The sequence below is a fragment of the Lutra lutra genome, chromosome 18 (genome assembly GCF_902655055.1).
Source record: "Lutra lutra chromosome 18, mLutLut1.2, whole genome shotgun sequence".
Classification (NCBI taxonomy): Eukaryota; Metazoa; Chordata; class Mammalia; order Carnivora; family Mustelidae; genus Lutra; species Lutra lutra.
Window position 1 is genome coordinate 32,667,772 of NC_062295.1, and position 67,957 is coordinate 32,735,728.

The 67,957-nt window shown below is 54.5% G+C and overlaps 2 protein-coding genes and 1 long non-coding RNA gene across 5 annotated transcripts in view; 1 reads left to right on the forward strand and 2 right to left on the reverse strand.

The window, feature by feature from the left end:
- Nucleotides 1–5,789, reverse strand: part of TRIM56 (tripartite motif containing 56) — an 8,077-nt gene extending 2,288 nt beyond the window's left edge. Inside the window, exons 1-3 of one of the 3 annotated variants that reach the window (XM_047713993.1) lie at nucleotides 5,658–5,789; nucleotides 4,730–4,870; nucleotides 1–4,615 (exon numbers count right to left, since the gene is read on the reverse strand). The exon at nucleotides 1–4,615 is cut by the window's left edge and continues 2,288 nt beyond it. In XM_047713993.1, coding sequence (XP_047569949.1) covers nucleotides 2,299–4,614 — 2,316 coding nt within the window. In that variant the 5' untranslated portion in view covers nucleotide 4,615; nucleotides 4,730–4,870; nucleotides 5,658–5,789 and the 3' untranslated portion in view covers nucleotides 1–2,298. Of the gene's footprint in view, nucleotides 4,616–4,729; nucleotides 4,871–5,642 lie in introns of all 3 variants that reach the window. The other 2 variants (XM_047713992.1, XM_047713995.1) reach the window with 2 other exon arrangements.
- Nucleotides 5,790–32,224: 26,435 nt separating this feature from the next.
- MUC17 (mucin 17, cell surface associated) lies at nucleotides 32,225–57,083 on the reverse strand. The gene is made up of 14 exons (XM_047713122.1): nucleotides 57,077–57,083; nucleotides 56,681–57,013; nucleotides 45,566–46,024; nucleotides 44,564–44,800; nucleotides 41,963–42,061; nucleotides 41,336–41,466; nucleotides 40,897–40,955; nucleotides 37,186–37,337; nucleotides 36,726–36,791; nucleotides 36,441–36,603; nucleotides 35,393–35,554; nucleotides 35,118–35,215; nucleotides 34,324–34,403; nucleotides 32,225–32,801 (listed from the first exon to the last, which is right to left on the reverse strand). Exons 1-14 carry the CDS (start codon nucleotides 57,081–57,083, stop codon nucleotides 32,760–32,762), a joined length of 2,088 nt encoding a protein of 695 aa, XP_047569078.1. The 3' UTR covers nucleotides 32,225–32,759.
- Nucleotides 57,084–57,788: 705 nt separating this feature from the next.
- On the forward strand, nucleotides 57,789–59,491 carry LOC125091095 (uncharacterized). Its single transcript, XR_007124582.1, has 3 exons — nucleotides 57,789–57,861; nucleotides 58,015–58,059; nucleotides 59,464–59,491. It is a non-coding gene; the product is annotated as an uncharacterized LOC125091095 (long non-coding RNA).
- The last annotated feature ends 8,466 nt before the right edge of the window (nucleotides 59,492–67,957 follow it).

The following is a 67,957-nucleotide window of genomic DNA, read 5'->3' on the forward strand; positions in this document are numbered from 1 at the left end:
ATGAGCACCTGCTATGAGCCATCACTATGCTCTCTGCAAATAGAACTGCAAAGAGGAGAAGACACTGTCCCGGCCCCACCCCCACACAACAACCGGATTACTAGTTGGTCCCCTAGAAACGCCACTCGCTCTGAATTAGTGGGCGAACTCACAGCACCTTCCCTTGCCTTGTGCACACCCCACAATGATCTGATCACGCCGGAGGACTCCCCGACCTCTGCATACCTCCCCCGGGCAGGTTCCTCGGTCAGTCACCAAACGGGTCTCTGCTCCGAAGGCCCTTCCTCCCTGCTGGGGCTCCAGCCAGCTGGGAATTCTCCTCTCTTCTCCGCCTCTTCCTTTCACCTTCCACCGGCCACCGGCCAGTCTCGTTTGCGCTGATACATTCATTTGCGAACCCAGTAGCTCTTCTCAAATATCATCTATAGAGGTTATGCTTTCGAAGTAAATATTCAAGCCTATGTGTTATTTGATGGTCAGTTATAACAATAGAAATGTGCATATATGGGTAACAGCACGCAAGGACCAGAACCCAGAGTCCCAAATCACTATTTACAAATGTTGAATCTATTTCCACTCAATAACTGTTCAGATGTACTTTCACCTTGTTCCTGCCATTACGTGATCATAATTCCAAATTCTCGCTCTCTCCCTACTTGGCTATGACTGCATCACACAGCACTATGTTCTTCAGAATAGTTTTCATAGTTGTCATATGTGAAGGCAACAGCTCATGGTCCTAACAGACCACAGTCTTCTTGGCTGTCCCCGACAGCCGAGCAGTTTCCAGCCAATGACTTGACATAGAAGTGGCCACAAATATCTCTGTGCAAATACTTTCTTTCTTTTGAATTACTTTCCCAGAACGTATTCCCTAAAGTGAGATAACTTAGTCTTATCGTCATTTCTTTCTACCTTGGTCGAGTATTACCAAGCGGCTCTCCAAAACGCGTCTCTCCATCGTGCCGGGAGTCTATCACTCCACGACATAATTTTTCAATGTATTTTTGGCGAATGCGAGGGGTTGACTTTATTTGCTAGCTTCGTGGCGCTGGCCTGTGTGCGTTTCCTCCTGGGTGCCGTGCCAGCCCGTTTGGTCTTTGGAACCAAGTACATCTCTCGCTCACTGTTTCTATTGGAGGCTCAGCTCTTACTCAGCCCAATTCTACATAGTTTCCTCCTCTTAACTGGCCTCCCTTTCATTTTTCATTACTCTTTGCCATGCAAACGTTTGAAATTTTTATGTAATTGAATTTGTCTGCTTGAACTTGATGATTTCCCGTATCCCTTCAATGAACAAGCCATGACCTCTCCAGAAAAGGGGTTTCTTTTCCCCACTCTGAATGCCCTGCACTTTCCCTCTGGACTTGCCCCAAATCCCTCTTGTTCTCATGAACATTCCATCATCCATGATCCCTACATTAAATTCCCTTTGCTAATCTCGTGACAGCCCCTGGCTCGACACATCCACCTGGGTTCTGGCACTGCCCTGTCCCATGCAGAATCCTCCCCTGTGGATTTCATTCCTCCGCCCGGCCCGGCCCTACTGCTGACTTCTCAAGTTTTCCAGCTGTTTTTTTGGCCCCACAGTCCCACACCTGGCCTCCAGGGTTCGGGGGAGGCTGTTCTCAGCAATAATGGCACATCTGAGGGCACATCCCTTCCCCTCAAGTTCAGCCCAACGAAGGCCAGATTTTTTCTGTACTTAGCTGGGGGCCACTCTGACCCAAGGATCTCTACTTCCTGGCTGCAGCTGTGTCAAAATCCCTGGCCTCTTGTGATCTGGCCTGTCCCCCTGTTGTAGTCTCAGGGGAAGCTGGGTTCTCAGCTCTCTTCCAGAATCTGGCACATGCCTGACATCCTCTGAGCCTTTCTTGGCACGGAGGAGTCCTTCTGCCAGCTCACCCCCCTCAAACCCCAACACACACAGACTCTCCCCGGGCCATTCCATGAGGAATGGTCTCGAAGAATGCAAATCAGCACAAGCTTACAAATTTCAGAAACCTGTGGTGGAGGCAGACAGGCCCCCCACAAAAAGCAGGAGGCACAGCTAGCTCCTGGCGCACCCCCCCACCCCTGTTTCTGAGAGTCGTGGTCACACCACTGCCCTTGGTCCCATCCCTGCGCACCCGAAGACGGATTAGCAGTTTGGCACGTCACACTGAAAGGTTGCTAGCCCCTGCCCTCTGGAAAAATGCCCTCTGCCACCACATCCCAGGCAGCCTCGCCTCCCTCACCCCTCCCCACAGTCCTCCCCCCACCCCTCCCCCACCCCAGTCCCTCCCCAGTCCTAGCCCTTTAACTATCAGGAGGGCGGACCCGAAAGACGTGGATGGTCCCATTACTGAGGGACACAACCAGGTGCCTGCCATCCACCATGGTGGTCACCCTGGGCTTTTCCAGGCCGTGATAGGCCGTCAGGAAGTCGCCGAGCAGTGACCCCTTCGGATCCAGGATCACCACTTTGTTGACCTCGCGAAGGGTCAGAAAGATGTAGCCCTTCTTATCCACGGACACAGAGCCTGGCTGGCAGCCGTGCAGGCCCGGCCCCCGGTACTCCCCGATCACCTGACCCAGCCCGTCACAGACCACCACGCTGTTCTGCTGCCAGTCGGACCCCACAAAATTGCCCTGGGGGCTGGTGGTCAGGAACACCAGAGCCCGCAGGCCCCTGTTGGCCTTGCCCCCCGGGATAAACCGGGTGGCCAGGCTGCCTTCCATGTTGTACACCTCCACGTGGCCCGACACGCTGACGGCCACCCGGTCCCCGCTCGGCATCGCGGCCACGGCGTGGCTGGCCTGGGAGAGACTCAGGGCCCGCCGCCACTGCACCTCGCCGTCGGGGCTGATGAGGTAGAGCCGTGCGCCGGCCGAGAAGGCCACTGCCCCCTGCAGGGCGGCCACGCTGCACGGGGAGCAGCCCTCAGGGACGGGCACCGCGCCCCTGTAGTCACCACTGAGGGAGAAGCGCTTCAGTGCCCTGTTCTGCTCATCGGCCACCAGGATCTCCCGGGGGCCGAAGGGACAGAGCCCGGTGATCCGAGGAGACCGCTTGTCTCCAGGCATGCGTGTGGGGAAGCTGCAGGAGAAAATGGGCCTGGGGAGGAGACCGGAGCCCTCCAGGTTTAGCCCAGGGGCTGGGCTGGGCTCCCGGGAAATGGACTTGAGCCTGCCTTTGAACTTCCTCTTCTTGTTGGATCTGCTGCCCCTCGGGGTCTGGGCTCCTTCGTCTTCTAGGGGTGTCTGGGCTCTGCCCTCTTTTGGGGTCTGGGCTCCATCTTCCTGGGGCGTCTTGGCTCTCTCCTCCTTCGGGGTCTGGGCTCCCTCTTCCTGGGGTGTCTGGGCTCTGTTCTCCTTTGGGGTGTAAGCGCCATCCCTGCTCTGGGGCTGGATTCCACCTTGTCTCTCCGACTTGGCTCCCCCCTCTCTCTGGCTCTGAGCTTCATCCCCTCCCTGGCCTCCAGCTTCGTCTTTCCCACTGTCCTTCTGGGGCTGCTGCTCCTCAAAGCAGAGCCGTAGCAGGTGGCCGTTCTTGTCCAGGAGCCCAGGATGGAGCTCCAGCCGGGGCAGCAGGCAGGGGGCCGGCCCAGGCATCCAGGGGCAGCCCTGCAGCTGTCGGAGCCTCTGGGCAATCGCCCCTTCCAGCGAGAGGATCTCAGCCTCGCGGCCCAGGCTGAGCACCCGTCGGGCAAAGGCGGCCGCCGCCCTGGCCACCTGCTCCCGGCCCTCCAGCTCCCCCAGTCTCTCTCGAGCGGCCTCCTCCGCAGCCTCCACGTGGGCCCGTAGCTGCCCCAGCACCTCTTGCTTCTGGGCCAGGAGGGCCCGGAGCACCCCCTCGGCCACCTCCTCCACCTGGGTCCCCACCCTAGCCGCCCGCTCCCGCAGCCGGGCCAAGGCTTCCTTTTCCACCATCCGGGCGGACTCGAGCTCCGCCAGGTTGTTGTCCACACCCGCCAGCAGCTCCTCCAGGCCGGGCCTCCGGGCGCGCACGGCCTCGGCCAGGGGTAGGCAGGGGTGGTCCAGGTGGGGGTCCAGGCGGCACTCGCGGCACAGCAGCTGGGAGCAGGGCTGGCACAGGAAGCGCAGGGCTTCCCCAGGGTGCTGGGGGCACTGGGCCGCCTGGCGCTCCCGGGCCTCCTCGTCATACCAGCCTGCCCTGTAGCCCACCAGGTCCACCACCCGGTGGGTGTGGGTCTGCCGGGTGCAACGGTGGCCGTCGGCACACGCCTGGCATAGGTCGTCCGCACAGTCCAAGCACCGGGCCGTGGCCGGCCCCCCGGTGCCGGCCCCCCCCATCAGGGGACACAGTGCACAGGCAGGCTTCCCCGCGCGCAGGTCTCCGCCAGCCCGGGCCCTCACCAGATCCAAGAGCCCGTTGACGAAGAAGTTGGTCTTGAAGGCGGCCACACCCGCAGGCGGCACAGGCACGGTCTCCCGGCACTCAGGGCAGCGCAGGTGGCCGCCATCGGCCAGCTGGGCCAGGCAGTCCTGGCAGTAGGTGTGCAGGCAGGGCAATGTCTTGGGGGCGCGAAGCTGCTCCAGGCATATTTTACAGGCCAGGAAATCGCTGCTCAGGGCTTCCAGGAGGGAGGGTGAGGACCCCTGGGAAACCATACTGCAAGCGAGGGCTCAGGGTCAGAGGGCAGAGGGTGCCTCCGCGGTCCCTCCAGCCTACCCTTCTGCCTCCCCCTCAAACATCCTCAAACCCTGCCAGGTCTGGGGGTCTCACCTGAATGGCCAGGAAATCTTCTTCTGGTCTCCCAGGGCGTGTGGCCACTTGCTTTTGAGCTAAGCAGTCGGAGATACGCAAGAGGAACCACCTGCTCGCCTGGTGCCGAGGGCCGTGAGAAACGAGACCAGGAAGCCTAGCCTGGGGGGACAACCAGGGTAATGCTCAGCACTGGGTGGACAGGCCTGGAGCAAGTGTCGCCCAAGCCCCCCACCCCCACCCCGTGTGCAGAGAGCTGAGGTCCAGCGGGGGGCAGGGGCTGGGGTGGGGGCAGGCAGAGAAGGGACACAGGGAGGGTCCCGGTGGGCAGAGTCACCTTGACTCCTGGCAGCTGGGGCAGGATAAGGGGCCCCAGTTCCTGCAGCCCCACACACCGGTCTTCTAGACCCAGGGAGCATCATCAGGGGCTGTGGGGGCCTCATTTCCTGCCGGACTAACTTGGTAGGGGTTCTGGAGCAGAAGGAAGGAAGGCTGTGGGGAGGGGGCTGCCCTGCTGTCCTTCCAGCTGTTAGACCTCAGGCTCTCCAGGGCCTTTGTCTCATCTCCTAGAGGCCTTGCTGCCTGTCTGCTTTCCTAGACGCCTCTGAGTTGTGTGGGTCCAGCTGTGGGTCCCCCTGCCCAGATGCCAGCACAGTGGCAAAATCCTCCAGGAAGGGACTGCCGGTGGAGGGGGGTCACCCCCAAACTTCTGGGGGTGAGGGCCGGGAGGACAGGCCACAGAGAGGGGGTCTTTCCCAGATGGGTGTCAGGCCTCTGGTCCCAGAGTGGGGAGCTGGTGGGGTGCTCCCGCCCACCCACTCCTCTCCTCCCGCCTTCCGGGTCCCTCCCCTCCCCCTCCTCTTCCTCCCATTCCCTACCCCCCACTCCCTCCAGCTCAGCTCCTCCTTCAGGTGCCCTCCCCAGCCCTCCTTACCAAGCCTGAGCTGACCTCGGCCTCCAGGATGGGGAGTGGGGGGACCCCCGAGGCCTGGACGCTGCTGCGGCTGGGTGCCTGAGAGAGAAGCAAAACTGAAACTAATGGTACTTCAGCAACTTCCGTCCCCAGCCCGGGACACCGACTAGCACAGCCTCAGGCCCCGCCTTCTTCCCTACCCCAGCCTGGACCTCTTCCTCGGGAGGGGGGCCTCCACCCATGGCCGAGGGACCCCTCCTGCAGGCCCCCGGGGCTCCATGGGCCTCCTCAGGTTGGTCCCTCCGATCTAGCACCGGGATCCGCTCAGCCAGCCAAGTGTGTTTGACACACACACACACACACACACACACACACACACACACACACGCAGAGGAACAGCCTGAGGACACGTCCTCTTAGGGGAGAAATTAGCGATCCTCTGTGATCCAGAGTCCTGGGGCCGGGTCTCCCGTGAGGCAGAACCAGTCCTCTGCGGGGCCCTTCAGACCTTTGCTGGGGGGGAGGGGGGCATGGGAACCAGATAAGGAGCTTTGGAACTTGCTTAGGGAAGGCTTCCTGGAGGAGGCATCACTTGAGATGAGTTTGAGGGGCACACAGGCGTTTGGGAGGAAGAACACAGGGAAAAACGTTCTGGGAATGGGGAACAGCAAGACCGTGGGTGCAGAGGAATGAAATACCCCGACTCTTCCCAGTGGCTTCGAAATTTTGGATGATTTTTGGGAAGGGGACATGGGAGTGGTGGCAGATGCCGTTATAGAGGGAGGCAGTGGCCAGATGGTAGGGGACCTTATGGTCTCCGTGAAGGAGTCTGAGTTTCCCCCGGTATCTCATGAAAAATTTGAAGCAAAGAAAAAGTGAAAGGAATTGCCACAAATACTCATATCCCTACCACTTTGATTCTACAGTTAAGACCCGATAGCGGATTTATTAGTTCTCTGTCCGTGTATGCACCCCTCTGTCCACAGGGACCCGAGGAGGGTTCCCTGTAGCAGCAAGATCCAGAGAAAAAGTGGCCATGGCCACGGGTCAGAGAGGAGGGTGGAGGGTGGGATTTTTATCTGGGAGCTATCTGGGAAGACCTCGAAGCCACGAAGCCACGGCTCTGGCAGGCTTTGTGGGTCTGGAGGGTGAGGCTGACGACACCCAGGCTTGCAAACTTTCTGGCCTCTGCTGTGGTTCTGATGAAGGCACTCAGCAGTGCCCAAAGTGAGAAGAACAGGGCTGAGATGGGCCTGTGGGGACCAGACACTTAAAGGCCAGTGGGGGAGGGGCTGGGGGTGTGTGTAGGAGGCTGAGCAGTAGTGGTGAGAGAAGTAGGGGGAGATCCAAGAGAGAGAGTGATCCCAGGAGCCGCTGCCTTCCAGAAGGTGGTGGTAGTCAATGCTGTCGAATGCCACAGATCAGACAGGCCAGCCAACAGAAGGACATATGGGTGCAGGTGTGTCCCCAAACGTGTGCACACACCTGCACATACCTACGGCCCCGCGTGTGCTTCTTTGTGCACACTCACGAGCGATTCACCACATGTGTGCTGTGGCCAGACAGCACGCAGTGGGCTGTGGAGCAGACGGGAAATAAACAGGATATGTTCCCCGCCCAAGAGGAGTTTTCGATCAAACAGGGGAGGTGAGAGTGTTACGTGTTGCAATAGGAGACAGCAAGGCAAATGCCAAAATAATCATCACGGTGGCTTCTTTTTGTTGGGCGTTTACCACGAGCTTGGTGTGGGGGCGTCAAAAACACAGCCTGGTTTAATCCTCCCGGGAACCTGCTGACATAGGTGCGGTTATCGCCTCCACTTTACAGATGAGGAAGCGGAGTTACAGAGAGAATAAGTCCATCTGCCCCAGGTCACGGCAAGTGCTAGGCCAGCACGAGAGAGGGAGAGCGTGATTTCTCCCGGAGGGGTGGTGGCGGTGTGGCAATCCGGAGGGCTTCATGGAAGAGGTGGCATTAACAAGGCCATCCTACCCTGCCTCCCCAAATGCTGAACAATGTACGCCCAATAAGACGGTTTCTTCCCCCGGAGAACAGACTCCTAAGCTAAGGGTTAACTCACCTCTAGCCCAAGTGATAAATGTTAACCACAGAAACACACATGGGAGTGGGGTGTGCAGATTCTCCCCAGACGCTCGTGTTTCCTCAAGATAAGCCCAGGGGTGGGCAGGCAGAACAAAATGAAAAATTAACCTGCCTAGATTCCTCGAAGGCCTTAAGGGAACAAGTCACCGTTTATAGGATTTTCGTTAAGCAAGTTTGACCTTTGTTCTGTAGGAATTTGGGGAGGCTGAGCTGAGCAAAAGTTTTTAATCTTAATGAATACAAATAATAAGGCTCCTTTAAAGTAAACTTTAAAACACTCCCAGCATTCACCATAACAAAATAACTTTTTTCCCGTGTGTATTTCCTTTGGTCTCTATCCCTACGAATTTTACCATAATTGTATCTATAGTGTGCTTCTACTTTTTGTTTACTTACCAAACTTAATGTTATGTCAACATTTTCTGTGTTCCTTTTTTTTTTTTAAGAATTACTTATTTCTCGAGGGGTGGGGGGGCAGAGGACAGATACAGGGCTCTATCTCAGGACCCTGAGATCATGACATAAGGTGAAACTTAGAGTCGGACACTTAACCGACTGAGCCACCCAGGCGCCCCAACATTTGCTGTTTCTATACATTCTTCGTAGTTACTATTGTTAACATCTGCATAAGCTTTATGCTGTAATTTACTTAACTATTTAGAAATATGCCAGTAAGTGAGCTTCCCCCCGCCCCTTAGCAATGTTCATGATGTAAATAATGGTGTAAATATTCCCATCGGGGCTGATTTCATGCTACCAATAATTTAACAACTGGCTGCAAAATTCCCAAAATTTAACAATGAGCTTTCAGGAGCCAGTCCTCTTTGGAAGCTTTTAGAATCTTCTCTTTGTCCCCAGTGTTCTGGTTTTCACAATGAGTACCGTCGTGCTGAGCATTTATTGGGCTTTTTTGGTCTCAAAGCACGTTTCCCTTCCAGTCTGGGAAATTCTCCTGTGTTGTTGAGGATTCTCTCCCCTCCGATTTCTCCTCCGTTTCCCCCCCTCTGGAACTTCCACCACTCAGATCCTGGACCTCCCAGATAGGTCATCCAATTTTATCTTTTCCCTCATTTTCCATTTCTGTCTTTTTGTACTGCTTTCTGGGAGATGGCTTCAACTTAAGCCTTCTAACTATTGTGTTTTTCAAATCTGCTGTCAGTTTTAATTCATGAGTATCCTAGCTTTTTTTTTTATATCTGATTTTTATTGCACTGATCTAGTATCTTCTACCTTTCTGAGCACACGAATGTATTGTTATCACTTGTGCATGTACATGTGTGTGTGTGTGTGTTTCCTTCACTTTGGGTGGTTTCTGTTTACCCCCAAGTTACTGTTTCTTTTTTCCTTCCCTCCCCCACTTCTCCCTCCCTGCCCCTACCCCCCTTCCTTCCTTCCTCTCCTTTTTGGTGACTGTACTATTTATTATTTTATATTTCAAAATTAGCATTCTGAGGTATAATTGGCACACAGTCAAAATCACCTATTTAAGTGTATGGTTCAGTGAGTTTTGACAAATGTATGTCATTAATAATTATCAACACAATCATATGTAGTACAATATGGAAATAAGGAAATTGACATTGGGACAAAAGCACATTAACCGGACTGTAGACCTTATTCATTTTTCACTGTGTGTGTGTGTGTGTGTGTGTGTGTGTGTGCGTGTGCTGTGTATAGTTACATACAGTTTTATTACAAAGAAAGACGCATGTAACCACCAGCATAATCAACAGACGGAACTGTCCCATAAACTATAAGAAACTCCCTTCCCCCACGCCTAACCCCTGGCAACGGGCGAGCCGGTCCCCAGCTCTATAATTTTACCATTTCAAGAATGTTACATAAATAAAATCATAATCTATGAAATCTTTGGAGATCCACCCAAGTTTTTATACACATGGCAATAGTTCATTCCTTTTATTTCAGGGTAATATTCCATTGTTTGGGAGTTCCCTGGTTTGTCTATCCATTCTCTTGTTGGAAGACATTCAAATTGCTTTTAGTTTGGGTTATTAGATAGCTACTATAACCGTTTCTCATTGGCTTATCACAAAGATAGCTACTATAACCACTTCTCTAAAAACCAGGTTTTTGTGGGAACCTAACTTTTCGTCTCTCTGGGATAAATGCTTAGAAGTATCTCTCAGTGGTGAGATAAGAATCTGTTTAATTTTATAAGAAACTACTCAACTATTTTCCAGAGTGATTATACCATTTTACCTTCCCATCAGGAATGAATGAGAGATTCCGTTTCTTCGCATCATCACCAGCATTAAGTATTGTCAGACTTCTTTATTTTTAGTTCTAAAAGGAGTGATACCTCATTTATGGTTTTAGTTTGCATTTCCCTAATGGCTAATGATGTTGACCGTCTTTTCGCATGCTGATCTAACCATCCGTGTATCCTTTTTGGTGAAATGTCTGTTCTTTTCCCGACATGGGGCTCGATCTCACAACCCTGAGATCATGGCCTAAGCTGAAATCAAGAATCAGATGCTTAACTAACTCAGCAATTTCCCAGCAGATTTCTCAGCAATCTTTTCCAGTTTTCATTGTGCAGGTCTTGAACTTTTTTTTTTTAACTGTGAAACAGTATTCTTTTATTTTTTTTTTAAGGGTTTTTTTTTTTTTTTTTTTTTACAGAGATCACAAGTAGGCAGAGAGGCAGGCGGGGGCGGGGGGGGGGGCCGCGGTTGGAAGCAGGCTCCCTGCTGAGCAGAGAGCCTGATGTGGGGCTTGATCCCTGGACCCTGAGATCATGACCTGAGCTGAAGGCAGAGGCTTTAACCCACTGAACCACCCAGGTGCCCCGAGGTCTTGAACTTCTTTTGCTAAATTTGTTCTTAAGTATTTTATTCTTTTTGATGCTTTTGTGAGTGGAATTATTTTTTAAAATCTCATTTTTGATTGCTTCTTGCTAGTTTAGGAAACTATAACTGGCTTTTATATTTTGATGTAGGATCATACAGCCTTGCTAAACTCACTTATTCGTTCCAATAGGTTTTTTTTTTTTCCTTTTTATAAGTTCCTTAGGATTTTCCACATACAAGGCCATGCCATTTATGAATAAAGACAGTTTAATTTCTTCCTAGGATCAGTTTCTTTAAAAGTAATCTGTCGGGGGGCGCCTGGGTGGCTCAGTGGGTTAGGCCACTGCCTTCGGCTCAGGTCATGATCTCAGGGTCCTGGGATCGAGTCCCGCATCAGGCTCTCTGCTCAGCAGGGAGCCTGCTTCCCTCTCTCTCTCTCTCTCTGCCTGCCTCTCTGTCTACTTGTGATCTCTCTCTGTCAAGTAAATAAATAAAATCTTTAAAAAAAAAAGTAATCTGTCGGGACGCCTGGGTGGCTCAGTTGGTTGGACGACTGCCTTCGGCTCAGGTCATGATCCTGGAGTCCCGGGATCGAGTCCCGCATCGGGCTCCCGGCTACGCGGGGAGTCTGCTTTTCTCTCTGACCTTCTCCTCGCTCATGCTCTCTCTCACTGTCTCTCTCTCAAATAAATAAATAAAATCTTAAAAAAAAAATAAAAAAAATAAAAAATAAAATAAAAGTAATCTGTCCACTTTTAATTTTTTTTCTTTCCTTTTTGTACTGGCTAGAATCTACAGAAAATGTTGAATAAGAGTGGTAAGAGCAGACATCCTCGTCTTGTTCTTGGTCAGAGGCGAAAAGTAGTCAGTCTTCACCATTAGCTTTGCTGTTAGCTGTATGTTTTTTGCAGATGTCTTCTATCAGATTGAGGAAATCCCCTCTTTTCCTGCTTTGTTGAGAGTTTTGAAGTTTAAAAAAAATCATAAGAATTGAATTTTCCAAATTCTTTTTCTGCATCTGTTGAGATAATAATCACACATTTTCCTTTGTTCTATTAATGTGATACATTATTTTTAGAGTGAAAGCGATGTTGCATTCCTAGAATAAACTCCATTTAGTCATAGTGTATAATCCTGTTTATGTGCTGCTGGATACGGTTTGAAAATATTTTGTTAAAAAATTTTGTGTCTGGGGGCACCTGCCTGGCTCAGTCAGAAGGGCAATGGAGTCTTGATCTTGGGTCATGAGTTCGAGCCCCACGTCGGGTGTAGAGATCACTAAAAATAAATAAGTAAAAACTAAAGAAAATGTTTGTATCTATGTTCTTGGGTCATACTGGTTTACTATTTTATTTTCTTGTCAGGTCTTCATCTGGCTTTGATATCAAGGTAATATGAACCTTATGAAACCGGTTGGGAAATGTCCCCTTCTCGTGTGTTTCCCGAAAGGGTTTATGTAGAGTTGATATTATTTCTTCCCTAGAAGTTTGATAGAGAGGCGCCTGGGTGGCTCAGTCGGTTAAGCGTCTGCCCTCAGCTCAGGTCATGATCTCAGGGTCCTGGGATCGAGCCCCGCATTGGGCTCCCTGCTCAGCGGGGAGCCTGCTTCTCTCTCTGCCTCTGACTCTCCCTCCTTTTGTGCTGTCTCTCGCGCATGCTCTCACTCTCTCTCTCTCAAACAAATAAATAAAATCTTTAAAAAAAAAATACTCCTACCATGATTGATTTCAGGCTATCAATGTGAGGCCCCGGAACACAAAGCTGGGGAGAGACAGCTACCATTGGAGCTACCTGCTGGCTCCAGTAACACCACTCTCTGTCTCTTAGCAATTGTGATTTTTGTGTTGTCTCTTCATTCAATTCCAGATATTTTCTAATTTCTCTATCTTCTCTGACCTGCAGGTTATTTAGAAGTACATTGTTTAATTCCCAAATATTTGGGGATTCCCAGATTTCTTCCTTTTGTAGATGACTAATTTAGTTCTGTTGTTGAAGAAAATACATAGTATGATTTCAATCCTTTTAAATTTACTCAGACTTGATTGATGGCCTAGCATGTGGTTTATTTTGGACAATGTTTCACGTGTGCTTGAAAAGAACTGATGCTTTGCTGTTGCTGGGTAGAGTGTTGTGTATATATATTTGTTAGATTGGGGCACCTGGGTGGCTTGGTCGTTAAGCGACTGCCTTCTGCTCAGGTCATGATCCCAGGGTCCTGGGATTGAGCCCTGCATCGGGCTCCCTGCTGTGCAGGGAGCCTGCTTCTCCCTCTCCCACTCCCCCTGCTTGTGTTCCCTTTCTCGCCGTGTCTGTCTCTGTCAAATAAATAAATAAAATCTTTAAAACATATTAAAAAATTAAAAAAATATATATTTGTTAGATCAAATTGGTTGATAGTGTTGTTCAAGTCTTTTTTTTTTTTTTAAAGATTTTATTCATTTATCTGACAGAGAGAAATCACAAGTAAGCAGAGAGGCAGGCAGAGAGAGAGGAGGAAGCAGGCTCCCCGCTGAGCAGAAAGCCCGATGCGGGGCCCGAACCCATGAACTGGGATCATGACCTGAGCCGAAGGCAGCGGCTCAACCCACTGAGCCACCCAGGCACCCCAGTCTTTTTTTTTTTTTTTAACTTTTTTTGTTGTTTTTTTGGTCAGAGAGAGAGAGCGCACAAGCAGGGGGAGCGGCAGGCAGAGGGAGAAGCAGACTCCGCGCTGAGTAGGGAGACCAATGCAGGACTTGATTCTAGGCCCCCCGGGATCATGACCTGAGCTGAAGGCAGACATCCAACCGACTGAGCCACCCAGGTACTCCTACGTTTACAGTTTTTATAGCTTCATATAATTATGAAATGTTCTTCTTTGCCTTTATTTTTGCTTTAATTTTAAAAATTTTAGTAAGAAGTTGATTTAAACAATATACTTGAAGTAAAAAATTACCTCACATCCTCTAAAAGTAATTTATCACTGTTATACGCACACACACACACAAAATGGAATATTACTCAGTTATAAAAAAAAAAAAAAAGGAATGGAATCTTGCCATTTGCAACAACATGAATGGACCTAGAGGGTATTACGCTAAGTGAATAAGTCAGTCAGAGAAAGAAAAATACCATATGATTTCACTCACCTGTGGAACTTAAGAAACAAAACAAATGAACAGGGGCGCCTGGGTGGCTCAGTGGGTTAAAGACTTTGCCTTTGGCTCAGGTCATGATCCCAGGGTCCTGGGATCGAGCCCCGCATCGGGCTCTCTGCTAAGCAGGGAGCCTGCTTCCCTTCCTCTCTCTCTGCCTGCCTCTCTGCCTACTTGTGATCTCTGTCTGTCAAATAAATAAATAAAATCTTTTAAAAAAATTAGAAATAAATAAAAACAAAACAAAAAAACAACCACCACTACCAAAGCAAGATGCTTGTGCATATGCCCCAGTCACTTCATGCACAATAAAGGAAGGGAGGAGAGCAAATGAAAGAATAGGAAAATGATTCAAGATGTGCAGCCAAACTAAAGATTTCTAGTTGAGAACATGTTCTTGGCCTGCGGGAACAGAATTCTGGACTAAAGAAGTAGTTAGCAGATACTTCCTGACCGTGATGGAACACAACAATTGTACCTTTGCCCTCTGTTTCCAACCAGGCAGGTGTATCTCTCCCACTGATGGGCTGCCCATCAGATCAACATCCGACCTGCCTCCTTGGCAAACCTAGTCATCCACACTAGGTTTTCATCAGTTTACCAAGTGGCGTATGCTTCTTAATCTTCAACTGCCCTGCAGAACCACCCTGCCCATTGCCTTCATGTTACCACCACCGTTCTCGGTCTCGACTTCTTTCTTGTGTTTTTCATCAGAGCTAGGACAAACTACTTCCAGGATCTCCACCTGGGCACACAAGCAGTACCAGGACTGGTAAATGACAAGGAAGGTCATTTGCATTTAAAGGATATTTTGTTTCTGCTCTGTCTGTTCTCTGTCTCTTCTCCCTCCGCGTTCCTTGTTAGACATATGTTGGTACATTTACTGCTGTCCCTTGGTCTCTGAGGCTCTCTACATTTTTCTTTCTTTTTTTTTTTAAGATTTTATTTATTTATTTGATAGAGATCACAAGTAGGCAGAGAGGCACGCAGAGAGAGAGAGGAAGGGAAGCAGGATCCTCGTCGAGGAGAGAGCCTGATGCGGGGCTAAATCCCAGGACCCCGGGATCATGACCTGAGCCGAAGGCAGAGGCTTTAACCCACTGAGCCACCCAGGTGCCCCTGTACATTTTTCTTTAACATTTTCCCTCTCTCTTCTTGGGATTGGATCATTTCAATCCATCTACCTTGGAATTGACAGATTCTTGCTCTTGCCATCTCAAATTGTCGAACCCTTCTAATGAAATTTTCATTCCAGTTAGAATTTCCAACGGTAGAATTTCCATCTGGTTCTTCTTCTTCTTCTTCTTTTTAATAGTTTCTGTTTTCCTGCTGAGATTTTCTAATTTTTGAGTCACTCTCATCAGTGCAATCCCTTGAATTCTTTGCACATATTCCTAAGAGCAGTTTTGAAGTATCTGCTAAGTGCCACACCTGGGCCCCCGCAGAATCGGTTTCTGTTGACCACTCTTTTCTCCTGAGCGGGGGTCACGCTTTCCTATCCCTTTGTGCGTCCTGGAGCATTCGATGCTGAGGGTTGCTTCCTTAGCAACTTAGCTAGACTTAAACTGGACTTCGTGTCTCCAGACGTGTGTGTGGTCATTTGTACCTCTACTTGGTTCTTCCATTCTTATTCACTCTCGTCTAACTTTGGGATCTCCTGGTGTCTGCATAGCTCAGTTGTCGGTCAGTCAGTGATTTGGGCAGAGATTTCGTTCACGTACCCAGACCCTGTAAGGCTTCTACCTTCTGCCAGATCACCAGACTGTAGGCTGTACTCTTATCTTCCTCCGCTTATATATTCTGCTGGGTTGCCTCAGTTTCCTGGAGGAAACCAGCATGCTGGCATCATGGGATTCTTAGCAATCTTTATATCCCAGACAAGGGTCATTAAAAAGAACCATTAAAGTGGCACCTGGGTGGCTCAGTCGGTTAAGTGTCTGCCTTTGGCTCAGGTCATGATCTCAGGGCCCTCTGATGGAGCCCCGGGGTTGGGTTCCCTGCTCTGCAGGGAGTCTGCTTCTCCCTCTCCCTGTGTCCCTCCCCCCTGCTCATGCTCTCTCTGGCACACTCATTCTCTCTCTTTCAAATAAATAAATAAAATCTTAAAAAAAAAAGAACCATTCAACTCTAAAGGCAGCTATGCTGCAAAATAGTTTAAAATGAAGCGATTGTGTGACACTCACTTAAAGGCAAAATTACTGGGCTACACCCTGCCTGCGGCCCTGGCTTTGGTGCTTCTGCTACCCAGCAGAGCAGACAATGTGGGTTTGAGGTCTGCTTCAGGTCTATGTGTTTCCTGAACCCTTCAGGCTGGATGTGTTCACTTCCGACGAGAAGCAGGACTGTCCATAGCTCCTGCTCCAAAGAAATCGTTCCTACCTCCGGCTGTCCAGATGAGACCGGGAGCGGCGTCCAACTTCCGGCCCACCTTCTGGATAATAGAGCTGGAGAACTCAGTCCTGATATTTTTGTTGGCACGAAGCTGGAATTCAGTCCGTCTTAGTAGGAACCAGAGTTGCTCTGAGTCACTCAAAAAATCCATCCTGTCACCGGCCAGCCAGCCCTCGTGGCCCGGAGCCAAAGGCCCTATGATCAGGACCCCAGTGACAGAAAAGCTTGTCCTGTGGCCCAGGGTTGACATTAGCTTCTTTTTACCTTTTACACTCCCCAGCCTCTTGGATGCGCTGTTTATTATTTTTTTTAAGGTCCCAGCCTCGCAGGGGTAAAGAAGGACACTTCTTGATCGTCAGAACCTTCAGAATGTCAGGAATATCCCTGAGATGAGCATTCCCCCGATGTGCAGGCTCTACAGGTGACATTTCACAAAGGGAGCTTCTTGGCCTTGGTCCTATACTCAGGGTAGAAGAACAATAATAGAGGCTTTGGGGCGCCTGGGTGGCTCAGTGGGCTAAAGCCTCTGCCTTCGGCTCAGGTCATGATCCCAGGGTCCTGGGATCGAGCACCGCATCGGGCTCTCTGTGAAACAGGGAGCCTGCTTCCATTCTTCTCTCTCTCTGTCTGCCTCTCTGCCTACTTGTGATCTCTGTCTGTCAAATAAATAAATAAAATCTTTAAAAAAAAATAATAGAGGCTTTTAAAAGTTCAAGCCTTAACTCCTTTAGGAAATTTCCACATAGAGATCATTTTTTCATTTTAGTTTGGAAAATACCGTATGTCTGGAGAGACTTACATGGGTTGATTTACGCCTCTTGTAGCCAATAACCTGGCCAGAATTAAATGAGGCCTCTTGGACATCTGAAACCGTGGATCACTCGCTCCCTTCTCAAAACACCCTCCTCTACTGGCGGTGGCCTGGCCTCCTCCTCCTCTGACCAGTCTGGTCTGTTCCAGAGCTTCTGCACCTCTGCCCCCTCCTGGGTCAGCGCCGCCCCTGCACACCCCAGACCCTCCCGCACCATCCTCTCTGAGCTGTCTTTGCCACCCAGGCCCACCAGAGGGAGCTCTGTCCCCACTGAAGCTGACTCTCTAGTCTGGGTCACGGTCCATTACCAAGCCGCCCACACAAACCACTGATACTGGGTTCTGCTTTGGGGGATGACTGTCAGCCTGCGGGCTGCTCCTGCCAATCATAAGAGAGGCCCTGTGCCCTCTATTCTGATACACCCGCCCCCACTCAAACCTCCTTCTCCTACTAGGAAATCTCGCCAAAGATTCCCCTCCATCCTGCTTCAGGTGCAAAATCTAAAAAAAGCACCAAAGAACACAATAAACAACATAAATAATATTTTCATGCAATATTTAAAAGTCAAAGTGAATGCCCAAAAAATCCATAATGAGCAAAATACCAAAATTTTGAGTAAGGACTGAATGAGTACTGCTGATTTTTCCTCTGGCCTCTGGCTTCCGCGCGGCTCAGCCCTGCACTGCCGGGGCTCACCCCCTACCACCTACTCAAGGACTCGTCTTCTGTGTTTGCCTCTGTCCCGCAAGGTCACCTATTCCTCTCCCCCCTGGGTCCTTTTTTAGCATGTTTCCTGTCTTAAAACAAAAGAAAAACAGTCCCTGCTTGACCTCACATGCCCCGACTATCATTTCTCTGCTTTGTTTTCCTCTTTCTCTTGAACTGACTACAATTGGGCTTTTGTTCCCAACACACCCTTGGAAGCTGGCTGGCCAAGGTCACCAATGACCTGCACCTTGTTGGTGCTCCTCTCAGATTGGGCAGAGGAGATCACCCGCTCCCTGGAACTCTTTCCTCTTGGCGGGTTGGTCCCCTAGCCCTTTTGGCTCCCTTCCTACCTCGATGCCTGCATCTACTCTGGGTTCTCCTGTCTTTCTGGAATCTAAACATCACAGCGCACTGAGACCACCTCTCTGTCCACACAACTTCCCGAGGTGGTCTCACCCAAGGCCATGGCTCCCAATGATGTGAGATCCTTGATAGGATGGCAATTTCCAAACCTCGGCCCCAGACCAGACTTTTCCGCTCACTTCCAGACTCGAGCCCGACGGCCCCACTGGACATTTCCACTTGTCAATCAAACAGACTTCTGTTCCTGACGTGCTCACCCCAACTCAGCCTGCTGCCTCCACCCCCGGCATCTCCATCTCTGTAATAGGAATCCATCTTCTTTTTTTTTTTTTTTTAAAGATTTTATTTATTTATTTATTTGACAGACAGAGATCATAAGCAGGCAGAGAGGCAGGCAGAGAGAGAGGAGGAAGCAGGCTCCCTGCTGAGCAGAGAGCCCGATGCGGGGCTCGATCCCAGGACCCTGAGATCATGACCTGAGCCGAAGGCAGCGGCTTAACCCACTGAGCCACCCAGGCGCCCCGGAATCCATCTTCTCATCGTTGAGACCAAGCACCTTGTAATCATCCTTGATTCCATTTTTCTTTTCTTTTTTTAAAATTGAGATACAATTAACATAGAACATTGTATTAGATTTACGTGTTGTTAAAAAACAAAGCTGAGGGGCACCTGGGTGCTTCAGTTGGTTAAATGTCCTACTGTTTTTTTTTTTAATTTTTAAGATTTTATTTATTTATTTGACAGAGATCACGAGTAGGCAGAGAGGCAGGCGGGGCGGGGGGGCGCGGACCAGGCTCCCCACTGAGCAGAGGGCCCGATATGGGCCTCGATCCCAGAACCCTGGGATCATGACCTGAGCCGAAAGCAGAGGCTCAACCCACGGAGCCACCCAGGTGCCCCAAGGGCCCGACTCTTAAATTTTGGCTCAGGTCACGATCTCGGGGTGGTGAGATCCAGCCCTATGTCAGGCTCCATGTTGGGCTTGGAGCCTGATTAAGGGTCTCTCCCTCCTCCCTCTGCATCCCCCTCTTCAAAACAAAATTCAACTGAGTAGATTTCAGAGATCTTATTGACTTTGTTCAACAGTTGGAAACAAGGAAGTTCTAGAAGGGCAAAAAAGTAGGTTGACTATTGGAAAGTTACTTTCCTTCAGTCAGGCAGATGACCTAACTAGTCCTGATCAGGTAATTCCTGATCGACTGGCTTAAGATCCCATTTCTGGGAAAGCCGAAACCACAATTAAGTCTTGGTTTGGTGCCATGGGTCTTAGACTCCATTTTGGGCCTGGGTCTGATTTCCGACAATGTACAACATGATGATTTGGTCCGTGTATATACTGTGAAATGATTACCACAATAAGTTTACTTAATGTCCATCACTTCACATAGCTACAGTGTTTTTTCTTATGATGAGAACTTTCCAGATTTACTCTCTTTTTACTCACTTTCAAAGTATTGTTAACTACAGTCACCGTCTTGGTTCTTTTTCCGTTGCATAGTGCGTCTAGTCCACTAGCAAACATCGTCAGTGTTACCTTCAAAGTCTAGCCTGAATCCAACCTCTTCTCCCTACTTCTTGCCTGAGCTACTACGACAACCTCCTCATTGGCCTCCTGTTTTCATTCTTGCCTCCCTTTGGTATTTGCAGAAATGTGCTTTATGGACTAGGGGGTCATAGGTTTTTACAAATGCCTCATGTGTGTTTGAGAAAAGTGTGTGTATGTTCTTTAAATGTCTGGGACCAGAATTTTATTTTCTGTCCATTACAACAAGCCTATAACTGTCTTATTCAGCTTCTCTGTATTCTCCGTGTAATATTTTCTTCTGTCTGAGCTATTAATCACCAATATAAGCTCTTGTAAATATCTCACTAAGGCTATGAAATTGTCCATTCCTTTTCATAATTCTGCCAGTTTGTGATTTATATGTTTTTTTTTTTAAAGATTTTATTTATTTATTTGACAGACAGAGATCACAAGTAGGCAGAGAGGCAGGCAGAGAGAGAGAGGAAGGGAAGCAGGCTCCCCGCTGAGCAGAGAGCCCGGTATGGGGCTCAATCCCAGGACCCTGGGATCATGACCTGAGCCAAAGGCAGCGGCTTTAACCCACTGAGCCACCCAGGCGCCCCTGATTTATATGTTTTTTTGTTTTTTGTTTTTATATTTTATTTATTTATTTGGCAGAGATCACAAGTAGGCAGAGAGGCAGACAGAGAGAGAGAGAGAGAGGGAAGCAGGCTCTTGGCTGAGCAGAGAGCCTGATGCGGGACTCGATCCCAGGACCCTGAGATCATGACCTGAGCCGAAGGCAGCAGCTTAACCCACTGAGCCACCCAGGCGACATGTTTTAAGCTATATTAAATCTATACTCACTTAGAATTAAAAAAAAAAAGATTTTATTTATTTAACAGAGAGACAGATCACAAGCAGGCAGAGAGGCAGGCAGAGAGAGAGGGGGAAGCAGGCTCCCTGCTGAGCAGAGGGCCAGGGCTTGATCCTAGGACCCTGAGATCATGACCTGAGCCAAAGGCAGAGGCTTTAACTCACTGAGCCACCCAGGTGCCCCAAGACTAAACGGTTTTATGTTTAGTTCAAGTAAAAAGTCTTGATCTGAAACTCAAGGACAACGGACAAGATTAAAATCTAAACTCTGCAAAAAGGTGCAAGTGTAATTTCTCTTTCTATAATTAGCCCCATTCTTTTTGTTTTGTTTTAACCACAGATAATCAACAGTAAAGCTAGTTTGTTTGCATTAAACTTGGCCTGATTGTTTATTTACATAAGTGTAGCAAGATCAGTGATTGGCCATATAAACTCTTCTCTAAGACTGCTTTGCTGGGGATTTTCATAAGTAATCGCAGATCGAGCTCTTAAAACCCCAAGGCCAGGAAGCTATACCAAGGACTCACTTTGAGATTTTTACGTGCAATACTATAGTTTGGGTGAATTCCTCTCCTTGAGGTCCCCCCGCAAATATCCTGAGCCATTCGTGGGCCTGCCAGGGAGTGACTTTCCTTACTCCCCTGGTAAGGCCGCTAGAAACCCTATAAGCAAGGTACTAGGCAGACCTTTCCAAGCAGTTCCATAAAGCTCTCCGGCCATGTCTGAGTCCGTACACATCTCCCTCCAATAACGCGTTCCAGCCAAAGCCCTGACTCTAGCCAATGTTTCCAGTTGTGTCCTGTTTCAAGGAGAACACGTTTTTAATTGAACTTATGCAAATAACTAGTTATATGGCCATGAAAAGAATCCTCAAGAGTTTCTGAATTCTGGAAGAATCAGGCCGGGAGAGAAGGTAAATGTTTCATCTTGTAACAGAGGTATCCTTTACCAAATTACCACAGGTCATAGCTGAAGAAAAGCTTTCTTAAATCTTGGAAACCACAGTATCCCAAAATAAGCGATGTTTCAAACAAAAAGTCGTAAAGGATCACAGTTGTCCTCCATTCGCTCAGTTCTGTGTGACTAATGTTCTGCTTGAATCCGATGTTTTCCAGTAGTTGGAGAAATTCTTTTTTTTCTTTCTTTTTTTTTTTTTAGTTGTAGAAATTCTTATCTGGTTCAGTTTTATGACTTTAAATTTATCATCAACCTGTACTTACCAAAGTCCTCTTTATAAATTTCCCTGAAGATGACGTACTTCGGGAGGGACATTATTACAAAAGCACTTGAGTAAAACAATAACGATCCGTAAATGACCGAGGACAAAAAAATGCCTACTACTGAAGATCGGAGGAGAGTTCCTTATAGCAGAATTGACAAGGGAACTTGGTCATTCTTGGGGCACACGACATTTTTTAATGAACTGGAATTATGATGATAACATTATACCAGGACGTATCTGACTTCAGGAATTTCTTATAATTTCTGGAACACTTACATTCCTGTACAAATTCAACGTAAGGAAGGCTTAGTATTACTTTTTTTTTTAAAGATTTTATTTATTTATTTGACAGACAGATCGTAAGTAGGCAGAGAGGCAGGCAGAGAGAGAGAGAGAGAGAGAGGAGGAAGCAGGCTCCCCACTGGGCAGAGAGCCTGATGTGGGGCTCGATCCCAGGACCCTGAGATCATGACCTGAGCTGTGGGCAGAGGCTTAACCCACTGAGCCACCCAGGCACCCTTTAGTATTACTTATTTGATGGTGCTTCCCACGTAATTTAACTTGATGTGTACATCTTACTAGTGTAACATCTCTTTCTACAAGGAGAGGAAACAAATCTTTTGAGATGCCCCAGGACCCCTCCTAAAAATCTCAGAGTTAATTTGGGGTCAGATATTCTTGATTTAGAATTTGATTTGGGGCAAGTTTGTCAAAAATACCAAAAGGACGGGGCGCTTGGGTGGCTCAGTGGGTTAAAGCCTCTGCCTTCGGCTCAGGTCATGATCTCAGGGTCCTGGGATCGAGTCACACATCGGGCTCTCTGCTCAGCAGGAAGCCTGCTTCCTCCTCTCTCTCTCTGCCTGCCTCTCTGCCTACTTGTGATCTCTGTCTGTAAAATAAATAAATAAAATTTAAAAAAAAAACAACTCATCATTCTTTTTACTTAAATAAATTTATTCCAATCTTAGCCATCCTGACTACACATAAAAGTCCTTCTCCAAGATTTGTTTTCCAGAGACCTCCTATAGTTTTATTCTTCACATTCAGATTTTGTCCTGTGTTTTCTCCTTTCCGTTCTGAAAAAGCCAGCCTCTCTTTTGGACAATATTATTCCTTTTTCCCTCAACAAAAATGCATCTCTGTTTGTCATACCTCCTCTTACTGAAAACTCACAGCCTACTTGTCCTGCATACGGAGATGTTTCCTTTATTATTTCCAGCAGCCATCATTACTTATATGAGAATTCTTAACACTTTAAAAAACCTTAATTTCAAGTGAGGATTAAGAAGTAAACAACTATGGACTAGCTCTTATGAGATGGGAAACAATGGCAGGAGAAAAAAAAAATTAAATGTCCTTACTACTCACAGCCCATGGACGAGTCCTTGAGACAGGCAGAGTGACATTCTTCTAGAAACTGCAACACATAAAAATTCCTTTGGGGGGGGCGCCTGGTTAATTCAATCAGTTAAGTGTCCAACTCTTGGTTTTGACTCAGGTCGTCTCAAGGTTCTCAGATCCAACCCTGAGTCAGGCTCCATGCTCCGGGCAGAGTCTGCTTGTCCCTCTCCCTCTGCTCCTCCCCCACTTGCTCTCCCTCTGTCTCAAATAAATAAAATCTTAAAAAAAAAAAATCCTTTGGAAACTTCTTTTGTCTGTACCCCCACAAGATACACACTGGCAATCAACCTCCAAGTATATGGCCCACAGATATACATCTGAAGGGTCTCATGACTCAGGTTCTATTAGACAGTAATAAATGACCTTTTCTTAACAACAGCGAGGCCCCCTCGAGGTCCTGGAGAACTTGCTTCCAAAATTCCTTAGAGACGTAGGCTCTCCTTAACCCCCTCCCAACTTGAAAGTATGTAATCAGTCACCCATCACCAGCCCCGTGCCGCTCTTTGGGCTCACGGGTCCCGTCCCCAAACTTTAATAAAACCACCTTTAAAAAAAAAAGATTTATTTATTTGACAGAGAGAGATCACAAGTAGGCAAAGAGGCAGGCAGAGAGAGAGGGGGAAGCAGGCTCCCTGCTGAGCAGAGAGCCTGATGCGGGGCTGGATCCCAGGACCCTGAGATCATGACCTGAGCTGAGATAGAGTTACACGTTTAAGAGCCACTGAGGGGCCCCAACATTTTATTTTTAAGTAATCTCTACACCCAACATGGGGCTTAAACTTACAACCCTGAGATGAGCCAAGGGTCACACGCTGCACCAACTGAGCCAGTCAGGTGCCCCACATTTACCAGCCCCGTAAACTTTTAAATACTCCTCCCCCTCTTCCCCAGAAGCCAGCACCTTAGGAGACTGACCCAAGGCCTACTGCGCCAAGAAGGTGCTAGAAGCCGGTATCTTAAAGAAATGGTCTAGATAAGAGTTCCTGCAAGGTTGAAATAGAACATTTACATTTAAAAGACATTGAGAATGAACGCAAGTTTCTCCAGTTAGGACTTTTGTTTCCTAAAGGTAAAATTTTCACCATACTTAAAAGACTTTTGAGGTAAATAGAGGAGGTTTGGGGACTGGGGGGGGGGGGGGAGAAGAAAGTGGACTTTGAATTATTTCTGGGGCCACTTTTGGTCTTGTAAGGATTTGTAAGTTAAGGACAGTTGATTTTAATTCCTCAAGAAATTGGGTTGCAACTTACATGACATCATAAACTGACCCACCAAAAATCCTTCCAAAGGATTTATTTTTCCGAATCCTTTCCGAAGGGCTCCCAGAGATTTTTGCTCCCCGCCAAGTACACAGTTTTATTTTAGCTTAGGTGAGAAGGTCTAAAAAATAATTTCTTATCAAGTTCTGATTATCAGCTTTGGACCAAAGAGCTAGTAACCTCTAGCTGACCTTGAAACATTTGGGTAGGGTCTTTGAGGACTCTTCCCATCCCCCACCAGCATCCTAATGGATTACAAATGAAATATTGACCCTTGGGCCGTTGTTTGGATGGTGGACCCCTAGGAGGGTGTGATGTGGGCGCTCAGGAGTTATTTTCTGTGCCTGAACTTGGAGCTGTCAGGCTAGACACTTGTTTGTAATCTTGTTCCAAAGTCCTTTCAAAGTGCTCAGGGACAGTCATAAGCTGAGTCAGACTGGTGATTTTCTGTTCTATTTTTTGCCTTTTTATCAATCCACTAATCTCAGAAGATAATCAGTTTACAGGAAGAACAGCTAGAGCAGGTTGGGTGACCTTTTTTATTGTATGGGACCTGGCGTGCCATCGGAAGAGAATTTCCAGTTGGGTTTATTTGCCACAAATACATCTTTCTTACGGTTCTATGTTTGAATAAGAGACCATATGGATGGGTCAGGGAAGGGAAGGGAAGGGTTTAGGAGTGGCTTTTAGAAGATCAGTTGCTATTTTGCAAGCCTTTTTTTTTTTTTTTTTTTAATCCATAAGGGGATATGTTGAAGGTCGACGATCTTGGATATCTTCCTCAGGGTTATGTCAGTCTGCTTCCTTGCACCATTTTTTTTTTTTTTAAGATTTTGTTTATTTATTTGAGAGACAGAGCTCACAAGTAGGCAGGGGGGTGGGCAGAGAAGGGGAAGCAGGCTCCCTGCTGAGCAGAGAGTCCGATTTGGGACTCGATCCAAGGACCCTGAGATCATGACCTGAGCCAAAAGCAAAGGCCCAACCCGCTAGGCCACCCACTTCCTTGCACCATTTTTGGGGTTCACTGGGTCCCACCAGCTCGTGCACAAGCTGATAGAGATCTGGCAGCCTGGGGTCAGAGGCCCTGACGAGGACTATAACGTTTACAGAAAACTTTTGGGGATCTTCCCTGGGTTTAGGAAATTCTTGAACTCCGGCCATTAGTTTGGTCTTTGACCAAGAAGGCAAAGATACCTGAGGAGGGTCTCCTGAAATCTCAGTGGTTTTAGCTTATAAGGTAATTAATTGATCAATAGTCTTTTCAGACTGGGAAGGTAGTTCAGAGACAGGATTAGTAGAATGTGAGTACTCCGGTAAATGATGGAGGGGACATACCAGTTTTATCATCTGTTGTGTGAGGTATCTCATGTGTCTTTAATTTTTCACTAGCCTTGGCAATGAATTGTTTAAATGAAGGAATTTTGGAATCTTGAAAGCTTTTGGAAGCTTGTGCATGCCAGTTAAAATGAGTACCCCATTCTGTGCGTTGAATTTGGGAATCCTTGCTTTCCTTTCAAGTGCATTTCTTAAATGATCTTGTCTAGCTGGAACGTTCCCCGTAATGGCCATTATGATTCTAGTTAACTTTTGTAAGATTTTGCCATTTTTGTAGCTACTTATAGCTTCCAGAACCATAGTCGTTGGACAGAAAAATAAGCAGGTGTGCCAAAGTTGGTGTGTGCGCTCCTCTTTGGAATTTAGGGATTACTTACTTACTCACTTACTCAGGCTAAGCCTTTAGGTCTCTCAGAGCCAAACTGATACCTGAAAGGGCTGTGCGGCTGGGTTAGGGATGCTGTGGTGTTTTACAGTGAAACTCATCGCACAGAAATTTTTCTGAGGTTGGTGGGTAACCTAGGGCGCATGTAACCTATTCCATAATCCGCTTATCCTAACAGGAGTCTTTTTTTTTTTTAATTAACATACAATGTATTATTTGCCCCAGGGGTAAAGGTCTGTGAATCATCAGTCTTACATAATTCACAGCGCTCACCATGGCACATACCCTCCCCAATGTCGTCACCCAGCCACCCCATCCCTCCCCCACACCCCCCCCAGCAACCCTCAGTTTGTTTCCTGACAGTGAGTTTCCCTCCTGATCCCATCTTCTTTCATTTTTCCCCTCCCTACCCCCCACGACCCTCCCTGCCCTGCCTCTCAAATTCCTCATATCAGAGAGATCACACGATAATTGTCTTTCTCTGATTGACTTATTTCGCTCAGCATAATACCCTCTAGTTCCATCCACATCGTTGCAAATGGCAAGATTTTGGTTTTTTGATGGCTGCATAGTATTCCATTGTATAAATATACCACATCTTCTTTATCCATTCGTATGTTGATGGACATCTAGGCTTTTTCCATAGCTTGGCTATTGTGGACATTGCTGCTATAAACATTCGGGTGCACGTGCCCCTTCGGATCACTGCATTTGTATCTTTAGGGTAAATACCCAGTCGTGCGATTGCTGAGTCGTAGGGTAGCTCTATTTTCAACTTTTTGAGGAAACTCCATGCTGTTTTCCAGAGTGGCTGCACCAGCTTGCCTTCCCACCAACAGTGTAGGAGGGTTCCCCTTTCTCCGCATCCTCGCCAGCATCTGTCATTTCCTGACTTGTTAATTGTAGCCATTCTGACTGGTGTGAGCTGGTATCTCACTGTGGTTTTGATGTGTAGTTCCCCGATGCCGAGTGATGTGGAGCAGTTTTTCATGGGTCTCTAACGGGAGTCTTTGGGTTAGGTGATGAGCTCTCTAACAGCTGTTGAATGCTCAACCAGTCCTCCCCAATTTTGTGGCTGTTTCCAAGATTCCCATTATCAACAGACTTTGTACAAAACAACACAAACAAACCTGTGTACCTTAGTATGTCGGCAGTAACTAAGAGATGCTGTGTCCTGGCCCAAAGGAGGCCCAAAGAAGGGCCTTCGTGTGCCCCCACCAATTCCCAGTGTGGAATCTGGGGACAGAACCAGGGCTGGGGTTTTCCACTCAAAGCAGGTAAAATACTAGGTAATCACAGCTTCAATTCTAGCAGCTTCCATCATGGAAGTGACCGCAGAGCCAATTAGTTCAGGAGCCCAAAGCAAAGAGAGTGGGGCTCAGAACTGAGAGGAACTTGGTCTGGCCCTCAGAAATGGCAAGAAAAGGAGAGAACTCAGGAAGGTTCGTACGTGCCATGCTTGTTTCTCATTGTCCCCGAAGCCATTGGAAGTTCCCATCGCGGCCCCTAGGTCTGATAAATCACAAAGCTCAGCCGACTAGACTTAAAGATCTAATTGGCTTTATTCAGCAATTCATGGTCCGGGCAGCCTCCGGGCTGGCAAGCAGAAAGGTGCTCGGAGGAGCTACAAAATCGGAAATTCTGCCTTTTATAGGCAGAAGGGGGCAGAAAAAGGAAGTTTCTAACAAAGAGTGGATTGTTTTGGCAAAGTCACCCTGGGCTGGGGGAAGGCCAGGGGTCCGTCAGGCAGAGGACCTCACTAGTGCTGACCAGGCAGTTCCAGATGGACGGGTTAAAGGTTGTATTCCTGGAAGAAGCCGAAACTGTAGTTCGGCGAGCTAGTGAGTCTGTGTAGGTAGCACAAGTGACTCCATTTTGGGCCTGTTGTCTCTTTTTTAAAATTTAACCCTGATCACTGGGTGTTAGACTCATTTTCTCCGGGTTCGCTGCCCTACAGACTTCTCCGGGCCCGGTTCTTGACCTCAGCAAACCCCAGCCTCTGGGCCTCCACCTTCCCACTGGCTGACCCGTCCTTCCCGCCCCCGCCCTGCCCTGCCTCCCCCCCCCCCCCCCCCCCCCCCGCCGCCCTGGGCTCTCTCTAGGAGGCCCTGAGCTAATCAGGCTGATGATGATCACCCAGGTCCAATTCCACTTTCCCTGGCTACGAGGCGCAGTAAATTTCCTTCGCTGCTTGGCTCCCCAGTGAGCCCTGCCTCTTGTCAGGCAGCCGCCAGCTCCCCCCGCCTGCTGTATCATCACAGATGAACCAGGCCTGCCCAGCCCGGGGGTGTGATCTAAGCGCCAGAGTCACACCACCCTCAGCAGCAAAATGCAACTGTCACGTCTCCCCAAGCCAGTAAAATCTCTGCGGTTCTAAATGCCTTAGTGTTTTCCAAACGTCTGTACTATAATCTGCCTGCAAGAGAGCTGAGGCCTAGAGAACGCCTTGGGAAATTATTTCCAAGGGTGGGATAGCGGCATTAGTCTTAGCTTCTCATCAGGGAATGGCCCTTCCAGCGTCCAGCCTCATTTCACACTTGCCTCACCGCCAGGGTCTTTGGGTGGCTGGAAGTGACTTGGAAAGACCCAGAGAAGGCCAAGGAGGGAGACTGGGATCTCGTATAGATTCCCAAACCCAGGGCCCTCTGCTGCTGTTCTTCCTGTCTTGATCTCTTCCAGAGAGGGAAAGGCTTAGCCGTGAGAAGGAAGGAGAAAACCAGGATGTATGAGAGGCCCTGGTGTGCACAGTCTGAGCTAAATTCTCTGGCTCTCGAGTGTGTTTTCCAGGGTGCCCGGCTTACTCAGTCCGAGGGGCATGCAGCCCTTGATCTCACGGTTGTGAGTTTGAACCCCACATTGGGTGTAGAGATTGTCTCTTAAAAAAAAAAAGGAGCTTTCCATAGCACTAGAAAATGTTTAAAAAAATGTAAAAATAAAATAAAATAAATGTTAAAAAAATTTGAGTAAATTTGAAGATCTAATTGACTTAAGTCAATGATTCAGGGCTGGGGCGGCATCCCATCCGGCAAGCAGAAAGGTGCTTCTGAGGAGCTATTCAAAATGGAAGGCTTTTGTAGGCAGAAGGGGGCAGAAAAAGGAACTTTCTAACAAAGAGTGGATTGTTTCAGGCAAGGTCACCCACACTTGCGGGAAGAACAGGGGTCTGTCAGGCAGATCACCTCCCCAGTGCAGATCAGAGAGTTCCAGATTGGCCAGCTAAAAGTCACAGTCCTGGGAGAGGCTAACACCACAATACGGTAGGTGCTAAGTCTTTGTTTGCTGACAGGGGCTTAGCACAAGTGACTCCATTTTGGGCCTGTTCTTTTTTTTTTCCTTGTCAACAAACATAAGCACGTATGAAGCAATCAGAGAACAAGAATTCCATTATGTCATATTGACACGCGCCGGAAGGACAGCTTTGTGAAAATGAGTCTTGATTCAGTTAAGTTTAATGGGCATTAATAGAGTCTTTGATGTGCAAGGCACTGTGTTAGGCACTCAGGTGTGGGGGGGGGTCGAGGGGAACAAAGCCACATCCTCCCCCTGTGGGGACAGATATGTAGGGAAAATTATGAGCATGACAGAGGTGTGCCCAACAGTGTGAAAGCGCTATGGACTGTGTCTGTGTCCCCTCGAAATGCATATGTGGGAGCCCCCCCTCCTTCCCCGCCGTGTGACAGTATTTGGAGGCTGGGAGGTAGGAGTTAGGTGAGGCCTTGATGATGGGGCACTGATCTGATGGGATTGGTGCCCTCATAAGAGGAGACACCAGAGAGCTTGCTTTTTTGTGATCTGCCCCCTCCCCCCTGCACTGTGTGTGTGTGTGTGTATGTGCACAGAAAAGCAGTCATGTGAGCACACGGCAAGAGGTAGGCTGGTCTGCAAACCAAGAAGAGATTCCCTCAGCAGAACATGATCTCGCTGGCACTCTGATCTTGGACTTCCAGCCTCTAGAATGGTGAGAAAAATCAGCATCTGCTGTTTAAGGCACTCAGTGTTGGCATTTTTGTTATGGCAGCCCACATGGACGAAGACAGGGAGGCACAGATGGGAGAGATTGTGAAGGGTTCTATCACAGGGGGCTTCCTGGAGGAGGTGAAGTTGGAGTTGCAAGATGAGTCAGGTTCTACAGAGGAAGGTGTGAAAAGGGCATTGCGCAGCCTGAAGCAGCCACCGAGGGGAGAGAGTGGCATTTCATCTGTCCTTGCGGTGAGGTCCTAGAGCTCCTGGAGGTGAGGGAGGGATGGTTCTAAGGAACTTGAAGACACTGAGGAGCATGGATCTTGCTTTACTATGAGGGTGGGAGCATCAGGGTTCTTGAGCAGGTGAACAGCACAACTGGGAAGGAGCCGCTGGCTGCGCAGGAAGGAGGAAGGACTGGCAGGAGGGCAGGCCCCAGGGAGATCAGCCATGAGGCCGACCAGGCTATGGACTGGGCCAGAGGTGATGCATAAAGACTCACAAGTCAGGGCAAGAGCGGGCCCCAAGGATAGTAGTAGGACGTGGAACCATGTAACTGTGGGGGCGAAACCAGTGGCCAAAGGTGAGCCTGGAGGGGTGGTTCCCAAGTTCCTTTTTGCCTTTAAGCCCCCAACAGCCCCTCTTCTTCACACCTGGTGTTCCCCGCCCCAGTCTTCTTTCGTGCATCTCTGTGCCCTTGGATTTCCCTGTTTCTGCAAAATGACAGGGCCTGCGTTTCATCTGTCCCCAGTGCAGCCAATGGCTCTCCTATGGCTGCATGACGAGAGGAAGAAGAGGGAAGGGGTAGTGGGGAGAGAACCGTGAGGGGAGACGCTGATGGAGCAGTAACTAATGTTCCTTCCTTCCTGCCGAGAAACTTCTATCTGCCAGGCTTTGTTCCAAGCACTCTACAGGAATTAATCCAGTTAGTCCGAAGAGTGGCCCCACAGGGAGGGCGTGTAACTGATGGTCAAGAACACAGGCTTGATGGCCAGACTCCCTGGTCTGTAACTCCTCTTTCACACTGACTACACGATCTTGGGCAAGTGACTGGGTGTGACTTGGCCTTGACCCCTTCCTCTGTATAATGGGGATAATGATGGTTCCCACTTCATAGGGTTGTAGGAATAAATGAGTTAGAGTATACAATGGTGACTGGTGCAAAGGGAGTGGTCAGTTTTTTCAGATAAGAGAACTGAGGTCCAGAGAGAAGTTACTTTCCCAAGTTCACTTAGGTAGTAAGTTGGACCCAGACCAGCCATGTGTCTAGTTACTGTAGCCTGCCTGTCTACGAAGCAGATGTGATGAGACAGCAGGAAGGAGTTGAGGTGGATAATGTGGTTCTAGATGGGATATAGGGTCTCAGTTCTTTTAAACGGTCCCTCCCATGACCACGGATGCCTTGGCCTGTGTGAAGCAGGAAGCATCGCTGAAAAGGAAGACATCTGGATTCCACCCAGGCTATAAAATGAATGTCTGTCTCTCCCCACCCCCAAATTCATAGGTTGAAACCAAATCTCCAATGTGATGATGCTAGCAGGAAGGGGGGGGGGAATGCTTGGGAGTTGATTAGGTTGTGAGGATGGAGCCCTTCTGAGTGGGATTAATGCCCTTATAGGAGACCCCAGAGAGCTCCCTCACTCCTTTTGCCCTGTGAGGACACAACAAAGAGCTATCTGTGCATCAGGAACCAAATCTGTCATCACCTTGATCTTGGCCTCTAGAATTGTGAGAAATAAATGTGTGTTGTTTACAAGCCACCGAGCCAAATGGACTAAGCCCAGTTTTAAAAGCTGGGGATTTTGATGGCTTTCCGACTGGGGGTTGGGGGAGGTGGGGTTGGGGAGGGACCAGGACGGGGGAAGGCCGGGTGCCGACCGGTGCCTGCAGCTGCTCCGAGTGACCGTGAGGGGGCAGCAGAGGCTAGGCTCTGTTTTTAGCCTTCCGGTTTAAATGGGGTCTCCTGTGGGAGACACCATCCAGAACAAACTAAGTCCTGAGCTGCGTGGCCAGAATCGCGATCAAGCACCCTGAACATGTGAAGGAGGACAGCAGTAAGGGGACTTTAGGAAGAACCTAGTCCTTACGCAGCAAAAGGTGAGTTTGAGTCTGAATGATCAAATACGCTTTTTCCCCAAATTTAACACAGGGAGTGGATTAGAAAGCTAGAAATAAGACCCAGGACTCTATCTCTGCAAATCTATGAGAAGAAACACAAGCCCATTTCCAGAAGAAGAAGCAAATTCACCACACCCTGCATCCTGAGGGAGAGGAGGTGAGAGAGCTTTGCAGGTGAAAAACAGGAGCCAGTGTAGGGTATCAGCTGCAGAAAGGACTGGGAGCCATGCAAAATTTAATGAATTTGCTTTCGTTGTTTTTAGTTATTAGAAATATATATTATTATATTGACTAATAAAAAATCAGAACGGGCAGATAAATATTAGAACTTTAAAAATACTTATGATCCTATATATTCAAAGAAAATGAATGGTTTAAAGCATTTTCCATGAAAATGAAGTACAATAAATCCTACAAGAGATTCTGTATAATGTAAAGTTGAGTCCTGTGTTTGAGCTGTCGCTGACGTAACGGGTGGGTCGGACGCTGTCCTTGGTGCTGAAGCGGGGCGGGCAGGAGGAAGACCTTCCCCGGATGTGGAGGGGTGCCTCGCCTGAGATCATAACAAGCCCATCGGAGTTTCCATGGTTTCCGGTTTGCGAGTTTCCCAGGACTGTACTCTCCCCTCTTCCTCCTTGGTATGGCTTTTGTTTTTCATCCAGTTCCATGAATGCTCTCAATAGGGAAAAGTTCCACCAGGCTTGGCCAAAGTGAGCTCTCCTCACTCTCACACCCCACAGCTCCATGTGGGAGCTGCTTTAAATTGACGTCATCATCACCTGGGGCCTCTGAATTCTGATCTGGAAAAAGAGACAGAACCAGGTGAGGGCTAGGCTTATAAGGAACCTGGGATTTGGAAACGTAAGTGTTGGGTCTGGGGAAGTGCTCAGCTTAGAGTCTAGAACAAATCAACTGCCCCCCCCCCCAACTTAACTCCCAACTTAGGTAGCTTTAAAGCCATTCTAGTGAGGGAGTTTGTCTTTGCCCCCAAGGCTTTCCCTAGGGAGTACAGTGCCTGAAGCCAACACACTCCTTCCCAAGTGGGAATACTATGAGTGCGTTTCTTCGGCCCTGGAACATCCATCCAGTTGAAATAAAATCAAGGTCGCAACAATGAGTGGTCACCTCTTGCCAAGTGACCAACCTTGGTCTCAGTCCTAGTGGGACATCCTGACATTACGTACCTCCTGAGGTGGTGCAGTAGCTTTATTTTTCCATGACAAATGTTTAACAGAAACGTCTAAGCTGGGCCTAATCAAGCCTCTAGGCCTAACTGCCAGTTCACAGGAAGAACAGAGGCTTGAGGGACAAGGTAAAGGACAGCATGGGGAAATAATTAGATATACTCAAAGTGTGGGACGTTCCTGAAGACAATCATCCTAGACTCTTAAAAAAAAAAAAACAAAACCATAAATGTAAAAGGTAGGAATCGGTTCTAGATTAAAAAGACCAACGTGACCCAACAAAAGTCAGTGTGAAATTTGTTCATATTCCAAAAAACTAGTAATCACTCTTGGGCTCATTGGAAAAATGGATACGGGGTGATATTGTGCAATTATCATCAACTTGTTGGGAATGCTAATGGTATTTGGGGTGTGGACTGAAGTGTTTTATGACTTTTATCATTTTATCAAATGTCATAATGTTTGCAACTGACTGCCAGGTGCTCCAGCAAAGTTTGATGAGAATGTGTATCATAGTTGTACACGCTGTGCCGTAACATGAAAACGTGGCAGCATGTTAAACACTGGGGATTTAGGTGGGGTGTTCAGTGCACCACTATTCTGACTTTTATGTGGGTTTGAAAAGTAAAACAGTTTAGGGGTGCCTGGGTGGCTCAGTGGGTTAAAGCCTCTGCCTTTGGCTCGGGTCATGATCCCAGGGTACTGGGATCGAGCCCTGCATCAGGCTCTCTGCTCAGCTGGGAGCCTGCTTCCCCCTCTCTCTCTGCCTGCCTCTCTGCCTACTTGTGATCTCTGTCTGTCAAATAAATGAATAAAATCTTTAAAAAAAAAAAAGAAAAGTAAAACAGTTTAATTAACTACGTTGGCCATCAGGACATACTTGACATGGAAAGAAATTTCTGCACCTGGAGCCCCAGGGGTCTCGGGCAGGTCGACCCCACCTTGCTGCTTAGTTCCTTCTCCTCCCCCTGCTGCCACCCCAAGTTACTGCTCACTTCCCGGCAAGGCACACCTAGATGTCACCTGGACGAGCAAACCGTAAACATGACTTTGCTTTCCTCAAGAGCCCACCGTGGTAGGTGAAGACACGGGGCCTCAGCGCAGAGGGAGGTGAGCGTTTCACCTGCGTGTCTCTCACCTGGGTTTCGGAGTCTATGTGGTCCAGGGAGGGCTGGAAGTTACTATAGATGGAGTCCAAGTGCACGGAGTTGTCTCGATCTGGAGGGAAGGAAGCCCATGGAAGCAGCCAGTTAGAAGACAAGCTCCCATCTCTCCCTCTAACGTCACCCGCTGCAGGGCCAGAATTTCTTTTTGTACTGCCCCACACTTTGGCCTTCATCCATTCACAGGAAACCGCCAATTTTTTTTTTAATTCCCTCTTTTAGCTGGAGTGTTTAACCCACGTATAATTGTCGTTGTTGATGGGGCAGATTATTTTCTCCCTTATTTTGTGCTTCCTGTCATGCCTTTCCTGATCATCCGTTCCCCCTTTCTTGCTTTTTTGTGGGTTGACTAAAATGGTCTCCTCGTTCCGTGTTTCCCTTCTTTGGAATGTAAAGACTCGATCTGTAGGAATTTTAACACTTACATTTAAGCTGACAAAATGCGCAGTTCACCACTTGGCAGAGAAGGAAATCACTGCTCGGTGAGCTCACCCACTGCCAGGTGGTGCCTGTGCGTGTCCACACAGGCAGCTTTGAGATCTAGACCATCGGCAACCTCACGTCCCCCAGTGGTCGTGATCTAGTCATGCTGTGCCCGTCCCCACACCTCATCCAGGGCCTTGCGGGAGCCACAGGTGGAAATGGGTACAGATGTGGAACCCACTGTTTTAGAGATGAAAATACTGCTCTCTTTGCTCCTTTACGTCCTCCCATGTGTGTCTGTCTCCACACTTTGAGACATTTTGAGTGCACTGAGGACTTCCGGTACCTTCATTGATGTCAAAGCCAATGTTTCGGAAGGTTCCAGGTGTGGGCTGTCCGTCTTCTTCATGCCACATGTACAACTGAGACACTCTAGACTTTTGCCTGTTGACAGAAACACCAGAGAGATTCCACGATGATCAGGGAACCGGGATTTGGGGACTGGTTGGGTCCCTCTTAGCTCCCCTACTGTCTACCCCGAGGACCAATGAGTGAAGGCAGAGGGACCAGAAAAGGAGCGGGAGTTGGAGGCCAGAGGAGGAGGTGGCAGCAGCGACTCACCTTTTCAGCTCCCTCTTGGAACGGAGCATGAACATGGAGAGAACACCGAGGACGAGGAGCAGGACGGCGCCGGCTGCCCCCACGAGCCCGTACACCAGGCTCTTCTGGGTGCTGAACTCACAGGTTTCCCCACTGTACCAGTGGGTGTCCGTGGTCAAGCAGCTGAGAGGGACAGAGGGGGTAGATGGAGGGAGGGAGCATTCTGAGTGAGAGGCAGCCGACAGCCACAGCCTCCCTGCCTCAGATCTGGCCCTGAGCCCATGGGAGCTTGATGAGGAGAGGGTAAGGGCGACCTCGCTGGGGCGCAGAGCCCGGAGGGGGCGCGCAGAGGCCAAGTCCAGCTTCCACGGCACGGGCCTCAGAGAGGCCCAGGACTCGGCCCAGTACTTTTAGGTTGTGCAGCCCAGGATCTAGAGCAGTCAGCCCCGCTCTGGTGTTGCCCTGGGCTGTACCCAGGAACTGGAGACCCCAATGGCAACCTTTTTATCCACGCACTAACCATCATGTTCTCAGCCTCTCCTTTTCCATCAGGAAAAGCAAATTCCGTCCCAGATCCCCAGCACACACTGTGCCTCCGAAACCCCCCTCCCCTCCCTGAAGACACCCTTCCTAAGCCCTGTTCCTCTCCTCCCCACACCAACCCACAAAATCTTCCTTCCGGAAACCTGCCCAGGACCTGCACAGCGACTCAGGCCTTTGCACATGTGTCACTCCTTCCCTCTCTGGTTTTGTTTCAGTAGCCAAAGCCTGTGGCTGGTCTTTTACAGGCTTTCTACCCTCCCCGTGGGGATGGGCTGCCTTCTCATCCTGTCGGCAACGGACTCTCCCCCTGGAAGCTGGGCTCTATCCTCCCCATCTGACTGGGAGTTTCCCGAAGCTGGGGCTTTCCTTCTGCTTCCCCAGAGCTGGTCCCAGTCCTGATTCCACTGCACAAGCCCTGGGGAGGGCCCCGTCCTGGACCTGGCCTCGGGGCTCTGGGGACACTCAAGGGAGGCCAGGACCCTGGGCCTGGAGGCGGGGTCCCCGAGTGCCGTGGCGGGACACTCACTAGCACCGAGGGCCGCTGCGCTCCAGCTGGCACTTCCCGAAGTTGCAGTCCAGGGAGCTGTTGAAGCCGGGCATGCAGCGGGTGATGCAGTACAGCTTCTCCTCCTTGTACGCCAGGAAGAAGTAGGCGGCGTAGTCTTTCCCAACCCTCTCCTGGCATTCCTCTGCGGGGCGCGGAGGAGTGGCGGTGACCAGGCCGCCAGGCACCTGTGTGCCTCCCCCGACCCAACCCAGAGCACCGCGCCCCCACCCCGCCCCCCGCCCCACCCCCGCGCCCGTCACCTACTTTCAGGGTCGTAATCAACTGTAACATTTTGCACCTTGGTGGCAGTATTGTTGTAACACAGTGTACCTGTGGAAGGAAACACATAGAGCCCCTTGAAGCAAATTCCTTTAGTGGGGGCAGCAGAGCGGGGAATGAGGTTTTCACGAGGGGTCCCGCACACGGGAAGGACAGCCTTGAGCCCTGCTCCCCAGAACAATGACCCTCCAAGGGCCCTGTGCTTTCCCCATGTCTTCTCCCACGTGCACCTCCACCAAGACCCCCACACCACTCAGACGTTCCGAAGAGCGCTCTGCACTCCAAGCCATGCTTCTGCTCGCCTTCCCGTAGACCCCGGGCCCCACAGGACTGAGCCTGCAGGTGCACCTGCCTCCCCCTCACCCCCCCCCCTCTCTGGGGATGCCGAAGCCAAAAGATCCCCCAGGACCCCCTCCAGCCGCTCCCTCCCTCCCTAGCAATTTACTTAAGCAGGTATTATTTTTGCTGATTTGCTCCGTGGTTACTTTCTGGATTTTTTCCGTCACTTGCTGGGTGACCTTCGAGAAAACTTCCTTGTATTCTGGGGTGAAGTTGGTCTTCAGGAGGACTTCATGTTCCACCACAATACTGCCGGCACTGAGGAGAGAAAAGGATGTCTGTGAGCAGCCTCCCAGGTCATAACAGGTGCTCGATTCTCCGACCCCTTGTCCCAGGCACGATGTGCCCTTTGCCCCCACAGGAAGGCAGAGCTGGGGGAGGGCGGTTGAAATGACCCCCCAGGGTTCCCTGGGTCAAGGCTCATTCCAGGCACAGTGCTAGGCACTTCCCCATAGGACTCACACCACGACTTGTGCCTAAGGGGACTGTCTCAAAGGTTAGGTTCTAGGTAGCCCTGTGTGGAAGTCTCAGGAAGGTTCAAGTGCAAAGATGGATAGAGGATGGGACCACGGGAGATCGTCCTCACAGTGCCATCAGATGCGTTCCAGCAGGGGACTGGGCAGCTGCTGGTAAGGGGTCCTTAAGACGTAGGAGGACACCAGGGACTCTTACAGGAGTCATGAGTTGCTGTGGGGAGGGCTGCAGAAGGTCTGTGAGCCTCTTAAGAGTGCACAGATTTAAAAAAAAAAAAAGAGTGCACAGATTGAAGCTCATATGTGCGTATTTTCTACTCATAAACACTTCCATCAATTCTAAAACAAATCTCTGACACCTAGAAAGTTAAAATTTTAGCCAGCAGTCTCTTCCGACTCTCTGCTTAGGAGCTTGGAGCAGCCGGAGGCAAGGCCACCAAGAAAGCGTGGCTTTAGACACGCTCACAGCTTCCAGTGGCTTCTTTCTCTCGTCCCTCGCTCCACATCCCCGGAGCGGTCCATCTTCTGCGCGTGCAAAGTAGGGTCAGGAGTGCCGGGAAGTCAACGAACTTCTAGCCCCTACTCTAGAACACCAACCGCTTCTCTCTCTCACGCGTGGGTGTGGGGATCAACTGCACCCCAGGAATGAGCTGTTTGCATTTAAAAATACAGCAACAAGTCCAGCTTCCCGTGCTTACAATTCCAGATTCCTAAATAATGGAAGCCAAAAGCACTCTTTTTCCCTTGTTTTCTCCTTACCACTATATTCAGAGGCTCAAACATAAATAGAAGACTGGAGGGAGGGGGCAATACTCCTGAGCAACAGGAGGGGTAGAACAATACAGGATAACAGAGTTAAATGAGAGAATGATGATACTCATATAACATACACGAGAGTGGAATTCAAATAGCCTGTAGAGTAACGAGTTAGAGGGGACCAGGGCAACGTGGACCTCAAGGCCATCTTTCCCAAGAAGGACATGGGGGTCAAGAAAGCCAGGTTGGGGGTGCCTGGGTGGCTCAGTGGGTTAAAGCCTCTGCCTTCAGCTTGGGTCATGATCCCGGGGTCCTGGGATTGAGCCCCACATCGGGCTCTCTGCTCAGCAGGGAGCCTGCTTCTCCCTCTCCCTCTGCCTGCCTCTCTGCCTACTTGTGATCTCTCTCTCTCTCTCTGTCAAATAAATAAAATAAAAATCTTAAAAAAAAAAAAGCCAGGTGGTGGTGGCTTCAGGCATCTCCCAGACTTCATCACTGTCCCCAGTCCCTGTTTTGAAAGCCTCCATGGAGAAACGCGGCTTTATCCAGGCCAGGCCGGTGTAGTGGGGGTTTGGAGGTGCAGGAGGAAACCCGATTCTGGCCCCGAGGGGCTGGCTGACCTCAGACCAGCAGCTGACCCCGTGGGGCCTCAGTTCCCTCATCTGTAACATGAGGGTAGGTTGTTCTCAGGACTCTTCCTTCCTTGCTTCCAAGGTGAATGACTCTCACTTCCTATCTGCTCCCAGAACCCTCTGGAGCCCTCAGAGCCCAGTCGTCTCCCCTTATCTGGCCGCAGGTGGTAGGGTAGATAGAAAACCCAGCAGGAATGTAAACATGCCTGGTCCACAGAGCCTGTCCTCCCTCTCTTGCCTGAGAGAGAGAGACACATAGGGAAGAAGGATGACGTCCGCACCTACAGACCGCCCCATCCTCAGGGGCAAAAGAGAGCCTTGTGGGGTCAGCGCATGCCCAACCCAGAGAGGAAGCTTTAGAACCAGAAAGAAAAATGGTTTTCTCTTCCAGGGGAGCTGAGCTGCTGAAGGGCAGACTCGGGGCAGCTGCTGGGCTCACAGCCCACGGGGAGGGGCCATGGCGAGCCCACCTGGTCCCACCGGGGGTGGCCTCTCCTGTTTGAGAGAGGAGGTTTGGGTTCCACACAATTGAGAGAGGAAAAACCAGCTGGCAGACACATTCTCCCCCTGCGATTTTTGTGCAACGTTCTTCCTACTGGTTGTAAGTTCCTCTTGAAAATTATCATGACTCTAAACCGTGGGAAAGATGGCTCCCTCGGGATCCATGGGAGGCCGTGAGTCAACCTCACTGGCCAGCACCATCCCATGGACTTCAAAAGGCTGAGGCTGGGGCGCCTGTGTGGCTCAGTGGGTTAAAGCCTCTGCCTTTGGCTCAGGCCATGATCCCATAGTCTAGGGATCGAGTCCCGCATCGGGCTCTCTGCTCAGTGGGGATCCTGCTTCCTCCTCTCTCTCTCTCTGCCTGCCTCTCTGCCTACTTGTGATCTCTCTGTCTGTCAAATAAATAAATAAAATCTTATAAGAAAAAAAGCCAAGGCTGATAACCGGGCCAAAATTCCGCGGGGAGGGCGGGTCAGAGGTGAGTGGGAGTAAACACCGGCCAGCTGTGGACTCGGACACATTTTCCCTGGGGTTTCCTCCCAGGCTGTTACTGGGCTTCATCTCTGAAGACAAGTGCGGTGTCCACCACACAAGCTGTAACCTGCAGGGCTTCTCGTGTATCAGCGTTTCCAGTGTAAGAGGACCTGGTGTGAGGCTGCGCCCTCCCACCCCATCAGTGACCCCCCCAGGCAACTCAGTGCCTGTCTCTGGGTCTCTGTTTCTTCATCTGCTGGCCTCTCCCACGGGGTGGTTAGGAGCTTCCAAATTGGAAAATATACATGAAACCATAATTGTTGGAGGGTGTTATGGGCTGAATTGTGTTCCCCCAAAATTCGTGTGTTGAGGCCCTAATCCCCGGTCCCTCAGGATGCATCTGTATTTGGGGACAGGGTCTTTACAGATGCGAATAAGTTAAAATGAGCCTGTTGCGGTAGGTCTTAATCCAGTCTGAGTGGCGTCCTTGTAAAAAGAGGAAATTTGGGGTGGGGGGCGCCCGGCTGGATCAGTTGGAAAAGTGTGACTCTTGATCTCAGGTCATGAGTTCGAGCCCCATGCTGAATGAAGAGATTGTCAAAAAAAAACAAAAAACAAAAACAACAACAACAACAACAAAAAACTTAAAAAAAAAAAGAAGACGAGGAAATTCAGTCACACAAAGACACATGAGGCATATGCTTGAATAGAAAAAAAGCTGTAAGGACCCAGCAAGAAGACGGTTGTCTACAGGCCAGAGAGAGACTCAGAAGAAACCCAACCCACCAAACACCTTGATCGTGGACTTCCAGCCTCCAGAACCATGAGAAGTAAATTTCCGTTGCTTGAACCACCCAGTCTGGGGCATTTTGTTATAGGAGCCCTAGTCAGCTAACCTAGGGGCGGAGAACAGCCGTCTTAGTGACTGTGGCTGCTGCTTCCACTGCAAAGACTTTCTTCCCGGGAGCCCCGGATACTTACGACAGCTTTGTGATGTTGACCCCTTGATACTCAGGGATTCCGGAATAAACTCTGTCCATCTGAAAGGCAAAGAGATCACCGTGTCATCGCAGAGGTCCCAACTTGGAGCCCGCCGGTCTTTCCCCAGGAACTCAGGAAAGCAGACGGCGGGCTGACATGCTGCGTCTCCCACTCCCTGTCCCGCGCTGGCAGTGGCACATGGTCCCGGTGGGTCAGGCCCTCCTTAGAGACCAGCCTCGCCCTGGGGGGGCCCCCACTGCCCCTTCATGGAACCTTGCATTGTCTATCCACGAGCTCTCTGGCAAGGCCTGAGGAAAGGAGTGAGCTGAGAAACTCACAAACCTCTAACGTGGGAACAGCCCTCACCGGCTTTCTTCACCTTCGGAGATGACTCCAGGAGAGCTGAGTGGCCCACGGGGACCTGCATTCCCAGGCTCACCTCCTCTGTGAATATCGCACTGAAGTTCAGGAATTTTTCGGAATCCCGATCTTCTAGATCTTTGGTGTACTCCATGCTGGTCACTGTCACGGTCATTTCCATCTGGGCAGAGACAGTCTGCGGCGGAGAGTCTAAGGGGGTCGGACAGAAGCACCGTTTACTGAGGACGGAGCCCCCTCCTGCCCTGGAGCTCCCTCCCAAGGAAACCCACACCTCCAGCAATTCTGCCCTGGGCAGGGGAGTGGCCTGGGTCCAGCACCCACGACCCCCACTCAGGTCCCACCAGGGTGCCCCCAGAGGGTGGGGAGCACATGGCACTCCTCATGGCTTTGAGGTTGAGCCTAGGGGATCTCCGGTCCTACATTCTCCATGAGAATCCCACACAATTTTTGTTTTCTCCTCCATCACTCGCTCATTCGTCTCAAGTGTATTTTATGGTAAAATTCTGTATCAGTTTATGTTTTGTTCCAAACCAATTCTTCTTGCTTTATTCATTTTTTCATGTTTCACTTTTCTTACCATTGAGTAAAATGGTTGCCCCGGGAAGAGGCCATATCCCTGGGCATGTAGAAGGGCAGGAAGAGAGGCCCAGCGGTGGGGAGAGCGGGGCCCTGCGGCCTTACTCACCCATCTCAATGCTCGAGACCATCTCCTTGCACTTCGGCCCCTCGTAGAGGCTGGTGCACACACACTTGATCCCGTCCCAGGTGCCGCCATTATAGCAGGTTGGGATCTTGGTCTGGCACTGGTCTCCTTGGTAGTCGTTGGGGCAAATACAGGCCTGCCCATTCCATGTCCCTCCATTTAAGCAAGTCCCTGAAAGGGACAAGGCCCCGGTTACCCACACGTATTTGCACAACACTTCAGGCTCACAACACATTCTCCCACCTAGTCTGATACTCTCGTGAGACCCTGGGGTAGACGGGACAGTTAGTGTCATTCCCACTTTAGAGATGGGACAAGTAAAGAGGAGAGAGGCTTAGACACCTGCCCGAGGGTCCGTGTGGAGACCAGACTTGACCTGGTCTTGGAGAATTCCTGTATTATTTACTTTAGCCCCGAAAAGAAAGGGACAGGAAACCGAGTGTTGTCAGGAGTAAGGGACAACACAGTCAAGGCTGAGGAATAGAAAAGGAGAAACAGAAACTCGGAGTACCCAGAGGAGCTTGACTAGTCTAGATCCCAGCAAGCCTGAGAACCAGTACGTCATCATCTCTCCAACACCTGCTTCAGAAGAGCTCATACTGGAAACTGTTAGCCATCGTGACTATTCCTGATTCCTCTTTATTTTCTGGGATGTGGAGTTTGAGGGAGGAGGTGTGACCTCCCTCAACCTGCCTGGAAAAGTGACAGCTCTGCTCCCTTTGGCTTTTCTTTTTCTCTCTCTCTCTTTTTAAAGATTTTATTTACTTATTTGCCAGAAAGACAGAGAGAGCACAAGCAGGGGGAGGGACAGGCAGGGGGAGAAGCAGGTTCCCCGCTGAGCAAGGAGCCTGAGGCAGGACTCGATCTCAGGACTCCGGGATCATGACCTGAGCGAAGGCAGATGCTCAACTGGCTGAGCCCCCCGCAGGCATCCCTCCCTTTGGCTTTTCTTGAAAAGAGCTGTACCTGCACTAACCAGTGTTCCAGGAATGTTTGACTTAGGGAGCCACAGGAAATAAGCACCTCCTCTAGAAGACCAGCCCCACCTCGGCCTCCTGGTCTATCCCTCCCCTACCAGATACAGAGTGTGTGGGCCACACCCATGACTGTCAGTTCACACAGCCTCTGGTTAACAGGCCTTTGGTCCAAGACAGTGAGGAAGAATGAAAGAGCCCAGTCAAGAGTGCCCTCCTGGTGACACGATAAAGATCCACGAATCCAAATCAGCCTCTCTCTCACTCTCTCTGCTGTGTGTTACTGAAGATGTCCAGATTTTTTGTGCACAGCAGCAAAAGCAACTATTGGGGTGTGTGACTTGTTGCCCAAGGGTCTACAGGGAAAGCCAACCTCCAGGGATTAAGAGGAAGATGAAGGGAGACTGTCTGCCCTCAGACATGTGATCAGCACCAGCTGTGGACCTGGCGGTCATGCATTCACTACTGGACCCCTGTGGGACTTCCTAGGGATGCAAGGTCCAGACCTCCCCTCTGAGAATGCTCAGTACCTCCCTCTGACAACCAGAGTTCAACATGACGATGACACACTGGAAAGACCAAAGAACGAAGCCACATAAAATAAAGGCCAGGAAAAGAACTTGCCAGAGGAAGAATTCCCAAGGTGCTGAGAAAATGCAGTAGCCAGATGCCGAAGAATGTCCTTCATCTTCCTTAATTTAAGACAGGATTGGGCAGTGCCCAGGCAGACACAGATTGTATCTCTCTGGGCATATCTATGGTTCATCTAAACAAGTAAATGTCTTCAAGTGTTTTAACTAGTGTGTTTTTCTTAATGTATGGCAAAAATCCTCTCTCACTCTGATAATAAATCTCACAAGTATAACAGAATATTCTATAGTATATGTTGTATATTATATACTACATATATATAATGACAGGATGTTTTAATGGTAGGTATGGATTGGGGCAGGTCTCATCCTACCCAGAACAAAGAGAGCTGAGTGGAAACTCTAGAGACAGTGAAAAGACAGGGAGGCTTAAGGGTATGGAAACACTCAAGGACACACAGCAGAGATCAGAGCTGATAAAAGTGAACCTATGTGGTTTCTGTAGTGCATGAACAGAAAATAAGAAAAAATAAGGGAATGATAGCAGAGAGAGAGAGGCTAATAGCATATGTGAGTAAAACTGGCAACATCCTCTTCCAAAAACAAACAACAAAAATAAAAAAACCTTAGCACTTTAGCATGAGCAAAATATATGAGAAAAAAACCTTAAAAAGAAATGAAATCCAAATAAAGATAAAAATTAATGAGATTATGGGATTTAAAACAGAGTGGAACAGAGTTTCCCAGAGTAAAAAAAGGAAGAAATGGAGTGTGATACACTTCCCTGGAGATTGATGGGGTCCAGGCAAAGAGAGGTAAAATGGATTCAATGACACAGATAGCCTAGCTTAAGAGACAGCAGGCAGGACAGAGAGGACAGAGACAGGGTGCCACATGGATGACATTTGATCTCATAGTAAAATATTAAAAACAAGAGTATGAAAGGGAAAAATTTCAGAAGCCCATGGGGGAAATTGAAAAGAAATGACACCTACAAAAGGCAAACACAAGAAATTGCTTACGGGTGGTGGTGGCAGAAGATGATGTTGAGGTCTGGGTGCTTCTCGTTGTAACAGTGGTTGAGCTAGTAAGCACAGTTGAGGTAATGGAGGATGTACGGCTGGTGGTACTTGTGGGTCCTGTGGCAGGCTGTCCTGTGGGGGTGCCAGGAGCAGAGGGTGGGTTGGTGGTGGTGGCCACGGTGGTGGTGCCTGGAGTTGTAGCCAGGGTGGTGATAACTGTGGCGGTGGTGGTGCCTGGAGCCGTAGCCGGGGTGGTGGTGACTGTGGCGGTGGTGGTGCCTGGAGTCGTAGCCGGGGTGGTGGAGACTGTGGCGGTGGTGGTGCCTGGAGTCGTAGCCGGGGTGGTGGTGACTGTGGCGGTGGTGGTTATTGAGGTCGTAGCCAGGGTGGTGGTGTCTGCGGTGGTCGTGGTGCCTGCAGTGGTAGCAAGGGTGGTGGTGTCTGCAGAGGTGGTGGTGCCTGGAGTGGTAGCAGGGGAGGTGGTGTCTGCGGCGGTGGTGGTGCCAGGAGTGGTAGCAGGAGAGGTGGTGTCTGCAGGGGAGGTGGTGTCTGTAGCGGCGGTGGTGCCTGCTGTCGTAGCACGGGTGGTGGCATCTGCAGTGGTGGTGGTGCCTGCAGTGGTAGCAGGGGAGGTTGTGTCTGCAGGGGAGGTGGTGTCTGCGGCAGTGGTGGTACCTGGAGTGGTAGCAGGGGTGGTGGTGTCTGCAGTGGCGGTGGTGCCTGCAGTGGTAGCAGGGGAGGTGGTGTCTGTAGCGGTGGTCGTTCCTGCTGTCGTAGCAGGGGTGGTGGCATCTGCAGCGGTGGTGGTGCCTGCAGTGGTAGCAGGGGAGGTGGTGTCTGCAGGGGAGGTGGTGTCTGCAGGGGAGGTGGTGTCTGCAGCGGTGGTCGTGCCTGCCGTCGTAGCAGGGGTGGTGGTGTCTGCAGTGGTCGTGGAGCCTGCAGTGGTAGCCGGGGTGGTGTTGTCTACAGCAGTGGTGGTGTCTGTAGCAGTAGTGGTACCTGGAGTGGGAGCAGGGGTGGTGGTGTCTGTGGTGGTAACAAGAGTGGTGGTGCCTACAGTGGTAGCAGGGGAGGTGGTGTCTGCAGCGGTGGTGGTGCCTGTAGTGGTAACAAGGGTGGTGGTGACTGTGGCGGTGGTGGTGCCTAGAGTCGTAGCCGAGGTGGTGGTGACTGTGGCGGTGGTGGTGCCTGGAGTCGTAGCCGGGGTGGTGGTGTCTGCGGTGGTCGTGGTGCCTGCAGTGGTAGCAGGGGTGGTGGTGTCTGCAGTGGTCGTGGTGCCTGCAGTGGTAGCAGGGGTGGTGGTGTCTGCAGTGATTGTGGTGCTGGCAGTCGTATCCGGGGTGTTGGTGTCTGCAGAGGTGGTGGTGCCTGGAGTGGTAGCAGGGGAGATGGTGTCTGCGGCGGTGGTGGTGCCAGGAGTGGTAGCAGGGGAGGTGGTGTCTGTAGGGGAGGTGGTGTCTGCGGCAGTGGTGGTGCCTGGAGTGGTAGCAGGGGAGGTGGTGTCTGCGGCGGTGGTGGTGCCAGGAGTGGTAGCAGGGGAGGTGGTGTCTGCAGGGGAGGTGGTGTCTGCAGTGGCGGTGGTGCCTGCAGTGGTAGCAGGGGAGGTGGTGTCTGTAGCGGTGATCGTTCCTGCTGTTGTCTCAGGGGTGGTGGCGTCTGCGGCGGTGGTGGTGCCTGCAGTGGTAGCAGGGGAGGTGGTGTCTTCAGCGGTGGTCGTGCCTGCCGTCGTAGCAGGGGTGGTGGTGTCTGCAGTGGTCGTGGAGCCTGCAGTGGTAGCCAGGGTGGTGGTGTCCGAAGTGGTCGTGCTGCCTGCAGGGGTAGCAGGGGAGGTGGTGTCTGTAGCGGTGGTGCTGTCTGTGGCAGTGGTGGTACCTGGAGTGGTAGCAGGGGTGGTGGTGTCTGTGGTGGTAACAAGAGTGGTGGTGCCTGCAGTGGTAGCAGGGGAGGTGGTGTCTGCAGGGGAGGTGGTGTCTGCAGCGGTGGTCATGCTTGCCGTCGTAGCAGGGGTGGTGGTGTCTGCGGTGGCGGTGGTGCCTGCAGTGGTGGCAGGGGAGGTGGTGTCTGCAGCGGTGGTCGTGCCTGCCGTCGTAGCAGGGGTGGTGGTATCTGCGGTGGCGGTGGTGCCTGCAGTGGTAGCAGGGGAGGTGGTCTCTGCAGGGGAGGTGGTGTCTGCAGCGGTGGTCATGCCTGCCGTCGTAGCAGGGGTGGTGGTATCTGCGGTGGCGGTGGTGCCTGCAGTGGTAGCAGGGGAGGTGGTGTCTGCAGCGGTGGTCGTGCCTGCCGTCGTAGCAGGGGTGGTGGTGTCTGCAGTGGCCGTGGAGCCTGCAGTGGTAGCCAGGGTGGTGGTGTCCGCGGTGGTCGTGGTGCCTGCAGTGGTAGCAGGGGAGGTGGTGTCTGCAGCGGTGGTGGTGTCTGTGGCAGTGGTGGTACCTGGAGTGGTAGCAGAGGTGGTGGTGTCTGCAGGGGAGGTGGTGTCTGCAACGGTGGTCATGCCTGCCGTCGTAGCAGGGGTGGTGGTGTCTCCGGTGGCGGTGGTGCCTGCAGTGGTAGCAGGGGAGGTGGTTTCTGCAGCGGTGGTCGTGCCTGCCGTCGTAGCAGGGGTGGTGGTGTCTGCAGTGGCCGTGGAGCCTGCAGTGGTAGCCGGGGTGGTGGTGTCCGCGGTGGTCGTGGTGCCTGCAGTGGTAGCAGGGGAGGTGGTGTCTGTAGCGGTGGTGCTGTCTGTGGCAGTGGTGGTACCTGGAGTGGTAGCAGGGGTGGTGGTGTCTGTGGTGGTAACAAGAGTGGTGGTGCCTGCAGTGGTAGCAGGGGAGGTGGTGTCTGCAGGGGAGGTGGTGTCTGCAGCGGTGGTCATGCTTGCCGTCGTAGCAGGGGTGGTGGTGTCTGCGGTGGCGGTGGTGCCTGCAGTGGTGGCAGGGGAGGTGGTGTCTGCAGCGGTGGTCGTGCCTGCCGTCGTAGCAGGGGTGATGGTGTCTGCAGTGGTCGTGGAGCCTGCAGTGGTAGCAGGGGAGGTGGTGTCTGCAGCGGTGGTGGTGTCTGTGGCAGTGGTGGTATCTGGAGTGGTAGCAGGGGTGGTGGTGTCTGTGGTGGTAACAAGAGTGGTGGTGCCTGCAGTGGTAGCAGGGGAGGTGTTGTCTGCAGGGGAGGTGGTGTCTGCGGCAGTGGTGGTACCTGGAGTGGTAGCAGGGGTGGTGGTGTCTGCGGTGGCGGTGGTGCTTGCAATGGTAGCAGGGGAGGTGGTGTCTGTAGCGGAGGTGTTTCCTGCTGTCGTCGCAGGGGTGGTGGTGTCTGCAGCGGTGGTGGTGCCTGGAGTGGTAGCAGGGGAGGTGGTCTCTGCAGGGGAGGTGGTGTCTGCAGCGGTGGTCATGCCTGCCGTCGTAGCAGGGGTGGTGGTATCTGCGGTGGCGGTGGTGCCTGCAGTGGTAGCAGGGGAGGTGGTGTCTGCAGCGGTGGTCGTGCCTGCCGTCGTAGCAGGGGTGGTGGTGTCTGCAGTGGCCGTGGAGCCTGCAGTGGTAGCCAGGGTGGTGGTGTCCGCGGTGGTCGTGGTGCCTGCAGTGGTAGCAGGGGAGGTGGTGTCTGCAGCGGTGGTGGTGTCTGTGGCAGTGGTGGTACCTGGAGTGGTAGCAGAGGTGGTGGTGTCTGCAGGGGAGGTGGTGTCTGCAATGGTGGTCATGCCTGCCGTCGTAGCAGGGGTGGTGGTGTCTGTGGTGGCGGTGATGCCTGCCGTCGTAGCATGGGAGGTGGTGTCTGCAGCGGTGGTCGTACCTGCCGTCGTAGCAGGGGTGGTGGTGTCTGCAGTGGTTGTGGAGCCTGCAGTGGTAGCCGGGGTGGTGGTGTCTGCGATGGTCGTGGTGCCTGCAGTGGTAGCAGGGGAGGTGGTGTCTGCAGCGGTGGTGGTGTCTGTGGCAGTGGTGGTACCTGGAGTGGTAACAAGGGTGGTGGTGACTGTGGCGGTGGTGGTGCCTGGAGTTGTAGCCGGGGTGGTGGTGACTGTGGAGGTGGTGATGCCTGGAGTTGTAGCCGGGGTGGTGGTGACTGTGGAGGTGGTGGTGCCTGGAGTCGTAGCCGGGGTGGTAGTGTCTGCAGTGGTCGTGGTGCCTGCAGTGGTTGCAGGGGTGGTGGTGTCTGCAGGGGAGGTGGTGCCTGCAGTCGTATCCGGGGTGGTGGTGTCTGTGGCGGTGGTGGTGTCAGGAGTGGTAGCAGGGGAGGTGGTGTCTGCAGGGGAGGTGGTGTCTGCGGCAGTGGTGGTACCTGGAGTGGTAGCAGGGGTGGTGGTGTCTGTGGTGGTAACAAGAGTGGTGGTGCCTGCAGTGGTAGCAGGGGAGGTGGTGTCTGCAGGGGAGGTGGTGTCTGCCGCGGTGGTCATGCCTGCCGTCGTAGCAGGGGTGGTGGTGTCTCCGGTGGCGGTGGTGCCTGCAGTGGTAGCAGGGGAGGTGGTTTCTGCAGCGGTGGTCGTGCCTGCCGTCGTAGCAGGGGTGGCGGTGTCTGCAGTGGCCGTGGAGCCTGCAGTGTTAGCCGGGGTGGAGGTGTCCGCGGTGGTCGTGGTGCCTGCAGTGGTAGCAGGGGAGGTGGTGTCTGTAGCGGTGGTGCTGTCTGTGGCAGTGGTGGTACCTGGAGTGGTAGCAGGGGTGGTGGTGTCTGTGGTGGTAACAAGAGTGGTGGTGCCTGCAGTGGTAGCAGGGGAGGTGGTGTTTGCAGGGGAGGTGGTGTCTGCCGAGGTGGTCATGCCTGCCGTCGTAGCAGGGGTGGTGGTGTCTCCGGTGGCGGTGGTGCCTGCAGTGGTAGCAGGGGAGGTGGTTTCTGCAGCGGTGGTCGTGCCTGCCGTCATAGCAGGGGTGGTGGTGTCTGCAGTGGCCGTGGAGCCTGCAGTGGTAGCTGGGGTGGTGGTGTCCGCGGTGGTCGTGGTGCCTGCAGTGGTAGCAGGGGAGGTGGTGTCTGTAGCGGTGGTGCTGTCTGTGGCAGTGGTGGTACCTGGAGTGGTAGCAGGGGTGGTGGTGTCTGTGGTGGTAACAAGAGTGATGGTGCCTACAGTGGTAGCAGGGGAGGTGGTGTCTGCCCCGGTGGTCATGCCTGCCGTCGTAGCAGGGGTGGTGGTGTCTCCGGTGGCGGTGGTGCCTGCAGTGGTAGCAGGGGAGGTGGTTTCTGCAGCGGTGGTCGTGCCTGCCGTCGTAGCAGGGGTGGTGGTGTCTGCAGTGGCCATGGAGCCTGCAGTGTTAGCCGGGGTGGTGGTGTCCGCGGTGGTCGTGGTGCCTGCAGTGGTAGCAGGGGAGGTGGTGTCTGTAGCGGTGGTGCTGTCTGTGGCAGTGGTGGTACCTGGAGTGGTAGCAGGGGTGGTGGTGTCTGTGGTGGTAACAAGAGTGGTGGTGCCTGCAGTGGTAGCAGGGGAGGTGGTGTCTGCAGCGGTGGTCGTGCCTGCCGTCGTAGCAGGGGTGATGGTGTCTGCAGTGGTCGTGGAGTCTGCAGTGGTAGCAGGGGAGGTGGTGTCTGCAGCGGTGGTGGTGTCTGTGGCAGTGGTGGTATCTGGAGTGGTAGCAGGGGTGGTGGTGTCTGTGGTGGTAACAGGAGTGGTGGTGCCTGCAGTGGTAGCAGGGGAGGTGTTGTCTGCAGGGGAGGTGGTGTCTGCGGCAGTGGTGGTACCTGGAGTGGTAGCAGGGGTGGTGGTGTCTGCGGTGGCGGTGGTACCTGCAATGGTAGCAGGGGAGGTGGTGTCTGTAGCGGTGGTGTTTCCTGCTGTCGTCGCAGGGGTGGTGGCGTCTGCGGCAATGGTGGTGCCTGGAGTGGTAGCAGGGGAGGTCGTCTCTGCAGGGGAGGTGGTGTCTGCAGCGGTGGTAATGCCTGCCGTCGTAGCAGGGGTGGTGGTATCTGCGGTGGCGGTGGTGCCTGCAGTGGTAGCAGGGGAGGTGGTGTCTGCAGCGGTGGTCGTGCCTGCCGTCGTGGCAGGGGTGGTGGTGTCTGCAGTGGCCGTGGAGCCTGCAGTGGTAGCCGGGGTGGTGGTGTCCGCGGTGGTCGTGGTGCCTGCAGTGGTAGCAGGGGAGGTGGTGTCTGTAGCCGTGGTGCTGTCTGTGGCAGTGGTGGTACCTGGGGTGGTAGCAGAGGTGGTGGTGTCTGCAGGGGAGGTGGTGTCTGCAACGGTGGTCATGCCTGCAGTCGTAGCAGGGTTGGTGGTGTCTGTGGTGGCGGTGATGCCTGCCGTCGTAGCATGGGAGGTGGTGTCTGCAGCGGTGGTCGTACCTGCCGTCGTAGCAGGGGTGGTGGAGTCTGCAGTGGTCGTGGAGCCTGCCGTGGTAGCCGGGGTGGTGGTGTCTGCGGTGGTCGTGGTGCCTGCAGTGGTAGCAGGGGAGGTGGTGTCTGCAGCGGTGGTGGTGTCTGTGGCAGTGGTGGTACCTGGAGTGGTAACAAGGGTGGTGGTGACTGTGGCGGTGGTGGTGCCTGGAGTTGTAGCCGGGGTGGTGGTGACTGTGGAGGTGGTGGTGCCTGGAGTCGTAGCCGGGGTGGTAGTGTCTGCAGTGGTCGTGGTGCCTGCAGTGGTTGCAGGGGTGGTGGTGTCTGCAGGGGAGGTGGTGCCTGCAGTCGTATCCGGGGTGGTGGTGTCTGTGGCGGTGGTGGTGTCAGGAGTGGTAGCAGGGGAGGTGGTGTCTGCAGGGGAGGTGGTGTCTGCGGCAGTGGTGGTACCTGGAGTGGTAGCAGGGGTGGTGGTGTCTGTGGTGGTAACAAGAGTGGTGGTGCCTGCAGTGGTAGCAGGGGAGGTGGTGTCTGCAGGGGAGGTGGTGTCTGCCGCGGTGGTCATGCCTGCCGTCGTAGCAGGGGTGGTGGTGTCTCCGGTGGCGGTGGTGCCTGCAGTGGTAGCAGGGGAGGTGGTTTCTGCAGCGGTGGTCGTGCCTGCCGTCGTAGCAGGGGTGGTGGTGTCTGCAGTGGCCGTGGAGCCTGCAGTGGTAGCCGGGGTGGTGGTGTCCGCGGTGGTCGTGGTGCCTGCAGTGATAGCAGGGGAGGTGGTGTCTGTAGCGGTGGTGCTGTCTGTGGCAGTGGTGGTACCTGGAGTGGTAGCAGGGGTGGTGGTATCTGCGGTGGCGGTGGTGCCTGCAGTGGTAGCAGGGGAGGTGGTGTCTGCAGCGGTGGTCGTGCCTGCCGTCGTAGCAGGGGTGGTGGTGTCTGCAGTGGCCGTGGAGCCTGCAGTGGTAGCCGGGGTGGTGATGTCCGCGGTGGTCGTGGTGCCTGCAGTGGTAGCAGGGGAGGTGGTGTCTGTAGCCGTGGTGCTGTCTGTGGCAGTGGTGGTACCTGGGGTGGTAGCAGAGGTGGTGGTGTCTGCAGGGGAGGTGGTGTCTGCAACGGTGGTCATGCCTGCAGTCGTAGCAGGGTTGGTGGTGTCTGTGGTGGCGGTGATGCCTGCCGTCGTAGCATGGGAGGTGGTGTCTGCAGCGGTGGTCGTACCTGCCGTCGTAGCAGGGGTGGTGGTGTCTGCAGTGGTCGTGGAGCCTGCAGTGGTAGCCGGGGTGGTGGTGTCCGCGGTGGTCGTGGTGCCTGCAGTGGTAGCAGGGGAGGTGGTGTCTGCAGCGGTGGTGGTGTCTGTGGCAGTGGTGGTACCTGGAGTGGTAACAAGGGTGGTGGTGACTGTGGCGGTGGTGGTGCCTGGAGTTGTAGCCGGGGTGGTGGTGACTGTGGAGGTGGTGGTGCCTGGAGTTGTAGCCGGGGTGGTGGTGACTGTGGAGGTGGTGGTGCCTGGAGTCGTAGCCGGGGTGGTAGTGTCTGCAGTGGTCGTGGTGCCTGCAGTGGTTGCAGGGGTGGTGGTGTCTGCAGGGGAGGTGGTGCCTGCAGTCGTATCCGGGGTGGTGGTGTCTGTGGCGGTGGTGGTGTCAGGAGTGGTAGCAGGGGAGGTGGTGTCTGCAGGGGAGGTGGTGTCTGCGGCAGTGGTGGTACCTGGAGTGGTAGCAGGGGTGGTGGTGTCTGTGGTGGTAACAAGAGTGGTGGTGCCTGCAGTGGTAGCAGGGGAGGTGGTGTCTGCAGGGGAGGTGGTGTCTGCCGCGGTGGTCATGCCTGCCGTCGTAGCAGGGGTGGTGGTGTCTCCGGTGGCGGTGGTGCCTGCAGTGGTAGCAGGGGAGGTGGTTTCTGCAGCGGTGGTCGTGCCTGCCGTCGTAGCAGGGGTGGCGGTGTCTGCAGTGGCCGTGGAGCCTGCAGTGTTAGCCGGGGTGGTGGTGTCCGCGGTGGTCGTGGTGCCTGCAGTGGTAGCAGGGGAGGTGGTGTCTGTAGCGGTGGTGCTGTCTGTGGCAGTGGTGGTACCTGGAGTGGTAGCAGGGGTGGTGGTGTCTGTGGTGGTAACAAGAGTGGTGGTGCCTGCAGTGGTAGCAGGGGAGGTGGTGTCTGCAGGGGAGGTGGTGTCTGCCGCGGTGGTCATGCCTGCCGTCGTAGCAGGGGTGGTGGTGTCTCCGGTGGCGGTGGTGCCTGCAGTGGTAGCAGGGGAGGTGGTTTCTGCAGCGGTGGTCGTGCCTGCCGTCGTAGCAGGGGTGGTGGTGTCCGCGGTGGTCGTGGTGCCTGCAGTGGTAGCAGGGGAGGTGGTGTCTGTAGCGGTGGTGCTGTCTGTGGCAGTGGTGGTACCTGGAGTGGTAGCAGGGGTGGTGGTGTCTGCAGGGGAGGTGGTGTCTGCCGTCGTAGCAGGGGTGATGGTGTCTGCAGTGGTCGTGGAGCCTGCAGTGGTAGCAGGGGAGGTGGTGTCTGCAGCGGTGGTGGTGTCTGTGGCAGTGGTGGTATCTGGAGTGGTAGCAGGGGTGGTGGTGTCTGTGGTGGTAACAGGAGTGGTGGTGCCTGCAGTGGTAGCAGGGGAGGTGTTGTCTGCAGGGGAGGTGGTGTCTGTAGCGGTGGTGTTTCCTGCTGTCGTCGCAGGGGTGGTGGCGTCTGCGGCAGTGGTGGTGCCTGGAGTGGTAGCAGGGGAGGTCGTCTCTGCAGGGGAGGTGGTGTCTGCAGCGGTGGTCATGCCTGCCGTCGTAGCAGGGGTGGTGGTATCTGCGGTGGCGGTGGTGCCTGCAGTGGTAGCAGGGGAGGTGGTGTCTGCAGCGGTGGTCGTGCCTGCCGTCGTAGCAGGGGTGGTGGTGTCTGCAGTGGCCGTGGAGCCTGCAGTGGTAGCCGGGGTGGTGGTGTCCGCGGTGGTCGTGGTGCCTGCAGTGGTAGCAGGGGAGGTGGTGTCTGTAGCGGTGGTGCTGTCTGTGGCAGTGGTGGTACCTGGAGTGGTAGCAGGGGTGGTGGTGTCTGTGGTGGTAACAAGAGTGGTGGTGCCTGCAGTGGTAGCAGGGGAGGTGGTGTCTGCAGGGGAGGTGGTGTCTGCCGCGGTGGTCATGCCTGCCGTCGTAGCAGGGGTGGTGGTGTCTCCGGTGGCGGTGGTGCCTGCAGTGGTAGCAGGGGAGGTGGTTTCTGCAGCGGTGGTCGTGCCTGCCGTCGTAGCAGGGGTGGTGGTGTCTGCAGTGGCCGTGGAGCCTGCAGTGGTAGCCGGGGTGGTGGTGTCTGCGGTGGTCGTGGTGCCTGCAGTGGTAGCAGGGGAGGTGGTGTCTGCGGTGGTCGTGGTGCCTGCAGTGGTAGCAGGGGAGGTGGTGTCTCTAGCGGTGGTGCTAACTGTGGCAGTGGTGGTACCTGGAGTGGTAGCAGGGGTGGTGGTGTCTGCAGGGGAGGTGGTGTCTGCCGTCGTAGCAGGGGTGATGGTGTCTGCAGTGGTCGTGGAGCCTGCAGTGGTAGCAGGGGAAGTGGTGTCTGCAGCGGTGGTGGTGTCTGTGGCAGTGGTGGTATCTGGAGTGGTAGCAGGGGTGGTGGTGTCTGTGGTGGTAACAGGAGTGGTGGTGCCTGCAGTGGTAGCAGGGGAGGTGTTGTCTACAGGGGAGGTGGTGTCTGCGGCAGTGGTGGTACCTGGAGTGGTAGCAGGGGTGGTGGTGTCTGCGGTGGTGGTGGTGCCTGCAATGGTAGCAGGGGAGGTGGTGTCTGTAGCGGTGGTGTTTCCTGCTGTCGTCGCAGGGGTGGTGGCGTCAGCGGCGGTGGTGGTGCCTGGAGTGGTAGCAGTGGAGGTCGTCTCTGCAGGGGAGGTGGTGTCTGCAGCGGTGGTCATGCCTGCCGTCGTAGCAGGGGTGGTGGTATCTGCGGTGGCGGTGGTGCCTGCAGTGGTAGCAGGGGAGGTGGTGTCTGCAGCGGTGGTCGTGCCTGCCGTCGTGGCAGGGGTGGTGGTGTCTGCAGTGGCCGTGGAGCCTGCAGTGGTAGCCGGGGTGGTGGTGTCCGCGGTGGTCGTGGTGCCTGCAGTGGTAGCAGGGGAGGTGGTGTCTGTAGCCGTGGTGCTGTCTGTGGCAGTGGTGGTACCTGGGGTGGTAGCAGAGGTGGTGGTGTCTGCAGGGGAGGTGGTGTCTGCAACGGTGGTCATGCCTGCCGTCGTAGCAGGGTTGGTGGTGTCTGTGGTGGCGGTGATGCCTGCCGTCGTAGCATGGGAGGTGGTGTCTGCAGCGGTGGTCGTACCTGCCGTCGTAGTAGGGGTGGTGGTGTCTGCAGTGGTTGTGGAGCCTGCAGTGGTAGCCGGGGTGGTGGTGTCCGCGGTGGTCGTGGTGCCTGCAGTGGTAGCAGGGGAGGTGGTGTCTGCAGCGGTGGTGGTGTCTGTGGCAGTGGTGGTACCTGGAGTGGTAACAAGGGTGGTGGTGACTGTGGCGGTGGTGGTGCCTGGAGTTGTAGCCGGGGTGGTGGTGACTGTGGAGGTGGTGGTGCCTGGAGTTGTAGCCGGGGTGGTGGTGACTGTGGTGGTGGTGGTGCCTGGAGTCGTAGCCGGGGTGGTAGTGTCTGCAGTGGTCGTGGTGCCTGCAGTGGTTGCAGGGGTGGTGGTGTCTGCAGGGGAGGTGGTGCCTGCAGTCGTATCCGGGGTGGTGGTGTCTGTGGCGGTGGTGGTGTCAGGAGTGGTAGCAGGGGAGGTGGTGTCTGCAGGGGAGGTGGTGTCTGCGGCAGTGGTGGTACCTGGAGTGGTAGCAGGGGTGGTGGTGTCTGCGGTGGCTGTGGTGCCTGCAGTGCTAGCAGGGGAGGTAGTGTCTGTAGCGGTGGTTGTTCCTGCTGTCGTAGCAGGGGTGGTGGCGTCTGCGGTGGTGGTGGTGCCTGCAGTGGTAGCCGGGGTGGTGGTGTCCTCGGTGGTCGTGGTGCCTGCAGTGGTAGCAGGGGAGGTGGTGTCTGTAGCGGTGGTGGTGTCTGTGGCAGTGGTGGTACCTGGAGTGGTAGCAGAGGAGGTGGTGACTGTGGTGGTAACAAGAGTGGTGGTGCCTGCAGTGGTAGCAGGGGAGGTGGTGTCTGCAGTGGTCGTGGAGCCTGCAGTGGTAGCAGGGGAGGTGGTGTCTGCAGCAGTGGTGGTACCTCTAGTGGTAGCAGGGGATGTGGTGTCTGCGGTGGCGGTGGTGCCTGCAGTGGTAGCAGGGGAGGTGGTGTCTGTAGCAGTTGTGGTGTCTGTGGCAGTGGTGGTACCTGGAGTGGTAGCAGAGGAGGTGGTGACTGTGGTGGTAACAAGAGTGGTGGTGCCTGCAGTGGTAGCAGGGGAGGTGGTGTCTGCAGCGGTGGTCGTTCCTGCCGTCGTAGCAGGGGTGGTGGTGTCTGCAGTGGTCGTGGAGCCTGCAGTGGTAGCAAAGGAGGTGGTGTCTGCAGCGGTGGTGTTGTCTGTGGCAGTGGTGGTACCTGGAGTGGTAGCAGGGGTGGTGGTGTCTGTGGTGGTAACAAGAGTGGTGGTGCCTGCAGTGTTAACAGGGGTGGTGGTGTCTGCAGTGGTCGTGGAGCCTGCAGTGGTAGCAGGGGAGGTGGTGTCTGCAGCGCTGGTGGTGCCTGTAGTGGTAACAAGGGTGGTGGTGACTGTGGCGGTGGTGGTGCCTGCAGTGGTACCAGGGGAGGTGGTGTCTGCAGGGGAGGTGGTGTCTGCAGCGGTGGTCATGCCTGCCGTCGTAGCAGGGGTGGTGGTGTCTGCGGTGGCGGTGGTGCCTGCAGTGGTAGCAGGGGAAGTGGTGTCTACAGCGGTGGTCGTGCCTGCCGTCGTAGCAGGGGTGATGGTGTCTGCAGTGGTCGTGGAGCCTGCAGTGGTAGCAGGGGAGGTGTTGTCTGCAGGGGAGGTGGGGTCTGCGGTAGTGGTGGTACCTGGAGTGGTAGCAGTGGTGGTGGTGTCTGCGGTGGCGGTGGTGCCTGCAGTGGTAGCAGGGGAGGTGTTGTCTGTAGCGGTGGTGTTTCCTGCTGTCGTCGCAGGGGTGGTGGCGTCTGCGGCGGTGGTGGTGCCTGCAGTGGTAGCAGGGGAGGTGGTGTCTGCAGCGGTGGTCGTGCCTGCCGTCGTAGCAGGGGTGGTGGTGTCTGCAGTGGCCGTGGAGCCTGCAGTGGTAGCCGGGGTGGTGGTGTCCGCGGTGGTCGTGGTGCCAGAGGTGGTAGCAGGGGAGGTGTTGTCTGTAGCCGTGGTGCTGTCTGTGGCAGTGGTGGTACCTGGAGTGGTAGCAGAGGTGGTGGTGTCTGCAGGGGAGGTGGTGACTGCAATGGTGGTCATGCCTGCCATCGTAGCAGGGGTGGTGGTGTCTGCGGTGGCGGTGGTGCCTGCCGTCGTAGCAGGGGAGGTGGTGTCTGCAGTGCCCGTGGAGCCTGCAGTGGTCACCGGGGTGGTGGTGTCCGCGGTGGTCGTGGTGCCTGCAGTGGTAGGAGGGGAGGTGGTGTCTGTAGCGGTGGTGGTGTCTGTGGCAGTGGTGGTACCTGGAGTGGTAGCAGAGGAGGTGGTGACTGTGGTGGTAACAAGAGTGGTGGTGCCTGCAGTGGTAGCAGGGGAGGTGGTGTCTGCAGCGGTGGTCATGCCTGCCGTCGTAGCAGGGTTGGTGGTGTCTGTGGTGGCGGTGATGCCTGCCGTCGTAGCATGGGAGGTGGTGTCTGCAGCGGTGGTCGTACCTGCCGTCGTAGCAGGGGTGGTGGTGTCTGCGGTGGCGGTGCTGCCTGCCGTCGTAGCAGGGGAGGTGGTGTCTGCAGCGGTGGTCGTACCTGCCGTCGTAGCAGGGGTGGTGGTGTCTGCAGTGGTCGTGGAGCCTGCAGTGGTAGCCGGGGTGGTGGTGTCCGCGGTGGTCGTGGTGCCTGCAGTGGTAGCAGGGGAGGTGGTGTCTGCAGCGGTGGTGGTGTCTGTGGCAGTGGTGGTACCTGGAGTGGTAACAAGGGTGGTGGTGACTGTGGCGGTGGTGGTGCCTGGAGTTGTAGCCGGGGTGGTGGTGACTGTGGAGGTGGTGGTGCCTGGAGTTGTAGCCGGGGTGGTGGTGACTGTGGAGGTGGTGGTGCCTGGAGTCGTAGCCGGGGTGGTAGTGTCTGCAGTGGTCGTGGTGCCTGCAGTGGTTGCAGGGGTGGTGGTGTCTGCAGGGGAGGTGGTGCCTGCAGTCGTATCCAGGGTGGTGGTGTCTGTGGCGGTGGTGGTGTCAGGAGTGGTAGCAGGGGAGGTGGTGTCTGCAGGGGAGGTGGTGTCTGCGGCAGTGGTGGTACCTGGAGTGGTAGCAGGGGTGGTGGTGTCTGCGGTGGTCGTGGAGCCTGCAGTGGTAGCAGGGGAGGTGGTGTCTGCAGCAGTGGTGGTGTCTGTGGCAGTGGTGGTACCTGGAGTGGTAGCAGGGGTGGTGGTGTCTGTGGTGGTAACAAGAGTGGAGGTGCCTGCAGTGGTAGCAGGGGAGGTGTTATCTGCAGGGGAGGTGGTGTCTGCGGCAGTGGTGGTACCTCTAGTGGTAGCAGGGGATGTGGTGTCTGCGGTGGCGGTGGTGCCTGCAGTGGTAGCAGGGGAGGTGGTGTCTGTAGCGGTTGTGGTGTCTGTGGCAGTGGTGGTACCTGGAGTGGTAGCAGAGGAGGTGGTGACTGTGGTGGTAACAAGAGTGGTGGTGCCTGCATTGGTAGCAGGGGAGGTGGTGTCTGCAGCGGTGGTCGTTCCTGCCGTCGTAGCAGGGGTGGTGGTGTCTGCAGTGGTCGTGGAGCCTGCAGTGGTAGCAGGGGAGGTGGTGTCTGCAGCGGTGGTGGTGTCTGTGGCAGTGGTGGTACCTGGAGTGGTCGCAGGGGTGGTGGTGTCTGTGGTGGTAACAAGAGTGGTGGTGACTGTGGCGGTGGTGGTGCCTGCAGTGGTACCAGGGGAGGTGGTGTCTGCAGGGGAGGTGGTGTCTGCAGCGGTGGTCATGCCTGCCGTCGTAGCAGGGGTGGTGGTATCTGCGGTGGCGGTGGTGCCTGCAGTGGTAGCAGGGGAAGTGGTGTCTACAGCGGTGGTCGTGCCTGCCGTCGTAGCAGGGGTGATGGTGTCTGCAGTGGTCGTGGAGCCTGCAGTGGTAGCAGGGGAGGTGTTGTCTGCAGGGGAGGTGGGGTCTGCGGTAGTGGTGGTACCTGGAGTGGTAGCAGTGGTGGTGGTGTCTGCGGTGGCGGTGGTGCCTGCAGTGGTAGCAGGGGAGGTGTTGTCTGTAGCGGTGGTGTTTCCTGCTGTCGTCGCAGGGGTGGTGGCGTCTGCGGCGGTGGTGGTGCCTGCAGTGGTAGCAGGGGAGGTGGTGTCTGCAGCGGTGGTCGTGCCTGCTGTCGTAGCAGGGGTGGTGGTGTCTGCAGTGGCCGTGGAGCCTGCAGTGGTAGCCGGGGTGGTGGTGTCCGCGGTGGTCGTGGTGCCAGAGGTGGTAGCAGGGGAGGTGTTGTCTGTAGCCGTGGTGCTGTCTGTGGCAGTGGTGGTACCTGGAGTGGTAGCAGAGGTGGTGGTGTCTGCAGGGGAGGTGGTGTCTGCAATGGTGGTCATGCCTGCCATCGTAGCAGGGGTGGTGGTGTCTGCGGTGGCGGTGGTGCCTGCCGTCGTAGCAGGGGAGGTGGTGTCTGCAGTGCCCGTGGAGCCTGCCGTGGTCACCGGGGTGGTGGTGTCCGCGGTGGTCGTGGTGCCTGCAGTGGTAGGAGAGGAGGTGGTGTCTGTAGCGGTGGTGGTGTCTGTGGCAGTGGTGGTACCTGGAGTGGTAGCAGAGGAGGTGGTGACTGTGGTGGTAACAAGAGTGGTGGTGCCTGCAGTGGTAGCAGGGGAGGTGGTGTCTGCAGCGGTGGTCGTTCCTGCCGTCGTAGCAGGGGTGGTGGTGTCTGCAGTGGTCGTGGAGCCTGCAGTGGTAGCAGGGGAGGTGGTGTCTGCAGTGGTGGTGGTGTCTGTGGCAGTGGTGGTACCTGGAGTGGTAGCAGGGGTGGTGGTGTCTGTGGTGGTAACAAGAGTGGTGGTGCCTGCAGTGGTAGCAGGGGAGGTGTTATCTGCAGGGGAGGTGGTGTCTGCGGCAGTGGTGGTACCTGTAGTGGTAGCAGGGGTGGTGGTGTCTGCGGTGGCGGTGGTGCCTGCAGTGGTAGCAGGGGAGGTGGTGTCTGTAGCGGTGGTGGTGTCTGTGGCAGTGGTGGTACCTGGAGTGGTAGCAGGGGTGGTGGTGTCTGTGGTGGTAACAAGAGTGGTGGTGCCTACAGTGGTAGCAGGGGAGGTGGTGTCTGCAGCGGTGGTGGTGCCTGTAGTGGTAACAAGGGTGGTGGTGTCTGTGGTGGTGGTGGTGCCTGGAGTCGTAACCGGGGTGGTGGTGGCCACGGTAGTGGTGCCTGGAGTTGTAGCCGGGGTGGTGGTGACTGTGGCGGTGGTGGTGCCTGGAGTCATAGCCGGGGTGCTGGTGACTGTGGCGGTGGTGGTGCCTGGAGTCGTAGCCGGGGTGGTGGTGCCTGGAGTGGTACCCGGTGTGGTGGTGTCTGCGGTGGTCGTGGTGCTTGCAGTGGTAGCAGGGGTGGTGGTGTCTGCAGTGGTCGTGGTGCCTGCAGTGGTAGCAGGGGTTGTGGTGTCTGCAGTGATTGTGGTGCCTGCAGTCGTATCCGGGGTGTTGGTGTCTGCAGAGGTGGTAGTGCCTGGAGTGGTAGCAGGGGAGGTGGTGTCTGCGGCGGTGGTTGTGCCTGCCGTCGTAGCGGGGGTGGTGGTGTCTGCAGTGGTCGTGGAGCCTGCAGTGGTAGCCTGGGTGGTGGTGTCCGCGGTGGTCGTGGTGCCTGCAGTGGTAGCAGGGGAGGTGGTGTCTGCAGCGGTGGTGGTGTCTGTGGCAGTGGTGGTACCTGGAGTGGTAACAAGGGTGGTGGTGACTGTGTCGGTGGTGGTGCCTGGAGTTGTAGCCGGGGTGGTGGTGACTGTGGAGGTGGTGGTGCCTGGAGTTGTAGCCGGGGTGGTGGTGACTGTGGAGGTGGTGGTGCCTGGAGTCGTAGCCGGGGTGGTAGTGTCTGCAGTGGTCGTGGTGCCTGCAGTGGTTGCAGGGGTGGTGGTGTCTGCAGTGGTTGTGGTGCCTGCAGTTGTATCCGGTGTGGTGGTGTCTGTGGCAGTGGTGGTGTCAGGAGTGGTAGCAGGGGAGGTGGTGTCTGCAGGGGAGGTGGTGTCTGCAGGGGAGGTGGTGTCTGCCGCGGTGGTCATGCCTGCCGTCGTAGCAGGGGTGGTGGTGTCTGCGGTGGCGGTGGTGCCTGCAGTGGTAGCAGGGGAGGTGGTGTCTGCAGCGGTGGTCGTGCCTGCCGTTGTAGCAGGGGTGGTGGTGTCTGCAGTGGTAGCAGGGGAGGTGGTGTCTGCAGCGGTGGTGGTGTCTGTGGCAGTGGTGGTACCTGGAGTGGTAGCAGGGGTGGTGGTGTCTGTGGTGGTAACAAGAGTGGTGGTGCCTACAGTGGTAGCAGGGGAGGTGGTGTCTGCAGCAGTTTTGGTGCCTGTAGTGGTAACAAGGGTGGTGGTGACTGTGGTGGTGGTGGTGCCTGGAGTCGTAGCCGGGGTGGTGTTGGCCACGGTAGTGGTGCCTGGAGTTGTAGCCGGGGTGGTGGTGACTGTGGCGGTGGTGGTGCCTGGAGTCGTAGCCGGGGTGCTGGTGACTGTGGCGGTGGTGGTGCCTGGAGTCGTAGCCGGGGTGGTGGTGCCTGGAGTGGTACCCGGTGTGGTGGTGTCTGCGGTGGTCGTGGTGCCTGCAGTGGTAGCAGGGGTGGTGGTGTCTGCAGTGGTCGTGGTGCCTGCAGTGGTAGCAGGGGTTGTGTTGTCTGCAGTGATTGTGGTGCCTGCAGTCGTATCCGGGGTGTTGGTGTCTGCAGAGGTGGTAGTGCCTGGAGTGGTAGCAGGGGAGGTGGTGTCTGCGGCGGTGTTGGTGCCAGAAGTGGTAGCAGGGGATGTGGTGTCTGCAGGGGAGGTGGTGTCTGCAGCGGCGTTGGTGCCTGCTGTCGTAGCACGGGTGGTGGCATCTACAGTGGTGGTGGTGCCTGCAGTGCTAGTAGGGTAGGTGTTGTCTGCAGGGGAGGTGGTGTCTGTGTCAGTGGTGGTACCTGCAGTGGTTGCCGGGGTGGTGGTGTCTACGGTGGTCGTGGTGCCTGCAGTGGTAGCAGGGGCGGTGGTGTCTGTAGCGGTGGTGCTGTCTGTGGCAGTGGTGGTACCTGGAGTGGTAGCAGGGGTGGTGGTGTCTGTGGTGGTAACAAGAGTGGTGGTGCCTGCAGTGTTAGCAGGGGAGGTGGTGTCTGCAGTGGTCGTGGAGCCTGCAGTGGTAGCAGGGGAGGTGGTGTCTGTAGCGGTGGTGCTGTCTGTGGCAGTGGTGGTACCTGGAGTGGTAGCAGGAGTGGTGGTGTCTGTGGTGGTAACAAGAGTGTTGGTGCCTGCAGTGGTAGCAGGGGAGGTGGTGTCTGCAGGGGAGGTGGTGTCTGCAGCGGTGGTCATGCTTGCCGTCGTAGCAGGGGTGGTGGTGTCTGCGGTGGCGGTGGTGCCTGCAGTGGTAGCAGGGGAGGTGGTGTCTGCAGTGGTGGTCGTGCCTGCCGTCGTAGCAGGGGTGGTGGTGTCTGCAGTGGTCGTGGAGCTTGCAGTGGTAGCAGGGGAGTTGGTGTCTGCAGCGGTGGTGGTGTCTGTGGCAGTGGTGGTATCTGGAGTATTAGCAGGGGTGGTGGTGTCTGTGGTGGTAACAAAAGTGGTGGTGCCTGCAGTGGTAGCAGGGGAGGTGGTGACTGTGGCGTTGGTGGTGCCCGGAGTCGTAGCCGGGGTGGTGGTGCCCACGGTAGTGGTGCCTGGAGTTGTAGCCGGGGTGGCGGTGACTGTGGCGGTGGTGGTGCCTGCAGTCGTAGCCGGGGTGGTGGTGACTGTGGCGGTGGTGGTGCCTGGAGTCGTAGCCGGGGTGGCGGTGACTGTGGCGGTGGTGGTGCCTGGAGTCGTAGCCGGGGTGGTGGTGACTGTGGAGGTGGTGGTGCCTTGTGTCGTAGCCGGGGTGGTGGTGTCTGCGGTGGTCATGGTGCCTGAAGTGGTAGCAGGGGTGGTGGTGTCTGCAGTGGTCGTGGTGCCTGCAGTGGTAGCAGGGGTGGTGGTGTCTGCAGTGATTGTGGTGCCTGCAGTCGTAGCCGGGGTGGTGGTGTCCGTGGTGGTCGTGGTGCCTGCAGTGGTAGCTGGGGAGGTGGTGTCTGCAGCGGTGGTGGTGTCTGTGGCAGTGGTGGTACCTGGAGTGGTAGCAGGGGAGGTGGTGTCTGTGGTGGTAACAAGAGTGGTGGTGCCTGCAGTGGTAGCAGAGGAGGTGGTGTCTGTAGCGGTGGTGGTGCCTGTAGTGGTAACAAGGGTGGTGGTGACTATGGCGGTTATGGTGCCTGGAGTCGTAGATGGGGTGGTGGTGGCCACGGTAGTGGTGCCTGGAGTTGTAGTCGGGGTGGTGGTGACTGTGGCGGTGGTGGTGCCTGGAGTCGTAGCCGGGGTGGTGGTGACTGTGGAGGTGTTGGTGCCTGGAGTTGTAGCCGGGGTTGTGGTGACTATGGAGGTGGTTGTGCCTGGAGTCGTAGATGGGGTTGTGGTGGCCACGGTAGTGGTGCCTAGAGTTTTAGCCAGGGTGGTGGTGACTGTGGCAGTGGTGGTGCCTGGAGTCGTAGCCGGGGTGGTGGTGACTGTGGAGGTGGTGGTGCCTGGAGTCATAGCCGGGGTGGTGGTGACTGTGGAGGTGGTGGTGCCTGGAGTCATAGCCGGGGTGGTGGTGACTGTGGTGGTGGTGGTTGCTGGAGTCATTGTCGGGGTGGTGGTGTCCGCGGTGGTCGTGGTGCCTGCAGTGGTAGCAGGGGAGGTGGTGTCTGTAGCGGTGGTGCTCTCTGTGGCAGTGGTGGTACCTGGAGTGGTAGCAGGGGTGGTGGTGTCTGTGGTGGTAACAAGAGTGTTGGTGCCTGCAGTGGTAGCAGGGGTGGTGGTGTCTGCAGTGGTCGTGGAGCCTGCAGTGGTAGCAGGGGAGGTGGTGTCTGTAGCGGTGGTGCTGTCTGTGGCAGTGGTGGTACCTGGAGTGGTAGCAGGGGTGGTGGTGTCTGTGGTGGTAACAAGAGTGGTGGTGCCTGCAGTGTTAGCAGGGGTGGTGGTGTCTGCAGTGGTCGTGGAGCCTGCAGTGGTAGCAGGGGAGGTGGTGTCTGTAGCGGTGGTGCTGTCTGTGGCAGTGGTGGTACCTGGAGTGGTAGCAGGGGTGGTGGTGTCTGTGGTGGTAACAAGAGTGGTGGTGCCTGCAGTGGTAGCAGGGGAGGTGGTGTCTGCAGGGGAGGTGGTGTCTGCAGCGGTGGTCATGCTTGCCGTCATAGCAGGGGTGGTGGTGTCTGCGGTGGCGGTGGTGCCTGCAGTGGTAGCATGGGAGGTGGTGTCTGCAGCGGTGTTCGTGCCTGCTGTCGTAGCAGGGGTGGTGGTGTCTGCAGTGGTCGTGGAGCTTGCAGTGGTAGCAGGGGAGTTGGTGTCTGCAGCGGTGGTGGTGTCTGTGGCAGTGGTGGTATCTGGAGTATTAGCAGGGGTGGTGGTGTCTGTGGTGGTAACAAAAGTGGTGGTGCCTGCAGTGGTAGCAGGGGAGGTGGTGACTGTGGCGTTGGTGGTGCCCGGAGTCGTAGCCGGGGTGGTGGTGCCCACGGTAGTGGTGCCTGGAGTTGTAGCCGGGGTGGCGGTGACTGTGGCGGTGGTGGTGCCTGCAGTCGTAGCCGGGGTGGTGGTGACTGTGGCGGTGGTGGTGCCTGGAGTCGTAGCCGGGGTGGTGGTGACTGTGGAGGTGGTGGTGCCTTGTGTCGTAGCCGGGGTGGTGGTGTCTGCAGTGGTCGTGGTGCCTGCAGTGGTAGCAGGGGTGGTGGTGTCTGCAGTGATTGTGGTGCCTGCAGTCGTAGCCGGGGTGGTGGTGACTGTGGAGGTGGTCGTGCCTGCAGTGGTAGCCGGGGTGGTGGTGTCCGTGGTGGTCGTGGTGCCTGCAGTGGTAGCTGGGGAGGTGGTGTCTGCAGCGGTGGTGGTGTCTGTGGCAGTGGTGGTACCTGGAGTGGTAACAGGGGAGGTGGTGTCTGTGGTGGTAACAAGAGTGGTGGTGCCTGCAGTGGTAGCAGGGGAGGTGGTGTCTGTAGCGGTGGTGGTGCCTGTAGTGGTAACAAGGGTGGTGGTGACTATGGCGGTGGTGGTGCCTGGAGTCGTAGATGGGGTGGTGGTGGCCACGGTAGTGGTGCCTGGAGTTGTAGTCGGGGTGGTGGTGACTGTGGCGGTGGTGGTGCCTGGAGTCGTAGCCGGGGTGGTGGTGACTGTGGAGGTGGTGGTGCCTGGAGTTGTAGCCGGGGTGGTGGTGACTATGGAGGTGGTTGTGCCTGGAGTCGTAGATGGGGTTGTGGTGGCCACGGTAGTGGTGCCTAGAGTTGTAGCCAGGGTGGTGGTGACTGTGGCAGTGGTGGTGCCTGGAGTCGTAGCCGGGGTGGTGGTGACTGTGGAGGTGGTGGTGCCTGGAGTCATAGCCGGGGTGGTGGTGACTGTGGTGGTGGTGGTTGCTGGAGTCATTGTCGGGGTGGTGGTGTCTGCGGTGGTCGTGGAGCCTGCAGTGGTAGCAGGGGAGGTGGTGTCTGCAGCGGTGGTGGTGTCTGTGGCAGTGGTGGTACCTGGAGTGGTAGCAGGGGTGGTGGTGTCTGTGGTGGTAACAAGAGTGGTGGTGCCTGCAGTGTTAGCAGGGGTGGTGGTGTCTGCAGTGGTCGTGGAGCCTGCAGTGGTAGCAGGGGAGGTGGTGTCTGTAGCGGTGGTGCTGTCTGTGGCAGTGGTGGTACCTGGAGTGGTAGCAGGGGTGGTGGTGTCTGTGGTGGTAACAAGAGTGTTGGTGCCTGCAGTGGTAGCAGGGGAGGTGGTGTCTGCAGGGGAGGTGGTGTCTGCAGTGGTGGTCATGCTTGCCGTCGTAGCAGGGGTGGTGGTGTCTGCGGTGGCGGTGGTGCCTGCAGTGGTAGCCGGGGAGGTGGTGTCTGCAGCGGTGTTCGTGCCTGCCGTCGTAGCATGGGTGGTGGTGTCTGCAGTTGTCGTGGAGCTTGCAGTGGTAGCAGGGGAGTTGGTGTCTGCAGCGGTGGTGGTGTCTGTGGCAGTGGTGGTATCTGGAGTATTAGCAGGGGTGGTGGTGTCTGTGGTGGTAACAAAAGTGGTGGTGCCTGCAGTGGTAGCAGGGGAGGTGGTGACTGTGGCGTTGGTGGTGCCCGGAGTCGTAGCCGGGGTGGTGGTGCCCACGGTAGTGGTGCCTGGAGTTGTAGCCGGGGTGGCGGTGACTGTGGCGGTGGTGGTGCCTGCAGTCGTAGCCGGGGTGGTGGTGACTGTGGAGGTGGTCGTGCCTGCAGTGGTAGCCAGGGTGGTGGTGTCCGCGGTGGTCGTGGTGCCTGCAGTGGTAGCTGGGGAGGTGGTGTCTGCAGCGGTGGTGGTGTTTGTGGCAGTGGTGGTACCTGGAGTGGTAGCAGGGGAGGTGGTGTCTGTGGTGGTAACAAGAGTGGTGGTGCCTGCAGTGGTAGCAGGGGAGGTGGTGTCTGTAGCGGTGGTGGTGCCTGTAGTGGTAACAAGGGTGGTGGTGACTATGGCGGTGGTGGTGCCTGGAGTCGTAGATGGGGTGGTGGTGGCCACGGTAGTGGTGCCTGGAGTTGTAGTCGGGGTGGTGGTGACTGTGGCGGTGGTGGTGCCTGGAGTCGTAGCCGGGGTGGTGGTGACTGTGGAGGTGGTGGTGCCTGGAGTTGTAGCCGGGGTGGTGGTGACTATGGAGGTGGTTGTGCCTGGAGTCGTAGATGGGGTTGTGGTGGCCACGGTAGTGGTGCCTAGAGTTGTAGCCAGGGTGGTGGTGACTGTGGCAGTGGTGGTGCCTGGAGTCGTAGCCGGGGTGGTGGTGACTGTGGAGGTGGTGGTGCCTGGAGTCATAGCCGGGGTGGTGGTGACTGTGGAGGTGGTGGTGCCTGGAGTCATAGCCGGGGTGGTGGTGACTGTGGTGGTGGTGGTTGCTGGAGTCATTGTCGGGGTGGTGGTGTCTGCGGTGGTCGTGGTGCCTGGAGTGGTAGCAGGGGTGGTGGTGTCTGCGGTGGTTATGGTACCTGCAGTCATATCCAGGGTGGTGGTGTCTGCAGAGGTGGTGGTGCCTGGAGTGCTAGCAGTGGAGGTGGTGTCTGTGGCGGTGGTGGTGCCAGGAGAGGGAGCAGGGGAGGTGGTGTCTGCAGGGGAGGTGGTGTCTACAGCAGTTGTGGTACCTGGAGTGGTAACAGGGGTGGTGGCGTCTGCGGTGGCGGTGGTGCCTGCAGTGGTAGCAGGGAAGGTGGTGTCTGCAGCAGTGGTGGTGCCTGTAGTGGTAACAAGGGTGGTGGTGACTGTGGCTGTGGTGGTGCCTGGAGTCGTAGTCGGGGTAGTGGTGACTGTGGCGGTGGTGGTGCCTGGAGTTGTAGCCGGGGTGGTGGTGGTGCCTGGAGTCGTAGCCGGGGTGGTGGTGACTGTGGAAGTGGTGGTGCCTGGAGTAGTAGCCAGAGTGGTGGTGTCTGCGGTGGTCGTGGTGCCTGCAGTGGTTGCAGGGGTGGTGGTGTCTGCAGTGGTTGTTGTGCCTGCAGTCGTATCCGGGGTGGTGCTGTCTGCAGAGTCAGTGGTGCCTGGAGTGGTAGCAGTGGAGATGGTGTCTGCTGCGGTGGTGGTGCCAGGAGTGGTAGCAGGGGAGGTGGTGTCTGCAGCGGCGGTGGTGCCTGCTGTCGTAGCACGGGTGGTGGAATCTGCAGTGGTGGTGGTGCCTGCAGTGGTAGTAGGGGAGGTGGTGCCTGCAGGGGAGGTGGTGTCTGCGGCAGTGTTGGTACCTGGAGTGGTAGCAGGGGTGGTGGTGTCTGTGGTGGCGGTGGTGCCTACAGTGGTAGCAGGGGAGGTGGTGTCTGTAGCGGTGGTTGTTCCTGCTGCCGTAGCAGGGGTGGTGGCGTCTGCGGCGGTGGTGGTGCCTGCAGTGGTAGCAGGGGAGGTGGTGTCTGTGGTGGAGGTGGTGCCTGGAGTCATAGCCAGGGTGGTGGTGTCTGTGGTGGTGTTGGTTCCTGGAGTCGTACCTGGGGTGGTGGTGACTGTGGCAGTGGTTGTTCCTGGAGTCCTAGCCAGAGTGGTGGTGTCTGCGGTGGTGGTGTTACCTGGAGTCATAGCTGGGGTGGTGGTGTCTGCGGTGGTCG

Bases quoted from the DNA above. Each gene is read 5' to 3' on its own strand.
- MUC17 (XM_047713122.1), bottom strand. The intron at 42,062-44,563 runs AGCAATTTCTTG...CCAAGATCCCAA, and splicing joins TTCTGCCACCACCACCCGTA to CCTGCTATAATGGCGGCACC. The intron at 37,338-40,896 runs GTAAGTATCCGG...TTCTCTCCTCAG, and splicing joins GTCAACATCACAAAGCTGTC to TGCCGGCAGTATTGTGGTGG.